General features: G+C 31.2%; 5 protein-coding genes, 1 long non-coding RNA gene and 2 other non-coding genes across 12 annotated transcripts; 6 read left to right on the top strand and 2 right to left on the bottom strand.

Moving 5' to 3' along the window:
- Window positions 1-8,576: 8,576 nt before the first annotated feature.
- Window positions 8,577-14,079, bottom strand: CDC48 (plamsma membrane-associated AAA-ATPase). Its single transcript, NM_001248170.1, has 9 exons — window positions 14,003-14,079; window positions 13,695-13,860; window positions 12,941-13,169; window positions 11,237-12,003; window positions 10,734-10,955; window positions 10,563-10,634; window positions 10,194-10,475; window positions 9,600-9,959; window positions 8,577-9,012 (listed from the first exon to the last, which is right to left on the bottom strand). The coding sequence occupies exons 1-9, from the start codon at window positions 14,029-14,031 to the stop codon at window positions 8,716-8,718; spliced, it is 2,424 nt and encodes an 807-aa protein (NP_001235099.1). The 5' UTR covers window positions 14,032-14,079; the 3' UTR covers window positions 8,577-8,715.
- Window positions 14,080-17,605: 3,526 nt separating this feature from the next.
- Window positions 17,606-24,094, top strand: LOC100799773 (ABC transporter G family member 3). Its single transcript, XM_003543406.5, has 12 exons — window positions 17,606-17,874; window positions 18,663-19,296; window positions 19,401-19,480; window positions 20,247-20,533; window positions 20,658-20,829; window positions 21,110-21,223; window positions 21,328-21,456; window positions 22,100-22,291; window positions 22,438-22,524; window positions 22,931-23,203; window positions 23,367-23,474; window positions 23,685-24,094. The coding sequence occupies exons 2-12, from the start codon at window positions 18,825-18,827 to the stop codon at window positions 23,943-23,945; spliced, it is 2,175 nt and encodes a 724-aa protein (XP_003543454.1). The 5' UTR covers window positions 17,606-17,874; window positions 18,663-18,824; the 3' UTR covers window positions 23,946-24,094.
- A 908-nt stretch (window positions 24,095-25,002) lies between these two features.
- LOC100799242 (dolichol kinase EVAN) lies at window positions 25,003-31,936 on the top strand. 3 transcript variants are annotated; one of them, XM_003543405.4, is made up of 14 exons: window positions 25,003-25,359; window positions 25,433-25,545; window positions 25,662-25,850; window positions 26,025-26,129; window positions 26,297-26,367; window positions 26,458-26,538; window positions 26,614-26,828; window positions 27,499-27,688; window positions 28,620-28,685; window positions 29,190-29,278; window positions 29,383-29,497; window positions 30,496-30,547; window positions 30,635-30,735; window positions 31,506-31,936. In XM_003543405.4, exons 1-14 carry the CDS (start codon window positions 25,115-25,117, stop codon window positions 31,617-31,619), a joined length of 1,746 nt encoding a protein of 581 aa, XP_003543453.1. In that variant the 5' UTR covers window positions 25,003-25,114; the 3' UTR covers window positions 31,620-31,936. The 3 variants fall into 3 exon arrangements, with proteins under 3 accessions (XP_003543453.1, XP_014621536.1, XP_040864429.1); XM_014766050.2 differs by lacking the exon at window positions 31,506-31,936 and adding an exon at window positions 31,077-31,499 and having other exon boundaries at window positions 25,013-25,359; XM_041008495.1 differs by lacking the exons at window positions 30,635-30,735; window positions 31,506-31,936 and having other exon boundaries at window positions 25,016-25,359; window positions 30,471-30,547.
- Window positions 31,937-40,587: 8,651 nt separating this feature from the next.
- On the top strand, window positions 40,588-41,240 carry LOC102668167 (auxin-responsive protein SAUR20). The gene has a single exon (XM_006594905.3). It carries the CDS (start codon window positions 40,674-40,676, stop codon window positions 41,106-41,108), a length of 435 nt encoding a protein of 144 aa, XP_006594968.1. The 5' UTR covers window positions 40,588-40,673; the 3' UTR covers window positions 41,109-41,240.
- A 3,679-nt stretch (window positions 41,241-44,919) lies between these two features.
- LOC100798721 (ABC transporter F family member 1) lies at window positions 44,920-49,138 on the bottom strand. The gene is made up of 6 exons (XM_003543404.5): window positions 48,909-49,138; window positions 48,601-48,820; window positions 47,786-47,859; window positions 47,470-47,680; window positions 47,147-47,381; window positions 44,920-46,276 (listed from the first exon to the last, which is right to left on the bottom strand). Exons 2-6 carry the CDS (start codon window positions 48,802-48,804, stop codon window positions 45,219-45,221), a joined length of 1,782 nt encoding a protein of 593 aa, XP_003543452.1. The 5' UTR covers window positions 48,805-48,820; window positions 48,909-49,138; the 3' UTR covers window positions 44,920-45,218.
- A 9,953-nt stretch (window positions 49,139-59,091) lies between these two features.
- On the top strand, window positions 59,092-65,426 carry LOC121173351 (uncharacterized). Of its 3 annotated transcripts, none has more exons than XR_005888019.1 (4): window positions 59,092-59,412; window positions 61,458-63,015; window positions 63,334-63,417; window positions 64,977-65,426. It is a non-coding gene; the product is annotated as an uncharacterized lncRNA (long non-coding RNA). The 3 variants fall into 3 exon arrangements; XR_005888018.1 differs by lacking the exon at window positions 61,458-63,015 and adding an exon at window positions 59,548-59,646; XR_005888020.1 differs by lacking the exon at window positions 61,458-63,015 and having other exon boundaries at window positions 59,094-59,412.
- Window positions 59,119-59,315, top strand: MIR530E (microRNA MIR530e). Its single transcript, NR_126662.1, has one exon. It is a non-coding gene; the product is annotated as a microRNA MIR530e (primary transcript).
- On the top strand, window positions 62,703-62,853 carry MIR530B (microRNA MIR530b). The gene has a single exon (NR_048917.1). It is a non-coding gene; the product is annotated as a microRNA MIR530b (primary transcript).
- Window positions 65,427-72,089: the final 6,663 nt, after the last annotated feature.

Here is a 72,089-nt window from a genome sequence, read left to right as displayed (position 1 = left end):
TTTTGTAGACACTGCATGTATTATTCATGGGATGTCCTTTTGTTGGAACCTAGTAGAATTATTATAAATAACAAAAATTCTTTATTTAAATATTTAACATAATTACATGTTCATGATTTAAACTCAAAATTACTAATTAAACTAAAATAATTTCATATATGTTAACTCATGTGTTTGAGGTAGTAATTATAAGCCATGTTTGGTTAATAAGAAATTGAGCAAAGAAAGAAAATAAAGAACAAATATACATAATAATATATATTTTTATTTTATTGAAGAACAACAAGAAAAAAGGGGAAATAATTTATGAAACAAAATTTCACATATCACTTTCAACTTCTTTAATTTCCATGCCTCAAATTCCCCCCTCACCAAAAATGCCTCAAATTTCCCTGTATTATTAACTGATTCTGGCTTTTGGAGGGTAGTCATATTTTTTTTCTTTCTATTTTTGCCTCCGTTTTTTTATTTTTTTTTACAATGTTTTTTTGCCTACGTTGGGGATGAATGCAATGGATTTCATTTTTGCTAAATGAAACAGATACGGCCCATTGTTATGAGAGGTAGGGATCATTAGGATTTGTATTATGCTATTGAAGAAAAAAAAGGAGGGATTTGTCTTATCGCTTTTTTGTTGAACAATTTTTTGTCTTATCCTACTATCTCGATTTAGTATAAAATCTATTTAGATAAGGATCTTAAGGATTTGTCTTATTCTCCTACTATCCAGATTTGGTATAAAATTAATTTTGACGAGATTTTAGAAAATTGATGTAGATAAGTTTGGGTTACACTTTACAATTTTACATTTTTAATAATTATATAAAATAATATTTTTTTTTTAATTTGATAGAATAATATTATGTATAATAGGATATTATATTATTATCAATATTATTTACATTATGTTCATATATATAAAAGAAAATTAAATTATATCAATGTAATTTATACCAATTATTATATATATTATTCAATAACTTTAAAAGTTATTAAAATGATATAATAGTTTATCTAAATTAATTTATAGAATTTGATCATTCATATATTGTAAGTTATGGAAAAAGATCAAATAAAATAATATTTGATGAAGTTATTTTCTTCCAAAATTCTTGTGTTAAATTTTATTAATTCAACTGTTTAATATTTTGATATTTACTCAACCATCATATACATCAAAGTTTAGATAAATCAAAAAATTTAATTATATAATCATATACTCAACATTTACTTATATTTTTTCTATTTGGTGAAGTGTAAACTAGTTTCAAATTTTTCTTAATCAATAAGAATTTTTATTTAATAATTAAATTAGTAAAAATTGATTTGTGTAAAAGTTATTAAAAAGAGAAATATCTCGCCTAAAATTTAGAATGCTGGTTATTTTATATGTAAATTCAAAATAGTACTTGATAACTTTATTTTTTCTCTATCTTTATGTTTTTGTGAAATCATATCATTTATTATATCTATATTTTTTCTCTCTTTCCTCTTTTTCTCTCTTAAGGTGTTAACTAGATTTTGTTTGTCTTTGTCAACAAATCTTTTTCCTAAAATGTAAGTAAAAATAGTCAAATTAAGGTATGACTCATACATTTATTAGATCTTTGTTTGGTCAAATTTAAATCTAAGCAATTAATCCTATCAACATTATAAGTAGAGAGTAAACTAAGCTCGTGCCAATTTATCTGGTGAATGTACAACATGGATGAAAGGCTTAGAGCTTGCCTCGTATTCTTTCTCTTAAATTTTACTATCACGCTTATAGGGTTGCTCTTCATGTACTTAGCCGGGTCTCCATCCGATGAACAGTGTTATTAGTCTTGAACGAAGATATATAACATGTGTTAACACTTAACAGTAGCAGTGGCATTAAGGATTGAAGAAGAAGAAGAGCTGAGGTATTATCTACCTACTTTTGAGTTTTGCCTGTGTTTTCCCAAGTATTTGTCATCCTTCCTCAACCTTAATATTAATCCTTTACATCTATATATCTTTTTTCATCCCAGAGAGATTCAATCAACAAAAACATAATTCTTCCCAATTGGTTCGCCGAAATATCCCCGTATAACCTCTTTTGTCATATGGGAAACATACGTATGCGAAGGAGGGAGATGATTGAGATGAATTATACATAAGGATGATTTTGTATTATTATTATTATTATTATTATTATTATTATTATTATTATTATTATTATTTAGCATTACTTATTCATCTTTTCTTTTAGAGAGCTAAAACAAAACACAAATAATTTTTTATTTAGAATTTTTTTTCCTACTTGTAGACTTGTTATTACGTGAGTATCTTTTAAGTTAGTTTAACAATAAAAAATAAATGGAAAAGATTAAATCATTAATTGGAAATTGGAAATTGGTACCGACAATTAAATCATTAACTCAGTTTTCTCACTCGGTATATCTTTTCCGTTTATATGCATTTGGAATTCATACGTACAAGATTTTAATAAAAAAACAAGCATGCACATAATATATTTATATCCACTTGGTCACTCGATCGTATATGATCATCAGATTTTTAATTGACTTACATTTTCATTATTGCAAAAGTGTTCGTACAAAGTAGTCATACTCAAATTTAAAAAGGAAAAGTAAAAGTAGCAAACAGTTAACCAATACATGAAAAATATTTTTTTTCCTATAACAACAATTTTCATTGCCATCTGACTGGTGGTGAGGTTTATTTGGGACAATAGTAAATACAAAATAAACTCACAATAAATGATTCACAGTTTTTTTTTATTTGAGCCTACATAATGAACTAAAATTTGTATATTCAACTCCATCTGTTGCTATAAATTAAAGTGTTTTAGTAGAGCTTATATAATTGCCTAGTAAAAATAGTTTCACTTTTTTTTTTTAAGTTTTACACACGGATGTAAGTAGGTTAAATATATGAAGTGATGGCGAGACATGAAATAGGAATAGAAAAGAAAGATACACGCATATAAACAGTGAATGTGAAAAAAATAAAGAGTAAAGAATCAACATTCAATAACCATGGCTAGAAAATTCCTAACCTATAAATACATTGATAAAATCTGTCGATGAATACGTCATGTGTCTGGTTGCGTGTGAAAATTATTCCCACAATCCCAGCAGACAATTGAATGAGTATTATAAATTTTTAAGAACTATGAATATTTTTGCGGTTGGAGCGTGCTGTTGAGCCGTTCGTGCAAAGCAAGTGCTCTATTGATATAGTTTTAAGTCAAAAAATAAGTTACATGTATATTGAAAATTTAAAATTTTTTTATCATTAAGGTTTAAGTGGTTTAAATGTAAAATATTAGATAAATCTTAGTTGAATGGATACATTGAAAGTTATTTTTATTTCAACTTTCAAGAGAACTTATTTATTATAGTTGGTGACAATTTTTATTATAAATAAAGAAAAAATTTAGTGGAGAAACAACACACATGTAGAGGGAGTGTGTGAGAAGAGAAATTATGAAATAAAATCACTTTATTAAGAGAAAAGTGTCGTTTTGTGAGAGTATTATCATTTCTTGTAACCATTGAGTGAGATATTCGATTTTGTAGAATGATATACTATTTGGGATATGTTACAATCTTGTAATCATTTTTGTGATAGCGAAATATTTTTTGAGACAATTTTGTTAATGTAGACAAGAGGTGTCGAATCACGTTAAATTTTTGTGTTTGTTATTATTTTTCTACAGTATAATCTTTGTATGTGTTCTCACGATCCTTTCCAGGTGTAAATAATTGTATTTGTGAAAACATTGATTACCCAAAACTATTCCATTCCAAGAAGAAAACTCAACAGTGTTTAAATAAATAGGCTTTAGCAATTGGCAGAAAGGGTGTAAATAGTAAAAGGCAAGGCGACAAAGATTTGTTGAAGGTATTATTAGATTTGGAGGCGGAGCGCAACTCTAACCAGTGACGTGTATCGCGTGAGGAGAGTAAATTTTGGGCCTGCTTCTTTCTGAACCTTTTGTCGCTTCTACGCCATAACCAACCCTTCGCCGTGACATTACTGTGGCACCCCGTTGCACAATAAATTACTAGTAAGCACTTCAAATTTCATCTCTCTCTCTCTCTCTCTCTCTTTTAGTTTTTATTATGAATTCATATATACTTCTTCACCTTAGATAATCTTTTTTTCCAAAAAATTTAACACATTTATATATTTAGAACTCAAATTAAAAATTATTTATTAAGCTGAAACAAGTTCGTATAAACTAATTCATATCCTCGGTGATTCGAATTTGATGTCACTGAAGTGCCCTGACAGGGAAACTGAATCTCTTTCGTCCGTTTAAGCGGTTTAAAAATTTGTTGAGTTGGGGAGTAATAAATATAGTGAAGTTTGCACATTTTATTACGGGCCGTTCGACCATGTATGAGGTTTGGTAAATGGTTCTGGTAGAATCTTAATTCCATTCTTTTTTAGTTTTGGATAATTATTCCTGTCAGTAATAAAAGTGCAGGACGCAACCATGTCTATTATAATTCATACCAAACTTAACCAATTGTTCCCACGGACTCTGTATATAGAAATTTGGATATATTTCATGGGATGGAGAAGAATCATAAGCGGAGTTGCACTTGATGTTCATTTCTATCCCCCTTAAACTTCACAAGATACATATGGGCTTGTAGTTCATCCTCTCATTAACACATCACCTCATCTATCATCACTTAAGTATGCCCCGATAAAAAAAGTGAAGTATTAAATCGCAAATTTGTGGCTATATATGGGGTATTTTTATGGCTAAAACTTTACATACAATTACTGATGGTTTTTGTGTGTTATTCTCCAACCATAATTAGAATTTTTAATTTGATAAATTATGTTTTTTTTTCAATGCAAATCTTTAGTTGGTACATAGATTACTATAGTAAAACTTTAATTTTGATCGGAAATCAACACTAAAAGTATCTAAAGAGAAAGCATCTTATTATAAGTTCTGTTCTATTTTTATTTTGAGTAATACTTTTGGGGGGTGGGGTGTTTGAGTCTACTAATTTTCCTATTACTTAAAATTAAATAGAAAAGTAAATATATTTAGTATTTTAAAATATTCGAATATTAATACTTTATTTATTTAATAAATCACATTTAATTAGATGTAAAATGATTGAGCTACTTTTCAACAATGCTAAATAGTACCAGAAAAACTATGGTAAAAAAACAAACAAATTCAAAGTCAATTAATCGAGTTTAACGTGACCATTAATTCACGGAAGAGAGATAATAAATTTTACTTATCAGTAAAAATTGTGTCGGTAGTTTTCGTACTTATTCATTTCATTAAGACAAACTTTTTCATAATTTGTAGATAGGGGGCAAAGCTGCGTGCCAGCCCAAAAGAAGATTATTGTGGCTGTCTTATAGGGTTACCCACCAATTTAATGAAAGCTAAAGACTATGGCGATATTCATGGTAGAAACTTTGTTAATTGTCTTGAATTCTTACAATGACTGATCAACTGCCATGAAGAAAAACGCAAGAAACTTTTAACTACATTATTATGTAACCTTTAATGTTCCTTGAATGCGTTCCCCAATTGCTTGACAAAACCTAGATTATTTTTCACAAAAGAGTGGCTGTTAGATTCTCCTTTTTTTGTTTATAAATTGGAAGAGTTTTTTGTGTCATGTGGTGACTGCCGATAAAACATATGGATCTGGTTCCTAAGTGAATTGTTCATTTTAGCGGAAAATAAATTACTATTGCCAAGAGAAAAACAACTGTTAATACAGTATCATATAAACATCCAAATTAAATGTAGATGTACTTTTTTAATCAATGACTAAAGTTACTTATTTTATCTATACTTATTCTAAGACAATTCCAAAAGATAATACTTAGATTTGAGAGATATTTTTTTTAATCACGGTAATTAAGATTTTGGGCTTCTCCGAAATTTCGAGATATTTTTATAAATTTTAGTCTTTTAGGTTAATTATGACATTAATATTCAATTTCAAACTTATTTACGTTTAAAGTTGATCATTTCTATCAAATAATATATTAGGTGGATAAGAGATATGAAAGGAAGAAAACAAAACAATATAAACAAATATGTTAGTTCATTAAATGGAAACCGATACAATTATTAGTTCAAAACTAACTATACCAAAACTCCTACATTAATGAGGGTATAGCATATAATTTGTCATATGGTAGATGATGTAGTAAAAAAAAAGGTTGAAACAGATAGAGCATGGCGCATGCAAAGTGATATAAATTAGCATGTACAAAAATGAATAATAATGAAGAGAAAGAAGAAAAAAATTGGCTAGGTGCAATAACATGAACTCACGAGCTTCCTCGCTTGCTGCCTGCACAGACCAAACGTGCACCCACCCTGCCAACTCATCAAAACCCCAAAGTAAATAGCGTACCAATAGCTATTCACGAGCCTATTTAAGGCACTTAGATTGGAACCCCTTTGCAAACAATTCAAGCAAAAAAAGCAACCTCTCTTTTCTTCACAAGCTCAAATCAAATAGTGAGTAGAACTTCAAAAAAAAATTAAACATGTCTACTACACATTTTTCCCTTCTAGCCATTTTTCTCCTTCTTTCACTAGATTCTCTTGGCACAACCATGGGTGGACGACTCATCCCCCCAAGTGCTCCAAGTACAGTTACAAGGCCACTAGTTTCATCAGAAGTTGAAAACTACGTGAAGCCACAGCTGAATCACAAGCTGAAAGCCTTACAAGGAAGAGAAGTTAAGGGGTGCTTGCCAAAAGGTTCAAGGCATAACTCGGCTCCTAGCAGATTCGTCAACTACAAGACACTAGGCTCTGGTGGCTGCTCTAGAATTCATTCAGGGAAACCTTGAAGATGTTTTTGTTGAATGGAATTGAAGAACTTTTTTGCATATGGGTTTTCATGGTCAAGTGTGGTAGAAACTTGAAGGATGAGAAAGTCACTTATGTTTTTACTTTGCTTATTATTAGCATATTTGGCTTCACGTTTCGGATGTGATTTTCCACGTTTAGTTGTGATTTTGAAAAGCTAATAGCTTTAGCTTCCACATCCCAAAGGTGATTCCTCTGTTCCGGACTGGTTTCCAAACATACTATATGATGGATATATTTTGCGGGTTACAATTTTGAACGATGTGCATGGGAAGGTGAAGATGTTAGTGACTTTTCCTGCTATTAGATATACATATGTAGAGCTAATGCTTGAGACATTAGCCAAACGTTGGAGAAAGAAATATGATATTTATTTATTTATTTTGAAATGCTTAGGATGTAATACTGAGTAAGTAATTTGCTAGAACTCCGAACTACCGAGTAATATGGCTATGGTAGTGTGTATATCATCGTTTAGTGTAATATGTAGTTCAATTTTGTATTATGGGTGGATATATAACCTTTTGATTTGCTGCTACTGGTTGAATTTTGAATTTGATTCCCTTCTGTAACATGTTTTTATGTCTACTATATTTGAAACAAGATCCGAACCACTAAAAATTCGACACCCAAGGGCCAAGGGAGTGAGTATTCTCTAGGAAGTTGAAACCTGGTATCCTCCAGCGAAGGTGTTCAATGAGTTATGATATTCGTACATTTAATATTTCTTACAATTCACTTCTATTCCAATTTTTTTTCTTATTTTTCTCTTCATTTCTATATTTATTACATTTGTGGTTTTCTATATTTTCTTTTACTTTTTTTTATTACTTCTTTCTACTTTTTTTTCTTCTCATTATATCTCTCTTTCTTCTATTTCTTCTACTCATAAGAGTGTAAATTCAATATTTTTTGTACTCAATAGATCAACTAGGATGATTTACGGAAGGTTTCGTGATGCATCTTTTATTTAAAGTATTTTTTTTTTCAAAAGATACTATTTCTAGCTCATAAAAAATAATAAAACAATTTTCTTTATGGTTTTTGAATTATTTTTAAAAAAATATACATAACTATTATCAAATCTGAAATCAACACCGCTACTTACTACGAATTACGCAAAACATCAAATCTACGGTGTAATTTTTTTATTTAATTAAAAATAATTAGAAAAATGTAAAAGGAAATTAAGCAGAAATCACCTTTCGTACATTCCTATGTTTGTTACGATAATTGATTCTTAACATTTAACATGTTCCTTCTGAAATATATCTTTTGATTTAGAAAGTACGAAAAAAAGTGGCCTACGCGCGGCGACGCTGCACGCTGAATTATTTACCAAATGGATAATGATCCTCACATACATTTTGGATATAAAACAAAAGTGGAAGAAAGAGAGAAAAAAAGAAGAAGAAATATGATACGTTGCCTAAAAAGAAAAAAGAATATAAGAGAATAGAGATACTTTTAAGTAAAGTAAATATATTAAGTATGATTTTTAAGCTAGTTACTGAAAAAAAATTAACAAATTTATATGCGTGTCTAGTTTTCTTTCTTCAATTTTCTTGCAAAAAGCCTTAAAAAATGCTATGCGTGTCTATAAACATTCAAATTTCGTATGCTTTTCTAACTTCTAAGTGCTTTGTTATCCATAACCTGCACTGCACTTCCCCTTTCTACAATATCTTTCCATAAAATGAAGATACGATCCATATATGGTATTTAAGGTTAACCCGGTAACAATTCAGGATAATTGAGTACAAGAAAAGCAAAATATAAGACAGGCTTCAAAGTTATCCCTCCTGAGAGGTGAGGTAGACATGTGATTTCATACATCACTGTGATAATAAAGCCTAACTATATAGATCATCTTCGTCAGCCCCACCAGCAGAAGCTGCAAAGGGGTCAGATCCAGTAGTAGTCCTATCTCCAGACTCTGGAAACCTAAATTCACTTCCAAACCCTCTTGATTGCTGTAAGGTCTGAGCAAATGCCTGATACTTGCGAATATCAGCATCACTAACACTCCTCCGTGCAAACTTCATTGACTCCTCAAAATGAGCAGCCTTGATCTCCGCAACTTCGTCGTCGACGGTATCTTCATCCATGGCCTCAGGGTTTTCCCTACTCTTCCTCTCTCGCTCAATGTCCTGAAATAAACCATGGAAATATATTAGGTCCAATCTTGTCACAATAAACTCATCGACTTTTATATCATGCACCAATCAAAATCTTGAAACTAAAAAGAATCTCAGTGCTGCCAAGAAGACTACTGGCACCATTGTAGTAGCCCACCCAATCCAACCAAAACCAATTCATCCACATAGTATACATCCCTAATCCAATCCAAGTTGTGCCTTTGCATCTTTGGGGCTCAGATATCATTACAGTGATTAGTTGAAGTAATTTCCAACTATATAGAGACAAAAGTCACCCCCAAAATACAAAACTATATAAATTAGCAGACACTTTCATTAAGTCAGAAGCAGTGTTATCAATAGTGGATGGCAGAAGGCTGAAATTCCACCATAAAAACACACCATTGCGCCTTATGGCAGGGCTGCCTTTACAAATTGCCTGGGGCGGTTGGTAAAAAATACACCACGCCATTCTGCCATGGCCGCTATTTAACAACACTGGTCAGAAAAGAATTTGAAGGTTTCTATATGTTGGCATCCAAGACACATGTTCTAAGGCTCTAAGAAAGGAAGTATATATCTATTAACCAAAAGCATACCTTCTCTATGTTTTCTCTTATGGCATATTTGCATGCTCGCTGGCATATTTCTGTAATATCAGCACCACTGAACCCTTGAGTGTGCCTAGCCAATGCTCTCAAATCAACATTTTTTGCGATAGGTGACTTCCTCAAGCAGGCTTTAAAGATTTGATGCCGGGAATCCTCATCAGGGAGAGGAATATAGATCAATTGATCCAGACGGCCTGGTCGAAGAAGTGCTGGGTCAATGATGTCAGGTCTGTTAGTTGCCCCAATTATGAACACAGTCTTTTTGGCAGACATGCCATCCATTTCAGTCAAAAGTTGATTTAGAACTCTATCAGCCGCACCACCAGCATCCCCAACACTGCTTCCTCTCTGCAAGAATTACACAGTAATGTGCATACACATACATTGAGAATAACAAATTAAAGAGATGTAAACATTTGTGACAATATTAAATAATAAAAAGAATTCAGTGGCTTGGATTCTCAGATTTTTTTCCAAACAAGTACAAGCAATAACAAGACAAGATTCAAATATAATTCATTTTAATATCGCTCAAGGCTAAAGCATGGTAACATGTCCGACTAAGAGTGTGGAGTGACTAACCTGAGTGGCAATAGAGTCAAGCTCATCAAAGAAGAGGACACATGGAGCCGATTGTCTGGCCTTGTCAAAAATTTCTCTAACATTAGCTTCACTTTCACCAAACCACATTGTAAGCAATTCTGGACCTTTCACACTGATGAAGTTAGCTTGACATTCATTAGCAATTGCTTTGGCTAACAAAGTTTTCCCACATCCTGGAGGACCATAGAAAAGTACTCCTTTAGATGGAGACATACCAAACTTCTCAAACTTTTCTGGGTGCTCAACTGGATATTGTACAGTCTGAGTTCACACAAACAAAAATCAGTAACAGATAATTTCATATAGAAATATGCAAGATGTAATTGAATATAAGGAAATATTTATTACCTCTTGCAGTTCACGCTTGACATTTTCAAGGCCTCCAATGTCTTCCCAGCTGACATTAGGCACTTCAACAACCTGTCAACAGAGACATTTAATAAGAAAATAGATCACAAAGAAGAAAAACTCATCAACAAATGATTTCAAAATATAGCAAAAAAAAAAAAAAACACTAACAGTTTCACGTAAAGCTGATGGGTTGCTTGTTCCAAGGGCAGTCTGGAAATGCTCATTTGTAACTGCCATGGAATTCAGTACTTCTGCATCAATAGTCTCATCCTCCAAGTCAATTACATCCATCTTCTCCCTAATGCATTGCAAAGCAGCTTCAGTGCAAAGGGCAGCAAGGTCAGCACCAACATACCCATGAGTATCTTTTGCAATTCTCTCTAAATCAACCTACAGAGGAAAACCACAACAATTGAGCAACGGAGCATTAAAGATCAAAATTAAAAAGATAGGTTATAAAACCTGATTGGATGTACAGACATTACAATAGAAGAGACATCCAGGTAACTGTACTAATACTGGAATTATCTTAGTTAAATAGTACAGCATTGATGATTATAATTCATGAATGGAACCCATAAGCACAAGATGTTAGCCATGCCCAATAAAGGCAAAAACAGAGGTAAAAATACCCACCAACAAATATCACAGTTTAAGTAATGATAACTTACATCATCAGATAGCTTCATGTTTTTAGTATGTATGCGAAGGACTTCAAGTCTCCCAACTTCATCGGGAACACCAATATCAATTTCCCTATCAAATCTACCAAACCTTCTCAATGCTGGGTCAATGCTATTTGGACGATTAGTAGCTCCAATAACAATAACATGAGCACGAGATTTTAATCCATCCATAAGAGTCAAAAGTTGTGAAACAATCCTCCTTTCAACTTCACCATGTGTCTTCTCCCGCTTGGGGGCAATGGAATCAATTTCATCAATGAAGATAATGGATGGTGCATTCTTTTCTGCTTCTTCAAACGCTTTCCTGAGATTGCTTTCACTCTCTCCAGCAAGTTTGGACATAATCTCTGGTCCGTTAATACAAAAGAAAAAAGCTCCAGTTTCATTAGCTACAGCTCTTGCTATTAATGTCTTCCCAGAACCTGGGGGTCCATAAAGTAAAATTCCTTTGGGTGGTTTCACACCAATTGATTTAAAAAGCTGTGGATGCCTCAATGGAAGCTCAACCAACTCACGAATCTGAGCCATTTGTTTCCTGACACCACCCACATCATCATACCCGACTTCATCCAGTCTCTCTTCATCTTCTCTTTTCAAAGGCTCCCCCTCACAGAAAATTTCAGTGTCTGGAGCAACAACACAATATTCTCCAGGATCGGTTTCAACCACCTTGAACTCTACACTTCTCATCCCTCCCCGGACAAGAAATAGATCTCCTTTTCTGACAGGACGGTAAGCTTCCAAGAAATAGGCTGCAAATTATTATACATACAAAAAAAAGTTAGAACATTATACAAACACAGAAATATTCATATACTCTATTTTGCCATGATATATAAAAAATTTAGGAAACTAAGGATTGAGGATGCTACAGATAGGTAAAGCGTCAGTCTGAGATGTATTGAATAAACTAAAAAGGAGATAAAATCAAATCCCTGAAAATTATGGTTGGTTTGGTTTGAGAAAACATTTAATTTAAAAAAATATCACCTTATTTTCACTTTGTTTCCTATTTCCCAATATTTGTAAAGGGAATGGTAAAAACAAGAAAATACTATTTCAGTTTTTGCTATGTCCTATACAAATATTTGTAAAACATTAAACAAAGCAAGAAAAAGGTAAACTTTTTATGATTATTAGTACAAACAAAAAACAATCTCAAAAACAAAACAAGCCCCTAATTTCTCCAAGGCTCCTCACTATGTGTCCAAGAAATATAGCTCATTAAGTAATCGGTGTGAGAAAAAAAGGACGATCCATAAGAGCTTAGTCAACCATAACCATGTAGGGATAAAATAGACAGTAAGAGCTCTGGTTAAAGGTAAATCAACAAGGGCTTCCAACAAACAGAAAGACATCAAAGCCAAAGCTACTGAATAGAATAAGGAAAAATCCCTACCAATACTATGTAAATTTTGCAAGATGCAAAGCTTATTATAAATATCAAACCCTAAAGCAAGGCTGAATCTTTACATCAAGTATTTAAAGACACAAATTGAGAAATCTGTTTAACAAAAAATATGGAGAGGCAACACACAGTTGCAGAACACATCAAATTTATTAATGAAACATTAATCTAAAACTGTACTCAAAACATAAACAAGTCAGAATTCAGTAATGAAGCATCATAATAACTGAAGCTGTTCTAAGAGATATTCTAGCTCAGATAAATGCAAGGTGTAAACTCACGTTTCAAGAAAGCATCAAACAGATTGCCAGTGACACCTTCAATGGTATCATCAATAGGCAGAATGTGCACACGTTTCCCATATTTAACATCCGGGCACTGGTGCACAGACACAACATCTCCAAGCCGAACCCGCAAATTTGACCTCACAACTTTATTCATCCTGATCTTCGGCTCCTCACAGTTCTCATCAGCAAGAGCTATGCAAATGGTATCCTTCCGTTTCTTACCCTGCAACACAAACCAATTACACATGACTTGGAAGTAGTCACAGCATAGAATAGCATAAACATCACACACACCACCATAACAAACTAACAAGATCACCATCAAACAATCCAAATCCATTACTCAGAAGTTTTCCACCAGAGCCCATTCAAAATTACCAAATTTTTTTAAAGAAAAATACAAACCAGCATGCTAGTAAAGGAATCCAAAGTAATTTTTTTTTACAAATTGTTAGATGTAGCATAACATAGTTTTCATTAAAAATCTTCAATTTATTCATCTCTTACCAAGTAGCTTACAATTTACATACTCCAAAGAAATGCCCTTTATTTATTCAATGACACACGTACAACAAATAATTGCAGCACTTTTAAGAAGTCTCTTTTTATTTTTATTTTTTTATTTTGTCTCTATCTCTGCCAATCTCATGTAGGAGCATATTCATCCTTATTTCTTCATTTAAGAATTGAGTGAATACCTACGAAGGAAAACGCAATGGGAAAGAGAGAAAAGGGTTAAAAATGTAACCTTGATGAGGATAGTGTCCCCTCGGAAAAGCTGAAGCTTTTCCATGGTTTGGGGATGCATGGTGACCACGGAGTTGTCGTCGTTGACAGCCTCATCCACGACAAGCCGGTTCGGCGACTTTTTGCGTTCCAGAATCGCGGTTGAGAAGTCCTTCTTCCCCGATTTCCTGCGTTTCAAAACAAAAACTTCAGCATCAAACAAACCTCACAGTCCAAAGAGCTCTTAGTATACTGAGCAAAATATAAAAAAAAAAAAAAAAATCTCGATTCTTGAAACGAAATCAACGAAGGTGCAGAGAGTTGACTCACGGGTCCGATGATTCGCCTTGCTGAGACATGCTTGCTTAAATTGAAGAAGAAGAAGATGATGATGATCAAAGAGCAGAATTCACAACGCAACAAAGAAAGTTCAGAACCAAGAAGGTTTGGTATTTTTTTTTTCAAGGTTTTTTTCTCTATTTAAATAAAAAAAAAAAAGTCTTGTTTTACAAGAAAGGTATTGTTTTTTGTGGGCCTTTGGTTTTAAAAGCCCAACCTGAATTGGGCTACTGGGTTGGGGTCGGCCTGTATTACCTTGAGGACCAACTAGTACATCTTAAGGCCCAATTCGTTTCTATTACAAAAACAAACAAGTGGACCAAAAATCCAACAAAAACAAGCAAAACAAACAAAAGGAAAACTATATCGGAATGTTAAAAGAATATGTAGGAAAAAAAAATAGAATGATGCTAATAAGTAGCACTTGCAACAGAACTGATGAAATTTTTTTGTTGAATAAAAAGATTAAAAAAAGTTATACTAAAATTGGTGGTCTTGATTATTTTAAATACTGCGAACATTATGATAAATTATTGCTACCATGTACTGCAATGATTGCTATGTTGTCATAATTCTCCCTTAAAATACAAGTCTGCTCCGATAAAAGCTTCGTGAATAAGCCTCTCAATATTTGACGAAAAAAGAAAGAAAGAATCTCATACAAGTTATAATTATAATTAACGTGTCTAATGTCATTGCATATATCAATGCCGATAAAAAAAATGGCATGAACTATACTAATTGTGCGATGCTGACAGTGATGAGATAAAAACGTTAAATCTGTAAGCAAAAAAAGAAGAAAAAAAAGTTGAATCCGTGACATAGTTATTCTTGTATCCCTAGCCGTTCTTAGATGGTCCCTTCAACATCTTTTCATTTTGTTATAACTAATAAGACATTTTTAATAGGCTATAACTAATAATACGAACCTATAAGATTCTCCATAAAATCATATTTGTCAATTAAGAGAGTAATAAATCCTATTGAATAAGATTCAGTCATTAAGAAATCGTACAATTTTTTTAAGCTTGGCTCGTGACAAATGTCAAGGGCAAGTACAAATTTGGCCAGACTAAGTTATACTCCTTACGAAATTGAATTATTTTTTCTAAAAAATTAATAATATTATAAATCAAGCCATTAATCATTTAAACATATGAAAAGTCGAGTTTCACTTTAACAAGTAAACATAATTTTTATCAATAAATTGTCAATAAATCGATGAGGTGCAGGTATGGAAACAAGAAATTACTGTAATTGAACTCATTCTTGGCTCTTATTGCAAACAAGGAATAACGTATCTTTTGTCCAAAAATAATAATAATAATAACGTATCATTATTGCTCTGGATGGCAGAAAACGTGCAGCATAAATGCGTGTTCGATTTTGATTGTAGAAAGCTTTAACTCGGATTGAAAAAAAAGTTTGTTCATACTAGATAAGTGTCACTTAACTCAAATTTGGGTTTGATTATTGCATAAGACACTATTGAGAAGAAGAAAAAAATTAAGTGTATGTATACTCTAAATTAAGAATTAATCTTATAGTTGTTGGCAAAAATAATTTGACACATGGATTCTTTAATCAGGATTTAGAATTTGAACATTAAATCACAATTAAAAATATTATTTTACTTTAAAATAGATTAATATGATAGAAAATAATTAATTTCATGATCAAATAAGAAATCTTAAATACTTTCAGGTTAGAAAAAAAAAAAAAACTTGATCTCATAGTTTACTAAAAAAAAATGAAATATGTTGACATATTTTAGAGTTTTATGAGATAAACAAATATCCTAATTACAGTACCTAAAAAAAGTTTATCTTTTGTGTACGTACACATATTTTTTTTCATCTTGAATTCGAGTCAGTCTTGATATCCAAATGTATTAAATATTTGGTACGAAAATTTGCCACCTATATAAAACTGAAACTCATGTGAAAATACATGAGGTATGAAAAAAATAAAAATAAATACTATAAAGATGAAAAACACATAACTCATTGTTCAACTTTGTCCGCAGGGTTGCCAGCAGAAAGAAAAAAGAGAAGAGAAGCCTAGCTGGTATGTGCTTGAACATTCTGTTACTTAATTGAATGGAAGCTGAATATTATAATATGGGTCCGACAAATCATGTCATGTATGATTAGCTAGCTCGCAATTTTTTCTTTTGCCTTTGTCAATATGTATCAACTGTTGTACACATTTTGCGCAGTTTGATGAGTAGCCCATATAAAGTATTTTATAAAAACAAAGGGTATGAGGGACTTTATGTTTTAGTATTCGTCTCCGATGGAGTCGAATTATATGATTAACCTTTGAAGTGTAGAAATTATTGAAATAAATTTTATCTTTTTTAACCAAATCTTTTCTATACAACAACCAGATAATTAAATTGTATATTTAAGATTTAAATTTAAAATTATAAATTAAATTCATTGAACCCAAACCCAATTAATCGACATTCAATAATGGGAACTAATCACCTTCTTTTTTTTATCAAAGAGAAAAGAATATATACTTATGATGATAAAGTGATTACTTGAATGATATGGTCTCAAACTCTCAGAAAAATTTATAGTCAAACAATACTATAAACATGTATTTATAGAATTCTATATACATATAAATTTGAAAAGAGTTAAATTATATTAATGTAACTTAATTAATTATTATATCATTTTATAATTTGATATAAAATATGATTTTTATCGATAATTATATCTATATTCACTCAAGACTGTGTAGGTCAAATTTTATTAAAATTGAAAAATAATAAAAAAGTAATCAATGTAATGATAAATTTTAAAAAAATATTATATAATTACAAATTATTGAATGATTTACTAATTGATCAAAGTTACATCGATTAAGAAAGGTACACCATTCGACTTATTTGTTGTCCTAAGATTCGAGTTGCACAAGGATGAGATGGATCAAGCTATCAATTATCATGACCCAAAAGCTAGGGGGAAGACAATCTCTTATGGTTGAGAAAGTCAAAGGACAATTGATATTGTATGAAACTCTACATTAGGATGTGATGACAAGATAAAAAAAAAAGATATCACAACTTGACATATGAAAGATACACAACCATGCATATCATACCATGTATAAGGGGTAAGAATGAGCCTATATATTGACGCGGTAACATATAAATAGGAGTAAGTTACATTAGTTAGAGTTAAGAGAAGATATTGAATTGACTTAAGATAGAATCTTTCATCCTCTCTCTTTATGTTTTCAACAGGAACAAGAAAATTTTCCAATTATTTAATTAACTATAATCAATTTACATAAATCCTTTAAAACAAAAAACAAACCAAAATTGTAATCAAGTTGTATAGCTCTCCAATGTATTAGAAATCAGAACTCTCTTGGGTGTCCGGAGGCAAAGTGGTAAGGTGGTATTATTACCGAATCAATGCAATGAGATCACTTGAAAAGGGTCGGAGTAATCTATTGGCTGTTACAACCATCCTTGTCGTGTTGGCACTCGGAAGCCAACATCATTGCACAAAACACTTGTCTTAACAAAAAGGAAAAAGAAACACTAAATAGGTGCTACAGCCACACCATAAAAGAAAAGACAAGAAGGGGAGAAAAATAGTAAAAAGAAAAAGAAATAAAAGAAGGAGGATAAAAAAAGTGTGAGAGAGAGAGAGAGTGCAAGCCACTGAGATGCGAAAATGCTAAGGAAAGAAAGCAAGCAATACAAAAAAACCCGGGTTCTGCGGGTCAAATCACTCTCTTTCTCTCATATAAACCACGACTAGTGTTTAGTGTCATTCCGCTTCTTCACTCTCTTTCTCCCTTTAACTCTACATTCTCTCGACACATGCTTTGCTAGATCACAGGTATGTACCATGTTGTTTCCTCTCAATTTCTTTCCTTGTTTCTTTTAACTAAGGTTTGATCTTTTTGGCCTTCATTAAAGATTGAAGCTTTTGTGGGGTTTTGTTTTGTTGGTTGCTCAGTTTAACTTGGCAATAACAGCGGAGTCTTCATTTTTTTTTCTTACCCTCTTTGTTTATTTGGGTTTTTATGTTTAGTGTGTTCTGTGAAGTTTGTTTTTTGTTGTGCTAAATGGTAAACGAGTAATGTCAAAGAGTTGTATATGGCAAAGTTGAGAGAAGGGGTTATCTTAATGGGAAATCTCGGGTGCAAGGTTTGATTTTGAGGTTACTTGTCTCACTTTTCGTAGGTAATAGATATGGGTTTTGTGTTTATGGAGATGAGGAGTGAGGAATAGGGCATGCCTGCATTCTTTGCATACCTCAATCTCCCTTTTACTTGTTAAGGTTCTGTCAATTTTTTTCTGGAATTTTATCCCATTTTGCCTTTTCTTTCTCCTATTGTTCATTTTGCCTTGCATGATTAATCATTAATTTTATCCCTTTTTGCTTCTTGGTTTTTGCCTATTGTTTCATTTTGCCTTGCATTATTAATCATTAATAGTGAGTTTCTATCTATTTCGTGAAAAGATAGTGACACTTTAGTTCATTGCATTGTCCAGGTTGTCATTGTGGTGTCTGCGTTTTGATTCATATACGAGACTTGATGAAATTTGTGATTTGGCCTTAATTTTGTACCTTTTATTTATTTTTCTTTCTTTTTTAATATTGATTTGGGATTTAAATGGCAGGTTGTTGGTTAATAGTGTTCTGTGTCAGAAAATGTTGTGAATGAGAGATGTGTATTGCTAGCAGTTTGACTGCACAGTTGAATTAGTATGCTACTAAGGGGATTCTGCTGGATGTCAAATGATGTTTAAGATTTGATATACAGTAAAAAGAAATTGGAGACTATGGAAGAAATACAGTCTCAATCAGATAATTATAGATCTTCGTCATCGTCGGCAAGCAGCCCGGCAAGTAGGGTGCCATCAAGTAACTTTTTCTACCTGCGTAAACCTGGTTCACTTAGGCAGCCCATCTCTTTTGAGGATTCACCTGAGTGGGAGGATACTGATATTGATGTTAGAGTTGAGGAAGGAGGTGACTCTATTAATGTCGCAACAACACCAGCTTCTCCCTCTCTTTCAAAGCTCAACAGTGGGTCCCTGCCGTCTCCACGTCTACCGGAGGGTGCAGTTATTCCGCGGAAAATTGCTGGGGCTTCAGTTGCCTGGAAAGATTTGACCATAACGATAAAGGGAAAAAGGAAGTACTCTGATAAGGTTATTAAGAGTTCAACTGGTTATGCGTTACCTGGGACCATGACCGTAATTATGGGGCCTGCTAAATCAGGGAAATCTACCTTATTACGAGCCATTGCAGGTTTTGAAGCATGCTTCCTTTTTCCTTTCTTACTAAGCATTTCGTGATCTTCTCATGTATATTTGAATAGTCACAGCTAAAATGGATTTTTCTCTTTACCTCAGGAAGATTGCATCCTTCTGCCAGGATGTATGGTGAAGTATTTGTGAACGGAGCAAAATCACAAATGCCCTATGGGTCATATGTGAGTTCAGCATCTCATTGGCTGTTTAATATTGAATCTCCATTGTGTTTATAGCAGTGTTGTTTAATAGCTGCTATAGCGCTACTACAGTGCTATTGCATTGTGGAATTCCTTGGAACTGCAATCGCAACTCCATCCGCTATTGTGGCTGATATGGGTGTTGTGGTTGCAGCATGCAGCATGCATCCTCTTGTCTCCAGCGAGTCTCTGCCCAATTGAACTTTTGAGTTAATATTATGCCAACTTTTTTATGCATGTAACTTAACTTTATTTTTTTTTGTACATAAGTAATTGATATATATCATATATTTTGACCACTATGCAAATGAAACTTTTGCTATTTGAACACAATGCCATCTGCTATATAATATTGCTGATTATTGGCTTTCTGTCATTTTATGCAATCTGTAAGTTGTAATACTGGTTTATAGTGATCAATCTGATTGAACTTATTTGCCTATCCATCATATCCATGCTTTCATGTTGTATATTGATTATAAGCTGATAATCTTTTTTTTTGAAAAATGGATGCTTAAGTTTAAAAGTATCCTTGGAAATTGCAATAGTTGTCTTTCAGATATTAGCATTTTCTATTATAGAAGTTCATTTGCATCATAAGTACTAAATTTTGGTTTTTGAAGTTGGGATCACAGGGTGATTACAGGATGACTTTGGCTTGTTCTTTACCTACCTGATTTATAATTATTGTTATTTTTAGTTTGCTCCACTTATATATCTATATTGAAAATTGTTTCTTAATTTTCAGGGTTATGTGGAGAGAGAAACTACTCTGATTGGATCCCTCACTGTGCGGGAGTTTCTGTATTATTCAGCTCTTCTTCAGCTTCCTGGTTTCTTTTGTCAGAAAAAGAGTGTGGTAGAGGATGCTATACATGCAATGTCTTTAGGTGATCATGCAAATAAACTTATAGGTGGACATTGTTATATGAAAGGACTTCCTAGTGGGGAGAGAAGGCTTGTTAGCATTGCCAGGGAGCTTGTGATGAGACCGCATATTTTATTTATAGATGAACCTCTTTATCATTTGGACAGGTGTGTATTTTACTTCTTTTAATTCCTTTTATTGTAATATTTATCTATCATTTGCTTGGTTGTGTTCTATATTTTAGAGCCTTTTTTGTTAATAACTGTTTGCTATTTATCTATTTTTCTTAAGTGTCTCGGCACTTTTAATGATGGTTACATTGAAGAGACTTGCAAGTACTGGTTACACTCTCATAGTGACCATCTATCAGAGTAGCACAGAAGTCTTTGGCCTTTTTGACCGCATATGTCTACTTTCAAATGGAAATACCCTCTTCTTTGGAGAAACATTAGCTTGCTTGCAGGTAACTTCTATACGTTTTGAATCTTGCACATGAAATTTGATTAATGAGGAGTTAGTAATCCTTTTTAATCTACAAATTAAAATAAATTAAGGGGCATTGATTTTTGATTTTTTTTATGATTTGTAGGGATACCATTTTGTATTTATTAGTGAAATTTGATCAAAGATGACTTTTGCAAGATTATCATGAACTTCCTTTTTTTTCTACCCTTCTCTGTTATGTGTATGGAAATTGGAATATGTATCTTATTACTGACTTCTATAATTTTATGTTGATGAAGCACTTCTCAAATGCTGGATTTCCTTGCCCAATCATGCAAAGTCCTTCTGATCACTTTCTACGTGCAATTAATACTGATTTTGACAGGATTATTGCAATGTGTAAAAACTGGCAGGTGAATGTTTCTAGTTAATTGATGATTGATGTGCTCAATGCATTTTGGATGTCTCTTATTATATTTTTATGGTAATTTATCGACATTATCACATCATATAATAGGATGACAATGGAGATTTTTCTTCTGTGAACATGGACACTGCTGTTGCTATACGCACTCTCGAAGCAACTTATAAGTCATCAGCGGATGCAGCTGCTGTTGAAACTATGATTCTGAAACTTACTGAGAAGGTATACTATAACTGCTGAAATAGAAACATTATACAAGTTAGATCTTCTGTTAATGTGGACTGGGAATTTCACGATAGGTCCCTTCACAAAATCATATTACAAATTGCCAATTTATAGATTTTAATACATTATTTCTACCTATCATTTGAACAATTGAGTTTAGTGGTAGATTGAAAGTTTTGGTTGCAATTAGTCATAGTAAGCCTAATGGATTTTTAATAGGAGAGTCAAAGATTTACAATTTAGTAGATCATTCAATCCTATCATCTTAAAGTGGACGAGCAAGTCATTGATAGGTTTGGCAAATATCATTTATTTGGAACTAATGGGTAAGAAAACTGTGCTTCATTTGAGGGACATTACAAATATTTAGGTTTTTAGAAATTTGTAATCTGGGAGACTGGGACATTCTGCATATGCTAATGGCCAATTGGAGATAGTAGATGGTGTTTCATTGAAGACCATTCAAAAGGGACTTGTACTGACAGATGATTTTGTTGAAATATGGGACTTGCACTTCTCATGATAGCCTGCTTAGAAATTTGTTTCAGGCTTTATTCTGATCTGCTCTACTGCATTTAGAAGGCAGTTAGTGTTGGATGTTGACTTTTGGAGACTTTTTAAAGCATGCTTGATTTTGCAGGAAGGTCCAGTTCTCAAAAGCAAAGGTAAAGCTAGCAATGCCACTCGGATAGCAGTTTTGACATGGAGATCTTTATTAGTTGTGTCAAGGGAATGGAATTATTACTGGCTGCATCTTACTCTTTACATGCTTCTCACGCTGTGTATTGGTACTGTATTTTCTGGTCTGGGGCATTCTCTGTCTTCTGTTGTGGTGAGTAGGGACATGCCAATTGCACTTTATCTTTCATTTTGTATCTCTTAGAGTTTATACCCACATTTATATATCCCAGAAGTTCTAGTCTTCTAGATACTGTTACAATACTTATCAACTAAGTTTTAACATCTCTCAAATTGCAGACAAGAGTTGCTGCAATTTTTGTATTTGTATCATTCTGTTCCCTTCTAAGCATTGCTAGGGTGCCTGCACTTTTGAAAGAAATCAAGGTAATTTTGTGCTTGTTTCACTTCACCACAATGTTAGTTTTCCTTGATGTGCTTAATATGCATATAATAAATGTAATTGTTCATTTGGCAAGCATTTTTAAGTTGTCTGCATTGTCAATCCTTTCTTTTGTTTGATGCATTGGTCTATACAGACGTCGAGTACACAACATATTGCCTTAATTTATTTAATGATTTTTACTAACTCATGAAAAATTTAGACCTAAACTTAGAAGCACTGAAATATGGATCACACAACGCGCTAGCACTACCAAAAGTTTTATAATTTTATGCTACAAACAATATGTTATAAATCTGTTTTAACTTTGAGAATTGGAATATGGATTCTCTACAGTTTCGCTGTAATCTCTGAAAGGTTGACAAAGTAAAGTGATTTGCTCTTCTGCAGATATATGCCTGTGAAGAATCAAACCAGCACTCCAGCACATTAGTTTTCTTACTTGCACAGCTCTTGTCCAGCATCCCATTTCTTTTTCTCATCTCCATTTCATCAAGTCTAGTCTTCTACTTCCTCGTTGGGTTGGAAGATCAATTCAGCCTGTTAATGTACTTTGTGCTGAATTTTTTCATGACTTTGTTGGTGAATGAAGGACTTATGCTAGTTGTGGCTACTTTGTGGCAAGATGTGTTTTGGAGTGTCTTGACACTGTTGTGCATACATGTGAGTTCCACTGTCCTTTATTATAGATTATAGATGCAAACCAAAAGTTACATGCTGCTCAACTACCAGTCTACTGGTCTATATTTTCACTCAAAGTCGTGATTACATAAGAACTTTAGCTGTTTCTTGAACTAGCCAGTGATGCATATGTATGCCATTTCAGGTGGCCATGATGCTTCCAGCAGGCTATTTTAGAGTTCGAAATGCTTTGCCTGGACCCATGTGGGTGTATCCAATGTCATATATAGCCTTTCATACTTACTCTATTCAGGTAAATTTATGTGTTTGCATCTTCTATTCACAGCTCCTAGAGAAAGTAATTCTGAGTAGACTAGACTTTTATGTTTGTTTCTGATTTTTTGTTGGGATTCAACTTCCAAAGCTAGGAGGATCAACCAGAATAATTGATTTAAATGATCCCATCTTATTTCCCTAGATGTGTATTTATTGAAGCATTTACTTACTTGTCTGTATCTGGTAGGGGCTATTGGAGAATGAGTACCTAGGAACCTCCTTTGCAGTGGGGCAGGTAAGGACCATATCTGGGTTTCAAGCTCTCCAAAATGTGTACAATATCTCCCCGGACACCAATTCGAAGTGGAAAAATTTGTTGGTTTTGTTTCTTATGGCAATTGGTTATCGTATTTTTGTGTTCATCTTGTTATTTTTCTCTGTGGGGAGAAAAATATCGCTGCGTAAATGTTTCAAGTGTAATAATAGGGACACAACAGATACAAGTTGATGGGAAGGAACGTTGTTCAGCCATTTACTTTGTACAATTCCTTTTGATCGAGTTTTGCTTGTTAACTCTTAGTTTTGTGAATTTATCTTTGACTAATGAAGAGAAGATGTAATATTATTAACCTTGGTCAATACCAGGTTTAAGAGTTCTATTATTCATTATTTTTTACAAAAAATTTTCCCTCTATCTTATCTTATACTTGTTCTCTTTCATGTGTTAGTACTGCCAAGTGTTTCCTGTAGGGTCCACTCGGTATAGGAGAAAGAAATGGAAAGAAAGTGAATTCACTTGAAAATTTTGAATTATTAAAATAAAGTGTAAAAATATAGGTTCTCTTTCGTGGTTTTGTTTCATTAATGTTGTGGCATATCTTGACACAATGTAGGATGAGACAAAAGGATTAACAATTGTCAAGGGTATAATTGTATACGTAGTGAGGGAGGAAAAATCATTATTTTTTCTTGATTATTAAGTAGGGAAGGTTAATTTATAAACTACCACCAAAGCTAAAACAAGGTGAATGAGTCATGTAGTGTAAGTGCACCAAGGAGCAATCATCTGGGTTTGGGACACAGCTTGTAATTCATAGGGAGGAGAGAAATATTTGAGTTTTTTATTTATTGGTATATGCACTTTTTCCAGTAAAATCACGACATGGCTTGATATTTTTTTTCATTTTTTTAAATAAGAAAAATTGTTGAGTTAAAAATAATAACTGTCTGAGGAGTATCTCAAAGGCATACGTATTAAATAATTTTGTGTTTTTAATCTTTTTTTTTCATCAAGTAGTTGGTTTTCTTTAATCAGTATATTAAGAATAATGTTAGAATTTCCCTTTTATAATTACTACACAATGGAAATGAAAAAAAAATGCTATCATGTATGTTTTCATAACTATTTCATACTATTTGCCATAGAAAAATTAGGATAAAACATTATAGCGGACTAAGCGATTTAGGGCCTAGAAAAGCCCACGGAGCCCACTAGCATTCATGAACCCAACAAAAAATTGCAACGAAAATTAGAAAGTTGGTTGATCTCAAGTGACGATTAGTGAATTACTAATAGCGTTGATAATATTTGAAAAGCGCGTAAATTGACCGTGACGAAAGCGTTTGGAGAGGAGTAGGAATTAGGAATTGAGAATCCGTGTGTGTTGCATTGTTGTCATGCATTGCATGCGTGATCTCATCCTCTTCCCGCGTAAAACCCGATTCTGGTGGCGTCCTTCCATGACGACGTCGTTTCTCAACGGCGAGAGAGCGGTGGTGCTGTTCTTCATCTGCAGAATCCTCTATTCTCTCCCTTTCTCTCTCCTCTTCCATGGCCTCGCTCTCTCTCTCCTCTCGCTCTCCTCCTTCTTCCTTGAGATCTCCTTCGATTCTTCCAATTCCCCTTCTCTTTTCCGCACCAGGTACCTACCGATTCCCTGATTCTCTCTCTCTCTCTCTCTCTCTTCGTTAATCGGTTAATTAATTCCTTTTCAGGCCAGGTGCTTCTTCCGGAATTCTGCTCGGCGCTGTCACTCTCCCTTCTCTTTTTCTCTCCAAATTGGTACAATTGTCGCGGGGATTCTCACTCGCTCAACTTCAACTTGAAGGTTTTCATTCTAATTCATTTTTTATTCTCGCTATGTTATGATCGAGACCTGTTTTATTTATTATTAGGAGTTGCAATTTGCAATTTTGTGATGTGTAAAATTTGAATTTATTATAGAGATTCAATATCTGACATTGCAATACTGGGCCACATCTGCCAGCGCCTGCAGCGTTATTTTCCTCCTCGCCTTTGCTCGACGTCGTGCTCCTTTATCCCCTTTTCATTGGGGTGTGAGGTTTAGTTTATGCTCCATTTTCTTTCAAGCTCTTGTTTCTGTTGCTGCCCTTTCTACCACGTCTCAAATTGGTATGTCTTTGTTGGGAGAATTTTTTAACTGTCAAATCTAATATTCCTGTTATACTATTACATATTGTTAATGACTGAGGATACCTACTTTATCCTTTCACTTTAGAGGAGCCAAATCAATATAGGTTTCAAATGCACCTTCTGCTTAAACTTACATTACCTCTTCCTTGGCAGGGTTGCACCCAGCACTGAAGCTAATGTGGGCCTTTTGTCATGGCTTGGCATCTGTGAAGCTAATTCAGCTTTTCCTCAGAACTTTTCCCTCTTGTGCTTCCATTGGTATTTCTATTTTACACTTTTGGTCTTAGTCATCTATTCTTCTTGGTGTTTGGGATTTTACTTTTGTCACAACTGATATGGGATTAAAAGTTCAGGGTTGATTGGGGAGGGGATGGGGGGTTAATTTATCTGCTCTATTAATAATCATATTTCCCCCTCTGATACAGGGGAAACATTTTTGGTGACTTCCGGTATTGTTCTCTATTTTGGTGACATGTTGTTGCTTACTATTAAAAAGGTTAGTGCTTCTTAACATAATATTGTTCCCAGATGACCTACGTATATGTATGTATGTGCATAATAATGGGTGATTACATTGATTGAACAGTTACATGAATTATTGATGTCATCAGAGTTAGTTACTGCAGAATATGAAATAAGTAGAAGTGAGATAAGCATTATAATTCAGGTATTTGTCCATAAGTTATGAATTTATTATTAATGGTGTAACTAGATCAATTGAAGTTGTCTACTTTTGTTGTAGGGGCTTGTGCTTGGTCTTCTGCTATATCCAATAGCTTTGAAATATATTCTCCAAATATGGGAGTGGTCTATAAATACAACTTCTGCTGAAGCAAGAAGATACTATGAGATTGGGAAATCTCTTATGTTTGTTGCTTCTCTTGGAATTGTCCTGATCATGATTGTACCATCATGGATGCAGTTTGTGCATGAGTTTCAAATGCATCCTTTTTTCTGGTATCTCATCAATATCTGATATAGGTGGATTATTTTGTTTGCTGCCTGTTACTGATGTTTTCAGATGTGATCTGATACAATATGGAAGTGATAATAATAGGACACTTGAAAAGTAGTTTTGTTAATGCTATAAATTGAGTAGGATATAGTTTGTTATGCTGGCAGCTGTGATGCATGCTTACCTGTTAGGTGACAAGGCAATATAAGCTGCTAATTCCACCAGAAACCGTGGAATGAAGAATGTTGTCATATTTGATTCCACTGTATCCATATTCCATACTCATTTGCAGAGTTAATCTTAAGGACATACATTTGAACCTTATATTGACTATGGTTTTTATTTTTATATGAATGTGAGCATCTTAAAAAATCTGAACACAATTCTCCAAAAAAGTGGTTTGATATAAAAGCAGCCTAAATTTTATGCTCTCCTGTATAATGAATCCACATCAGATTGTTCAGAGAGAAATTAGTGATAGTGTAAAATGAATCTAATTCAACTAGAATCCAGACAGTTCAGAAGTTGAGGCTTGTTAAAATACAATTATCACTATGATTGTAGTTTCAGGTTCAAATTATTTTGTGTCAAACAGGTGTTCTTCACTTTATTATGATACCAGCTATTTTGTTAGATTACCTATATTTTCACTTTTGAAACATTTCATTGCAGGGTGCTTTCCTTTGTTTTGTCGGAGCCATCCAAAAGACTGACTTTATGTATCTATTGGGTGTGTATAATTTGTGTTTCTGTTTTCCGATTCTATAACATCTCAAAGAATAGTAAGATCGAGAGAATTCTTTTGCGGAAATACTACCATCTGATGGCTGTCTCAATGTTTTTGCCTGCCCTTATCTTCCAGGTGAGTTGGGACTAAATGGTTCTATGGTCTCTATTTTATTATAGAAAAGGGATTTTTGCCACTTGGCATCCATTATCCATTTTCTGTTTACTAATCTGAAAAATGTACAAACATTCCATAGACTTTTACCTTGTATTGAAATAGCCGCCCTTTGCCTTCAAATCTGGGCTTTGCCTTTAACTCTCTGAAACTTGTAATAGATCCTCCCATATCTTAAGTTAAACAAAGCTGTTCATTATATTACTTGTACTTAAGTACTTATTGATCAATACAGATGATGGTCTCTAATTTTCCCACCTTATTAATTTTTTTTATTTTAAGTTATTTTTTAAAATATTATTCAATAGCTTATATTTTTTTGCAAATAAAAAATAAATAAAAAGGAATGAATTTTCTCTCATTTTTATTAAAATAATATGAACAAATTAGAGATATTGTAATAAGTATTAGTCAATACATACAACTCATTTGATCACTGATTTTAGCTTAATTAGTAGACAAAAGGATCTATTGCAATTTTTAGAAAGCTTAAGGGCCTCACCTGGATCTAAAGTTTAAGGTGACTTCTTCAAAAGGAGGTAAAGTTCAGGCAGTGTCTACTTATTCCCCCCTTGAAATTATACCCCTCAAAAAATATATTATTCTCATGTTTATTGTATAGGTTTTCCTCTTTAAATTTCTTTTTCCAAGGATTTTTATTTTATTTTTTAAATAATTCTTTTACATATAGTATTTTAGTGTTATCATTTTAAGGTTGAGAGTATGAAATAAAAAAGAATGATCGTTCCATAATGCAGTTAAAAACATTTATCCTTTTTTTTCTTTACACCTGTGCATTGTAGGGGCCACTGCTAGTTTGGATACAAATTTTATGTTGATCACCAATACTACTGTCTGTCTGATTTACTGCTGACTGTTCTATTTCTTTCAGCCAAAATTTCTTGATCTAGCTTTTGGTGCAGCTTTGGCAATTTTCCTGATGTTAGAAATTATTCGAGTAAGTATCTTGATATAAATTCAATTCAACTAAGCACTAGGAGGGGTGATGTCATATTTTGAAAAGCTTGCTGTGTGAGTGTGTGTTCATGGTTTATTGTTGATTGTGCCAATAGTGCAGAAGGAATCAAAATTTCAATTCAGATACTTAAAATTTGAAGAACTGCTATGAAAGAACAGCCCACCATTTAGAGAGTATCTTTATGTGGCAAGGAGGGTTTATTTGGCTGGGTCCGTTGAGATGTATGTGCAATAGTCCTTGTTTTGATAACAGAAAAAAATGGGAAAGGGGTAAGAATAATAGAATATGTAATTAGGATACATTCTGCAAGAACAATTTTTCTAAAAATGTCATGAACATTAGAGTTTTGGATTTCATGAAAATTTGTTGCATCATTTATAAATTATGACTAAATGGGACATAAGAATTGCAACAGTTGCAACAAAAGATAGATAGACATTTCTTGATTGCCTTTATATTAACATTTTTTGACAATTGACCTAGGTATGGAGAATCTGGCCTTTGGGACAACCAATAAATCAATTTATGAACGCATTCACTGACCACCGTGACTCTGATCTTCTCATTGTCAGGTATCAATCCCTTTTCCATTATAACTCAAATTGTAGGCCATGCTGTTTATGATGCATAAGAGCTATATTTAATCCCCTTTCACAACTATTTCTTCTTTGTGCAGCCATTTCTCACTCTTGCTTGGATGTGCGCTTCCTATTTGGATGTCTACTGGGTACAATGATCGACCTCTTGCTCCTTTTGCGGGAATATTGAGTCTAGGAATTGGAGACACAATGGTAAGTTTGTTTTTATTTTTTGTTGTGTACCTTCTGAACTTCCTGGCCATTGCAAGTAATTAGCATGAACTCCTAAATTAAAGAAATTCTCGAAGGTGAATTGTATCTTCTATTAAAAAGGGTAAAAAGTGAACTTGTGTCGTAGTGCATAAGATTAAATATGGTTCATACATGTAACTGTTTTGGTGTTTGGACCAGTCAACAATAAGAGCAAGGACCTGGATCAACCTGGAAATTTTATACTGCAAGTCTGATAAATTTTTAAACAAGGAAGTTTTTACTCCTCTTGTTTTAGGCAGTCATGATGATTTTTCATAAAAAGCTAATTATGATTTTTTTTAATGAGAAATTTGAATACTTCAATAATTTATACAGTTTTACATGTATATGTAGACTAATAAATTTCTAGCAAGGCTATCTGAAGGATGATGATTGGATGGATGACATTTTATGTTATAGACATGCCAGACTGAAGAAAACCATTAAAAACTGTTTTTCTTTCTAAATATTTATTTTTACAGAAATACAAAAGGGAATTATTCTGTTAATGGTGGGTTTTCTCAATAGTTTGAAGATTTTTCAATCCATTTCTATATTTGAGTTCTCGTTCTTGAATCTCACAAAGTTAAATTATATATTCTTTCTCACAATGTGACATGTTTTCCTTATATTTTAACGCATTTTCTCAGCTTTCATATTAAATCAAAATCAAATCGACATTAATTACCATTTAAATAATTATTCAAAAAATATGATTAATTTCTATAATCAAGACCTAAATTTCTTCAATCAATCAATAATTAAACAAAATGGAATAAATTGTAAATCATGATTAAATTAATTTCTATCAATTAGATTATTTTTAAAAAAAAATCAAAATTAAAAAGCTTCATACATTTTTTGTACTTTTATTGAATATTTTGTATTTTACAAGAGTACCCATGGAATGCACGGAATACTTACTAGTTTATAGTACTTGATTCTCTAATTTTTTTTAGGCATCAATGGTTGGACACAAGTATGGTGTTTTGAGGTGGAGTAAAACAGGCAGTAAGTATTTTCATTATTAATGGTTTTTATCGGAGTCTTCCATTGTGGGATGTGAATGTGACAATATGTAGCTTTCTTACTTGCCAGAGAAAACTGTTGAAGGTACTGCAGCTGGTATAACTTCTGTATTGGCTGCTTGTTCTTTACTCCTTCCACTCTTCGCATCGACTGGGTACATTCTTACTCAGGTGATTCTCTACTCTGTGGGTGTGTGTTATTAGGGGGGCAGGGTGGGTTTGGTTAATTGTGGATGTTAGTAAACTTAATAGTAATAAAGTTTATAACCTTTAAGTTTTGTAGAAACAGAACTTGATTTGCCTGCATAACTGATCTCCAGAAACCATCTGCCTCACGGGTTTTTCCCTGATGTCTCAATTCAGTAATTCCAGTATTGTGTCAGTCTTAGCATAGACGAGGTGTCCCACATCATTCTTGTTTCACATGACCCTGGTTCATATAAGCACCAAAGCTTTACATAGTACTATTTGTTACCACTGGCCTCTGACAATTTCTTGTGTGAATGAGTTAGGAGCCTTGTGGCCAAGCATTTCTCCTGGATTCATGCATATAATCCAAGTGCAGCATGTGGAGTTAGGTCAGAATTCAGATACCACGTATAGTAAGGCTTAAAGGAGTACTGGCTCTCCTTTCCCCCAACTCTATTCTTTTCTCACCCTCGTGCAAGTAGCCCCACTTTAAGGGACGACTATCCTCTTCGTTTCAATTTCTCGCAGATCCCCCCACCCTTAAAGGGAGGGAAAGGAATAGAAAGCTACAACTATGCTATAATTTCATATTATAGTGCCTCGCTTAATAGGAAAAAAGTACATGAAATTGCCATTTATAGTTCAGAAAATGAAATGAATAAAGCTAAGCGATGGAAATCTGCTATTCTACAGTATTAGTTCTTTAGGATTATTGAGTTTTTCTTGATGAATTTGTTACCAACTTTTTGCAGCATTGGTTCTCTCTTCTTCTAGCTGTGACTGTAAGTGGTTTGTTGGAGGCCCACACAGCACAACTTGACAATGCATTTATACCACTTTTTTTCTTTAGTCTTCTCTGTTTGTAGACACACAGCCTAGTTAATCTTGGACGAGCGACGACGGGGTTCTGCAAATATATATATGTTGTCTCTGGGTACCAATGCAATTGTGCTTTAACAAATTTAGGGTTGTGGTATACATAGTAGATAGTAGTTAGGATTGTATCTCTACAGAAATGATAGATATACGAGTGTTCATTTAAAGGGTTTATACCCAACACACATAACATAATGTATGCAGAGTGACAGTTTCCCCATTTTTGTTGAAACCTTCGTGAGGCCATGACGAGAGGAGAGTTATTGAACATCTAGTGGACAATGGTAAAGAAATTGTTAATATCTCATTTTCATACGTATTTACTGTTTTATTAGTTTTACATAGAGTCAGTTCTTTGTACAGTACGCATGTTTTAACATAAAACATGTTATTGGGATTAATCTAAACATATATTTTAACTATTTTTGACGCTTCAATATTGATTTTTTTCATGTTTCAACACAATCTGGCCGTACTTTTTTTGCGGTGATAGTTGCTCGTTGTGGTGGAGCCACGCACGTGGCTTTCGTTTGCGAGAGGCACAGTAGAAAACTGTTGAAGTTTGAAAATGTGGCATTACGCCCGTACGAAGTTTACTGATTTTACATTCTTATTTTTTTCTTCTTATAAATGCTTTTTGAAAAGTATATAATTTACTGTACAAAAATACCAAAACAAAGATATAAGATGAGTTGGTTGGTTAAAGAAGAAAATAAAAAAAAAGTCATGGGTTCTTAACAATGAACAACTAAAATTTATCGATAAAACAAAATTATCAAAAACAGTTTTCCAGCTTACTATATTCTTCAGTTTGCACAAAATTTTCTTATATTGAGATATCTTAAAGATATCCCTCTGTGAGAGTGGCTTGCAAACATGAAATCGCCCATTAATCTCAAAACATAAGCTTGGCTAAAACGCTGCAGCTAAACATTATTACTTAGTGATCTTCAATTTTGAAAAGAACACTCATCTATCTAAAACAATAACATCTTCCACTTTTTCCAAAGCTAAAAAAAAAAATCTTCCACTAGTTGTCTAGTAATGCACCTTAAGTAGGTGGATAGTAAGTTTTCAAGTTTCAACTATTTTGCCTATTAATCAGTGGTGTGACTAATTACTAGTTTCTCATCAACTGGGAGTCCCATCTAAATTGCAATATCTCCAAGAGGGATGATGCATTCTAGGTGGCATATGGTATGCACTGCCTTAGGTCTTCATCTATCTATCAAGACAATTATCAAAGTGTCACTCGACTTAGAAGAATCCTAAAAGACTTACCTGCGTCTAATGCGAAATGATATGATGAGGCTGCGTCGTACCCCCCTACCCGAGTATGTTGCGTTTTTTTCTTCTTTTGATTTATATACGATTTTTTTTATCACCATTACACATATGTTCTAATACTGAAACATGTACTTTTGCAAGTATAGCAACGATACATTTAGTGCAGGTGTAGTGATATATGATTGTGTTGATGATGATGCAAAAATATATATGTAATTCTTGCAAAATAATAAAATTCATGTGTCACAAATTATTTCGATTACATCTAGCATATTGCAATACATTACACAAAAAATTATTTGTAAATATTAAATTTTAATTTTCTAAATTTTAAAATTACACTATAAATATTTACGAAAGTAAAAATGATTAAAAAAACTAGATTATTACGAAAGATAGTCTAAAGTTTATTTAGAGGGGTATATCAATAGATTTTAATAGCACTACAGAAAGACTTTGGTCTGCTGTCTCAGTTTGTCTTGTTATGTTTTTATTTTCATCATTGGATTTTATTTACTCGAGCAAAAAATTGCACTCAATTGTATCAACTCAATATTTCGAAAGATTATTATTTAATTTTTGGCTTAAAAATAACTTAAATAATGAAAATTAACAAATTAATAATTAACATTTATGAATAAAAAAACAAAAAATTAGGCGACCAAAAATAGAAAGTATGTATGCTTGTCATCTCTTGGAGAATGCTTCTTTTGTTGGTTCTCTTCTCCCTCCTCTAGTTCGTGATTGGGTGCTGTTCATCGACCATGCGCTTTTGATCATGAGGGTCTTCGTGCTTCTCATGCTTAATTTCCATGGCTTATATTGCCGTGTTGCTACTTGCCGCGTATTTTGTAGGTAAGTCATGTCTTTTTCTTCTTTAATTTTGTGTTTTTTTTTGTCTTTTTCTTTTCTTGTATTCTAATACCCCTCCCCGGCTCTCATCCTACTTCATGTTTATAACCGCGAAATTTAAGTTTAGTTGATAGTCAATTTTAACTATAAATGTTTAAATTCATTTATTTTTACTATTATTTTTAATGAGATAATGAAGAATTTAATATTATGTTAATTTTTTACTAGCGGGATTCAAAAAAAGAAAATTACAATTACTTTGGAGGAAAATTTATACAAAAACTTGAAGAAAAAATTGAAAATTTGGATAACCCGCTTAGCAGACAAACTCAAAACTCAGAACTTTCTAATGAATACATTCTAAGCCTGAGTATTTCACATAAGGAAAATTTTCTTTCTATATCCATTATCCACTTCTCCCCCTCTATTCATCTCTCTTTTTCTATCTCCATCAACCCCTAAAGTATAAAGTCTCTTATGACTATGAAAGACTAAACTATGACAAGCCAAACTCTTGTAATATAACTCTTCCTTATTATCTATTTAATGCAATTTCAATTTTTATTGTTCTTTTATGTCTTATTGTTATTGATTATGGTTTGATCATTTATGTTCATGTACTGCTTAGGAAATGCATATAATGCATTGAAAAATGATTATTTTCTAAAGAATTGGGAAAGGAAATCTAACTAAAAATCATGGGAATAGAGTGATATTTGTTTAGCCTATTTCATCCATCTTTAAACTTAATGTGATTTGTTATTTTATCTTTGCAAAAGAATTTGGGAGAAAAAATAAATAAATTAGGCTCTTCATATGGAGAACCAAAGATAGAGTATGATAGTAAATGCGGGTAGAAACTAAGATAATATTAGATAGTTAACAATTAGTAACATTGCATCACAAGTAGTTTTGGCATGTTAGGTCTCAACACATTTACATTCTAAATTCATCTTTCACATTTAAATTATTGTTTAATTTCCTTATCTTTTTGTCTTTTACTTTTTCCCTTTAATTTCTCATTTACAATTTTTTATCTCTTCTACTCTATCAATTGCTTAAAAAGTAAGTTTATACAATCTAAGTACAAATAAAGTTTATCTGGACTCAACACTTGAACTTTCGTTTTACTTTATTACTTGTGACAAATTAATACACTTATAACAAGTTAACAAAATTTTCCTATAATTAACTTCACGGGTGACTTCTTATTTAAACCAAACAAAAAAAAGAGTAATAAAATAATTAACCCCTGTGAGAAGAATTAGTTATTCATAGAAATAAACAATCAATAAAATTATTATTAATTTTTTAAAATAATATTATTTATTAGTAGCCATTAATTAACTATTAAGGCTGCCCTAAGCCTTACTATTTTGGCTCTACTTCTAAAATATTTTGTGTATTATCAGTATTTTCTTCTTATAAAAAGGAATTTATTAACTTGTTAAAACGTTTTTTAAGGGAACTTGTTAAAATGTAACATTAAAGTAAATATTTTCTAAAATTAGTTATGTTTATCATGTTTTTACTTTTTTAATAGTAAGTAATTATTTTATTTTTCTATTTAGATGGCATTTAGAATCGGAAATATTTTAATATTGTTAGAAAAGTGACATGTAAATACAAGTTTCTCGTGTTTAATAAAGGAGAATAAAAGTATTTTTCAAACATAGGCCGATAACTAGGAATATTAATTTGTGAATAGATAATAATTAAACTTTTCCACCTTACTTTAATTTTTAATAATATTTTTAATTATGATATATATTTCCCATTACTAAGCATTTTAAATTATATAAATTAACTTTAAAACCCTATCACAATTTTCATTGGCATTTTAAACGTTTTCAGTTTTTTAATTTGGCATCATAGTTAAGTCGTTTTCGCCTAATTAATAAAAAGTCTTATTTTATATTTTAAAAATATAAAGAAATGGACTTGAAAGTGATATGACTTCTTCTAAACAAACTATATATATACCGTCGAAATATAGTTACATGTATAATTATAATCTAATTTTTGTGAAACAAAATGTAGTGTATATAGAAAGAAACCAATTGATAAGATTAACGAAATGTAAATTTTTCTTAAGAATTATTTAGAAATATTTCTTATACATATATAGCCGATCAAGTGGTTATTAGACTTACAAAGTAAATTTAAACAATTTAAAAATGAATGGGAATATTTTTAGTTTTTTTTTTAATTTAAAATATTGGGGGAAGTTAAAATCATTATATAGAGAGAAATTAAAAGGAAATTGTTTCAACCTTGATAATTCTTACCACCACTTTTCTAAATGTTCAAAAAATATAATAATTTTATTCAATTGTTTTTAAAAAAGAATTCTTCTCAAAATTCATTGGAGTTTAGATAAACGTTACCCCGGAAATGATTGCTATCTAGTTATTTACTTATTTTGATGGAGCAGTTAACAACGTGAATAAAATTATAGCCAGCTAGATTATTCGAATCTATAATTCTTGACAGGTGTAGCAAATAAGGAAAGGAAAATATCAGTCAGACACAGCTAGAGTTGTATAATAGTTCATCCAATGGTAGCTTCAGCATGGCTTCATTGAAAAACAAAAACTTTTTTGTGCTGTTTCTTGATTTATATATTGAGTGAGAGGGACTAATTAGCTCTCAATTTCCCAGCATGGGGTACACTTGTACGTCAATGTGGGCATGCAAAGGTATTAAAGACACACAAAAATATTAGTTTATGGGGCCATGTCCAAGTGATAGATCATACATATATAGCATGCATCACCATGGAAACGGGTTAACATTTACCGGGAATCCCGTAAACCCGACGCAATTTAATTTTTAAAAAAGGTTACATATACGTGGTTTAAGCCTAAATATATAAATGTTTGTTTTTAATCTTTTTTGGAATGTGTCAAGTATAGTTTTTGTTTTTCACAAAAAAAATTATCACCTTGATGGTTTCTTATAAATTCTTTGTAGTTAAGTTGGTGTGTGGTGTGTCTTCATGTATTAGTTTTCTTAGGTTTTACTCTGACCATTTGAAAATAAAATAATGCATGAGTCATCAAATCTAGTCTGCTAAAATTTAAATGATTTCTCCTCAATGTCTTAGTATAAGTATTCTTTGTTCAAGATAATATTAATATAAAGTATTATCATTTTTGTTGATAATAAATTTTTACAGAAAAAATAATTAAGTTAACAAACTTTAATGAATCTTTTCTTTTAATTATATTTTTTTTCATTTATAAAATTAGAATTTAAGACTTTACTTCACTCAATGACATGTTGTATATTTACTATAAGTATGTGTGATTTGTTGGCCACTCCTCCATAAATTAGTGTTACTTACATTTTTTGGAGCATTGGTAATAACAAATGTAAATGAGCCATGACATGATCTAAAAATTCGGTGTACCAATCTTCTACAGGTTTTGTGAATCAGTAAAAGGTCCTAGCCTTATTATGTTCTTATACTTTATAGCCACAACATTCAAAATTGTACCTTCAGCCATGCGATTCAATTCAAAGTTATGCCGCGTGCAGTTCTTCATTTTTGGTCCGCGTATCATCGGTACGAAAAATTTGCCCTCTGCTATATTTTAATGTACCACGAATAAGACGAAAAAAGTTATATATATTTTCTAATAATTTTTCCATTATTTATTGCTTTACTACCTTAATTAATTTACAAAATTATAACTTGTATATTCTTTATTTTTCTTATCCACCAAGACTCATTCTCCAATAGCCAACAGTACTGATTGCTGGCCACTGTTCCTTAAATTAGTAGTGTGTTACTTACATTCTTGGGAGCTAGCCATCATTAGTAATAACAAAATAACCAGTGTATAGCTAGCCGGTGGTATCATTGTCATTAGTAATAATTAAAGTAAACGACAATTTTAACCTATATAATTAATTAACGTGACATAGTAATGCAGTATGATTTGCTAAATCTACATCTTCTACTACGGTTTTTATGAAACTGTAATAAGTCTTGTTTTCTCGGTATTATGTTAAAATATATTTGCATGTTAAAAAATTTCTAGCCATAAGATTCAAAATTGTACCTTCTAGACTTTCAAAACTGTACCTCCTGCGGTTATTTTTTTTTTCATATATAAATTATGTTTGTTAAAATATTTTAGTTAATTTTTAATTTTTTTATTAATTGAAAAACTCATTTGTGCTTTTGGTAAACAATTTTTTTAGTAATTTATAATATTTTTTAATACGTTACTTGAATAAATATTTTTTAAAACACTAATTTTTAGTTTGTAGTTTTTTATATATAGTTTTTTTTATTTTTAATATATTTATTCATTTTTCTTGTTATATTTTTTAAATAAATCATAATTTTATTATATTTTTATTATTTTATACTTATCAGGTTTATCAGTTAATTTTATTGAACTTCTAATTTAATAAATTAATTTTTTAACTTTTAGTTATCAACTAATTTTACTCAAACATAACCATAATCAATTTGACCTCTCTACTATATATTTTAATGTACGATGAATAAGACAAATAAGTTTATATATATATATATATATATATATATATATATAAAGCTATAAGAAAATCTGTAGATAAAACGTGAAGATCATCCTTTCTGACAATGAAGGTTGGAGTTGGGACGATGAGTGACTTATCACAGCTGGATGCAAATTCTTCTGATTTGGCAAAAACATTTGCTTAAGAATGAATGGTTTGTGCAATTTCTTTGGAAGCTTCCTATCGCTTGACGCATGCCATGCATATTATCTCGATCAAACTCTCAGTACAAAACTACAGATAACATGTGCACATGGAAATCGTACGTCGATGATATGTGAAATTATGAACAGAACCATCTTAGGAAGAAGGTGAGTCAAAATCGGCTAGATTAAGAGAATCAAGCTACTGAGCGGAATGATACACGTGCCAACATTAACAGATAGATAGCAGCGCTATTAAAAGACAAATATTTATGTCATAAGTGTCCTTTAATTTGGACAAATTGGCAAGGTGAATAAATGATAAAAGATACTGTAAAAATTTTGTTATGAGAACAAAAATTAAATAAAGAAACCGTTTTGTTGATTTCATAAGTTAAATAATAAGTTATAAAAATCATAGCATGCAACAACGATATTATTATTATTATTATAATTATAATTATTATTATTATTATTTAAACATGGCATCTTATTAGACATAAAGAAACATTAAACATTTTGAATAACTTGAAGTTGGATCTTTTTAACTAAGAATTTAATTAAAATACACTGTGAGTCTTTTTTTTTTTATAAAATATCGTGTAATTAAAAATTATTAGTTTTTTATAGTAATTATTTTTAAGTCATATTAAAGATTATTTTTAATTATTTAATAATGTCAAAATATTTACACTATAGGTATATCATTTAACTAAATAAATATTTAAAAAATTATACATGATGACTTATTTAAAAAATTAGTTTGACCTAAGCTGAACTTGATATGGATTAGATTATTGACCCCAACTACAGCAGCAGTCAAGTCTATTTTCTTATCTAATTGTGTAATGAAAAGGTTTTGCTTTTAACGGTGATGGATAAGGTTATCATATAAAAAAAGCCCTAGTGCATGTCGTGGTTTTGCTAAAAGAAGTAGCATTTTGCACTTTTCCTATTTTGTCTCCATTTTTATTTTAACCTTTTATTTCAAATTTTTATAATTTTATTTAAAAAATATATAAATATACGTCAACTTAAACATCCAATCCGAAATAATCTAATTTTATTATTTCCCTAAAACTACCCGAATTCAACTTAGGGTTACACTTTGTGTGATTATATAAGTGACATTATATGTCATGGAGGCTTGATTTTATCTCTAAATAGTACAAGCAAAGTGTCTTTCAAGAATTTAGCAATTTTGTCAAAGAAATAATATTCACAATTTCTTATAAAAAAGTTTAACCATATATGATATTTTCATAAGAGAAATGTTAATCAGTGTCCGAGCATCAATTGCTGATTAACAAAGTAAAAATAAAAATTATATTATTTTGTCAAATTACATAAAAATGTATTTTTTTTAATCATGTAAATTTTAATAATTTTTTAATCAATATCTTAATAAGATCATTTTTATAATTGTTTAACCAATTACTTGGACATTGTTATTTAATTTTTTTTATCATTGAAGATGATCTACATGTTATATTGAATTACTTAAAATTAAGCTCTGATTGGGTAAAAAATATTTTCTTATCATTTAAAAGAATAATTCAAGAATTACTTAAAATTATATGATTGAAATAATATATATATATATATATATATATATATATATATATATATATATATATATATATAAATTATTTAATTATGATACAATACTGTGGAGATCAATTAATATAAGTTAAACAACTTAAAATAAGTTATTTAAATTGCATCCATTGGATATGCTATAACAAGGGGGGAAAAAATTAACACATGGAGTATGGAAATGGAAAGAAGAGTTACCATTAGCAAAGAGATGAATGGGATGGAATTATATGGTTAATAATTAACTAAGGAGTTGGAATCCGACACGACCAGCGAAAAGGGACGTTGCATGGTATGAAAAGTCGTAAGTCGTATAACACTGCACCCACATGCGCTGTCTCTCCTTCCCCAATTTAACACTCCAACAATAATCTCTATCTGCATTTCTACACTCTTATTTTCTTTTTCTTTTTTCAATCTTCATCTTAATTAGCTGCTACCGTCCAAATAATCTTATCTACACACTCACCCTTTGACTACACCTATAAATATAAGCATCATAACTGCCTCAAACACTCAAACAAAGCAAGCTCAAACAACCATCATCACCAAATACAACACACTCTTTCATTGCTATTATATTATCAAACAACAAACACTTGTCGTTATATTATGGCCAACTTCAGTGTCAGAAACAGCAGCAGCAGCAGCAGCAAAAAGAAGAGCGTAGTAGGAGGCATTGTGAAGTTCAAATTCGTCGTTGAGAAGCTCCAAAAGAGACTCCTAATGGGGAGAAACAAAGAAGGGTGTGATTCTTCTTTAAACTCAAGCTATGTGCCAGAGGACGTGAAGGAAGGACACTTCGCAGTGATTGCGGAGGGTGGAGAGGAACAAAAGAGGTTCGTGCTGCCACTAAGCTGTTTAACCAACCCAACGATTTTGAAGCTATTGGAGCAAGCTGAAGAAGAGTATGGCTTTGATCATGGAGGTGCAGTAACCATTCCTTGCAGGCCTTGTGAACTTGAGAGTATACTTGCTCACCAATGGCATACCCAAACTACTACTACTGGACCAAGGTGGACTTGTAGAAAATCCATGGTATTTTGAAAAAAAATTGTTTTTGAGAAATTAATAATGTAGTAGCTACTGGAATTTTTAGTTAACTTTCTCTTCTGAACCTCTGGTCAAATTATTTTTTGACTGTCTAATTAATTCTTCCACCAAGAACTAATAAAAAGTTCCAGCTTTGAGATTACTCTCATGATACATGTTTGCCATCGTTTTTTTGGGGGATTGACTTTAGTTTTAAGGAGTTTAATTACTTATTTCTGGCTTATTTCATTCACAATTCACTACAAGAATATTCCACTACTAATAATTACTAGTCATTTAGTTCGACTTCATTGATATTATCTTCATCAGATGAAAATAAAATTATTAAGATAAACATGGTAGGTACTAGGTACGTATATGTATACTAACTAATTATGGTGCGCGGATATTAATTGTATATGAATTTTCTATATATTAGTATAATGCATCGTTTTATTAACGCGCGCGGGCTTATAATATTTAAAGTAACTGTTTTATTTTTGTTAAACAAAATTTATACCAACAATAAGACAAGGATCTAAGAACTGTGTATATATGTTTGGAAAACGTTCAATCCTCTCTCCAACATAAGGGGACATTGTACTCAATGATACAGTGTGTGTGTTTATCCGTTGTCACACTTTCTTAAGCACCTAAACGTGATTTAGTGGAATTCATCGAGTTTTTAAACGAAAAAACAAACACACTGGCACTAGCTAGTCTAACTTTTATATTAATTAATTTCCTCCTTCAAAAAGTGTGAACACCCATTTTAGATGCTTCAAATATATGGTACTCCCGCAACCAGGAATTGGATGTATGTATTAATCACCTGTTCACGGCCAAATAAACGCCAACATTAGCATGTTATCGTATGTTTACTCAATTAAATTCACAAACATTTCATTTTGTTTTATCTCATGCAAATATTATTCATGTTACATGATTCCAACCATGCTTATACTCAAATTTTAGCTTGGGATGCACACTAAGTAAATTTCGTTTATAAATAATAATAATAACATGTTTAGTAAAACAATAATTAAATTTTTAAACAAGATTTTTTTATCTCAAGTTTGTAAATTATAAACAAAGCATGTTAAGACAATTTCAAACTGCTCCGTTTTTTCATAAAATATCTTCAACTTGTCTCCGTTATCCCACAAGCTAAGATGCACTTTTTGGCCCCTCTATTTCCACCCAGATTAAAGGTGTTGTGATAATTAGGGACATCCTTACTTACAATGAAATTATGGCTGCAACCAATGATTCTACTAGCCTGTCGACCGACTTTAATGCTATGGAACTTTTTTGGCATTTAAATTCATGTATAAAGTTAAGATTTGGGAATGCCCCTAGATATGATACCAGCTGTCGATGTACAATGAAATGAATAATGCAAATATACACTCACACACTCACTAAATTCTCAAGTTTGTGCAAGCAGAACACACCACACAGTAGTACTCGAGTTCGGGAGAAGACATATATGCCTATTTAAGATAGTTAATTTGTACTGAATTTCGTTGCGTTTAAAACATTAGCTTATGAATTTATTATAAATATTTTTTTTATTAACTAGTTATCAGCGAATAGTAGAATCATAGTCTCTAAAAAACATAGCCATTTCCACAACAATATTTTCACAATATATAAGAATTAATCATTGAGACATCAGAAGCAAACATCAAGTAACTGTATGATGTATGTACCCAAAAAAAAAGTAACTATGATGTGGACGTTGATAGTCAAGCACAAGAACTTATTTCTTACACAATCTAGGGGGGGTGCAGCTCCGAATGAATCAGATGCTTACACAATTAACTTTTTGCTTTGTGATTTCTATACCCTTGCTAGCAAAATCATGAAGAAATTATTATATAATATAGGATTATGACATTATAATTCTGATTAAATTAGTTTCTGTTGTACGTAATCAAATTTTGTATTTTTTTTAAATTAAAAATCTCAATTACGTGAAGATTGATCGAAATTATAGATATAGTGATCCTGTACCTAGTAATAGTTTCTCAAAATTATAGCTTTATAAGGATACAGATTCTGAGGATAAAGTGAAGTTGGCTTAGAAGATGCTCAAGAAGAATGGTTATGATAGACAACATGAAGAGGTCGACACGGCGCTCAGCTAGTTTTACGATCTAAGTTTAAAATAGGTTTTGCGGGAGCACGAGTCTACTCATACTTGACTCAGATTATGTCAAGTTAAAGTAAGGAGAAATAAGGATGATTGAATAGTTAGAAAATAACGAAAGATGAAAAAACGCCACAAGTTTGATATATTTTGCTAACAAAATTATCATTTTTCAAAAAAAAAAAAAAAGTTCATGTCATAAAGTTACAAACTATTTTTGGGCTTGTCATAAAAGGGAAATTAAGCAATATTTGATATATAGCTTCAGGGGATGGGATACTATAGTATAGAGTGAGGGATGTTTCGTGTTTGTAATTGTGGAGACAGTGGTGTATGGGACGTTTAGTGAACGCTTCAGTATTGAGTACATCTTGTACTCAAATATATTACTACGTTATAATTAAAAATCTCTTTATTTTCAGTATTTTACTGATCAGAGGACATAAGGATTATAATAAACCAAAACTGAAGTATTTTGATAAGATGAAATAATGGTAAATAGTAACTTTTATTTCTGAATATGTAATTCGTTGACAAATGTATCTCTCAAAGATGAAAATATAAAATTTAATTTCTGAAAATATAAAAAGTACGACAAATTTATTCGATCGTTAACTTTCGTCTGTCACTGTTAATAAAATAGCCTATGAAGTACAGAGGGACGAATTTGTCACTGAAAGAATTACCAACGTAATTATACTGACTAGATTGAATGAAAATATAAGTAAAATATCATTTTTGAACGTTAATATCAATAATTTTTTGTTGGACGAAAAAATGTCAATATTTTTTATTGGAAAAAAATGTTAATAAATTATTTTAGACCTAAATATCATGACATTTTATTGAATCAAAACATCAATAAGTTATTATTATTGGATGAAAATGTTAGTAATTTTTTATTGGACCTAAATATCATTATGTTTATATTGAACTAAATTGTTGGACCCGAAATTTCGTTTCATTTAATGGTAAAATATAATTTTAGGATAAATTTTCGTCATTTTTTATCGTTACAAACATAACATTACAATAATTACTTAAAAAATATATTGACAAATATAATTTAAAACAAACATAATAATAACAATAATATTGATTATCAACCATAATTTATCTATGACAATAAAAATTATCCAAAATAAACATTGTATCAGTTTACCAAAATAAATATTGTAACAATGTATATTATTATAAAATTTTTCAAATTATAATAATTAGTCATAATCTATTATAGATAAAAGATAAATATATCACATATTTCACTTATTTGAATCTTGATTATTTTATTAGAGGGTGACAAACAAAAATTAATATCTAAATATATTTGACGCACTTTTTATACTTTTGGAGACTAAAATTAATTTTGTATTTGACACAATTTTGTATTTATCAACGGAGTAAAAAGACGAAAAGTAAAAAAAAATATTATATAACAGATATGCTCTTATATTGTGTCACGTAAACTATTTTATTAATAGTAATAGATGTAAATTAATAATCAAATATATTTTTCTTACTTTTATACTGGGACTAAATTTTATACTAATAACGAGTATAATCAAACCCAATCTAATCTGATATGCGTATACCCCTAAAATAGCTGGGCATTAATAATTTTCTCGGGAAAAATGAAGGGAACTTGCGAAGGATGAAAAATTACTAGGAGGAAGAGAGGCAGAGGAAACTAGTGCAGTCAATATAAAACTCTCGGTAGGTACATATCATTCACATTACATAAGGTCCCCTGCTATCTATCATGCTGGTCAGCAACCAAGCAACTAAATGATGAAAATACAAATTACTACAATCTAACGGGGAAGGACATGATTTCTACACCGATTTCTCTGCAGAGCCATTTAAATAAAAACTACAATCGCCATGGAGAAATCCACCTAACTTACAGTACGTAACGTAGTCCTTAGATGGTGATGACATGCATATGCTGGAGTGTCCCTGTCCCACTATTTTCTTCAGTCAGATAAACCCGCCTTTGACCTTAGGTGCTCCTTGAAATCCATAATGTCACCTTCCCATCTGGTCACAGCTTGATCAGCACACACCCATATCTCATGGGCCACCTGATTTATGAGCCTAAAATCATGGCTAACAAGCACCATGCCACCATCCCATTCATTCAATGCCTCGGCCAATGAGTCAATTGTTTCAATATCCAAATGATTCGTTGGCTCATCCAAAAGTAGCAGGTGAGGCTGTCTATAAGCTAACCATGCGAATATCACGCGGCTCCTCTGCCCATCAGATAAATTCTTCATAGGCATCACCTGCGCTTTACCGGATAGTCCAAATTTCCCAATGGCTGCTCTCATCCTCTCCTCCTCGTTTCCAGGGTATTCTTTTATCATAAACTGGAGGGCAGAAATTTCCAAGTCTAGCTTTTCAGCCAAGTGCTGGTGAAATTGTGCGATCCGAAGGTGATTGTGGCGTCGAACCATGCCATCTAGAGGTTCCAAATCACCAGTCATTAGCTTCAGTAACGTACTCTTCCCAGCTCCGTTGGGTCCAACCAGAGCAATCCTAGAGTCTAAATCAACACCAAAGTCAAGCTTCTTGTAGATCAGATTATCTGGCGTGTACCCAAATGTCACCTCAACAAACTGGAGGACAGGCGGGGGAAGTTTTCCCACATCAACAAAGCGGAATACCAAAACTTTGTCTCTTACCACCTTCTCTGCAAGTCCACCCCGCTCCATTTTTGCAAGAGTTTTCTCTTTACTCTGAGCTTGGCGAGCTAGTTTTGCTGATCCATGACCAAATCGAGCAATGTATTCCTTCATCGAGGCAATTTGCTCCTGCTCCCATTTGTACTGCTTCATCTGGTTCTCTTCCAGTTCAGAACGTGTCTGAACATATTGATCATAATTACCAGTGTAGAGCTTCAGCTTCTTGTTTTGCATGTGAATGATATTTGTGCAGACACCATTAAGGAAATCCTGGGAGTGTGAAACCACAACCAGAATACGGTCAAACTTCTTCAGATTCTCTTCCAGCCACACACAAGCTTCCAAGTCTGCAAATTTTAAAAAACTATGAATCAACAATTATTCCAGGACCAAAGGTGAAACATACTGACAGATGTAACTACAAAAAAAGAGCAAGAACATCTCAAGGTGCAGATATCATATAAACACAGGAAAAAAAATTTAATTTAATTTGAAAGTATAAAGTAACATCAGTGACAGAAATGCAACCACCATAAAATGAAATATGATTGAGATTTACAAGAATGAAACGACTGGATCTGGCATTCACAAATCAACCATGTTGATATTGTTAGGTGACGTGGGTCATTTAATTAGTTTTAAGTTTCTGTTATTGCTGTTAGATGATGTGGGGTATTTGAATAAATTCTGTTATTGCTGGATATTGTTTTCCTAGTGATTGGGTTTGTTTCATTTGCACGTTGGGCACCTGGGAGTTAGTGGCTAGTGTAGTGGCTCAATTTGTTTTATAAATAGAGCAGATTGTCATTGAGTAATGTATTTCTGGAGGAAGAAATAAAAGCCTTCTTCTTTCCTTATATAATTTCTCCTCTGCATTTTATATTTAACAGATATACTAAAGAAAAATTGCTCTAAAAACTATATGCAGTCACCAAAGAAAAGTTGCTCTAATATATTCGCATGATATATTATCTTATCTTGAAGAAATCCTTTTTCTAAAGCAGACACCAAAGAAAAGTTGCTCTAAATCCTATACGCAGAGGCCTACCCACTTACTGGGTATTGGGTAAGCTAGAAGGATTCAACAAATTCATGGCTACTGTTTGATAGACATAATTTCTACAATAGATAAAGAATCTACAGGACCTTCCATTTGAAATCACAAGTGAGACAGCAGAAAAAATCATCACATCAGTCACGTGAAAATCAATGCATACCAAGGTGATTGGTTGGTTCATCAAGTAAAAGAATGGTAGGGTTCATAAATAGAGCACGTGCTAAAGCAATCCTCATTCTCCAGCCACCAGAAAAATCACGTGTCTTCTTTGCTTGCATCTGCTTGTTGAAACCAAGACCAAATAAATTTTCAGCGGCACGCTTTTCTGCAGTTGATGCATCAATGGCTTCCAATCGTTCATAAATACGTTCAAGAGCTTCCCCACCCCCATCATCCTGGACCAAAAACCAATCAACTGAGCCAATGATCCAAAAACACAAGACAATGAGAAAAAAGCAGATTCTATATTTTACTTAAATACACCTGCGCTGCCAAAGCTTCAGCTTCTTTCTCCAAACTCAACCTTTCCTCATCACAGCTTATGACAGCCTCCAATGCAGACATGTCAGAGGCTTCAATTTCTCTGGTAAGGTGATAAATATCCATGTGGTCTGGAATAGGTAGCTCTCGACAACCTATTGCCGTAAGCAGGGTAGACTTCCCACAACCATTTAATCCAAGCAAGCCATAACGTCTGAAAGGAATTTAAAGTAAGCATAATCACCAAAAAATATTCCAACTAAAAATTACAGCATCCTGAACAGAAGAAGAACAGAATTGCAATGTAAGGATGACAAACCTTCCGTAATTTAGCTCCAATTCGGAATCAACTATCAAATCATGTCCATGGAAAGTAACTGACATAGATTCTATCTGTGATGACGGCATAAACAAACACGTCAATACAATACTGATCACTGTAAATGCATGAGCAATTAGCTACACTTAATAAGGCAGAAACATCCTTTTATAGCATAATATTACAGCATTAACCTTCCTCCGACAAATTTGCAATTGGTTAGTATCTGGTTACATTCATGAAGGAGAAGCAGGTTTTTGAGCTTGGCAACATGGTAGAACGCCAATGCTACAGACCAAACTGCTTGGGTAGGCACATGCAAGCAACAATAAGCTAGAAGCAAGACTTGCTAAACTTGAAATGTACTTTTTTTTATAGAACTTATATATTATGGCTTCAGAAAATATGTAATAATAATCAATAAAAGTGTGGGATAGATTATTCTCCTATTTTCCTATTTCCAGAGGGACAATGCAGTATATGCATACAAAAGTAAGCCGAAATATTTTCAAATGAAAAATCAAGACAACTTTAATAGGCCAAACCAAAGGGAAAAATCTTTGAGATAAACTTTTAGGCAGACGGTAGACCCTAAAAAAAAAAAATAATAATAATGTTAGCATAATTTTAGGTAATATTATCACTACATTAGATGGAGCCAAATGCATGGGCATCAAGGTAACTAGACAAGTAAGCACTTTAGGCGCATGTACTTGTTTTGTATTCTTTAATATTTAAATATTTAAAAAAGCAGTTTCTTTGTTCCAGCTCAAGATTGTACATGAGCTGAGCTGTAATAGTAACATGGTTCTCACCCTAATATCCCTGGAAAGAGGATGCGAGCAGAGGACACCGGTGCAGGTTCGATCGGAAATCTGAATGTCCCTAATTCCGTCGGCAAGCTTCTCCGACGACGTCGTTTTGGACGAAGCAGCAGCAGCTGCTGCTTTGCCTCCTCTCTTGGCCGCTGCGGCCGCCTTCTTCTGCGCAGCCTTCTTCTTGCTGGCGTCAGACACCATCTTCAATCTCAAATATCTGCTTAGCAACAATCATCAACTATCAATTTAGAAATTGAGAAAGAAAAAAGGAAAAATCAGATGAATGAAGAATGGAAGACGCAAACCTTGAATCGAAAAACAATAGATCTAGAGTTGTGTGTCTGGTGCTACCGTGAGAGAGTAAAGTAAAATCCCGAGCAAGTGAGGGCTTAGGGTTCTTCAGGCTTCGAATATATACAAGTGTCGGCTTCCACGTGTCCCGGAGGGAGTTACTACCTAAAGTTTAGAATGCTCCACGACTATATTCTATATACTCCCAGAGCTCAGACTGTTAACTTGGTTTAGCATATGCATCACTAGTTCTAATCCTTCGGTCTCTATCTTTTATTCCTAATTTTATTTTATCTTATTTTATAATCTTATCTTATAATAATAAGTCAACCTTCAAGGTTGGGATACACATATCACTCTCGTTAAGAGCTTATTGCAAATAATATTCTGTATATATTTCAAAGTTGACATTGTTACAAAAATAGCAGCTTAAGGATTCATTAGAATAGAAGTCCGAGTCAATAAAAGCAACGGTAAGAATTTGTAACTTTAAGCCTCTAACTATCAATTAAGCAATCAAGATGTAAAAAATTCAATTGCATTCCTTTTGCGATGGGTTTATTGAAATGTAATAGATATCACGACCAACAAAATGCATTGAGTATTATTCAACTTTTGGGGAAATCGTATATTATAAAGATATTTGAAATTATTTTATTTATAATTTAAATTGTCACATGTAATATAATTTGGGAATATTTTAATTGCATCTTTAATTATTGAACATTATTTTTTAATGCATTTAAAATTACTAAGATAATCTCAATTTTTTGAAGAAAAATCTGGGCTTTGTATATTATTTTATATAGTAAAGATTATTGATTATTGTTTTAAGGCGTTTAAAATTATTAAGATAATCTCATACTTTTTAGAGAAATCTGATCTTATGTATATCTATTATATATAATAAAGATATCACAATATATTTTAAATTATTTTATTTATAATTACGTAGTGCATGAAATATAATTAAATAATATTTTAATTGCATTTTATTGTTAAACATTATTGTTTTAATACATTCAAAATTATTAGAATAACCTCAAATGAGATTACATGTTGTCTTAAGAGTCAAGGTTATACATCGTTTAAAAACGCTTCTTCCTTTTAATTTACTGAAGTGTCTTTTACAAGAATAAAATTATGATGATCCTTTAAATCGACAATACATCAAATATAAAAACCCTAGCAATGCTTACTAATTTGAGGTCAAAACAATACTAATATAAAGTTCCACTGTAAAGCACGTACAAAATAAGATTGTTGGATAATTTTTTGTAGCTAGAGATGGATTTTACTTGCTCCATTTTGAAAATCATGAAGCAAAGAAGAACTTCCAATGTAACTGGTTAATTATTTTGCATAAAACACCTATGATTTTTTGGTGCCACAGTCTGTTTATGTTGCCCTGCAGTGTCCGAGGCTTATTATATGTAGACAAACAATGCCGAGGAACAAGTGATTGGCGGTACTATAGCCCCATTTCTCGATTTAAAGTGGTTCTCATTGCCTCAATGCAATTGCAATATAATTCGAGTTAAAATTATCCAACCCCAGTTACCAATTGTATTAATTCGGCAGAGCGAGCAATAGAGCACAATCGTAAATAGTAAACTAGGAAGCAGCCAAATTGGTAGCATAGGTGGAAAAAGAGCAATAGAGTGACACCACTGACTGTCCAACATCCTCAATTACTCATGGCAGGTTCAAACTCCACTAACAAACCTGGCACCAAGGAAATAAGACAAATTATACAGGTAAGCTAGAAAGGACAGACACAACCTCTTCTTCCTTACAATATTAATACCATTCTTATTTACATTCCGTCCCAACCCCATTCATAAAATTATCAAGAGTACTAAAGAGATAGCTAAGCAAATTCGTCCTTCAACACAAAGTAGCCAATGGATGGCTGAATCAGGTTATTCCCATGTTATTTTCTAAATGAACTGCAGGATTGTAGGTTATAAGGTCAATGGACCAGGTTTAGATGTTTCTGAATTGGGTGCCTTAATTCTTCAATGTAAATATATTCTCTCCCAATATTCAAACTATAATGTGAAGTTTGTAAAGAGTTGTTGCTCACTCTTTAGTCAGGGTGGCATTTATTTACTTTTTGATCATGAATGAAATGAGTTGATACTGTTTGTGTAAAAAAAAAAACACAAAGTAGCCAAGTGGGACAAAATATTCTTCCATTTGCATCGTATACTAACAATAACAAAGTCTATAACATGAACATAATTGTTTAATCATGTAAATTAAAGACCCTCCTATTAAGTGCAAAATTTTCTATAGCCTTTTCCACACCTAGAAATTTTTTTTATCTTTTTCACTATAAACTGGAAGAAAAATTGACGACTCTATTGTACCGAAAGGCATAACCAAATCAAATCCTTTATTGCCGAGTATCATCAAATGATCACAAGCCCAAAGCCTCACATAATGTGACAAGCATAGGGATTTTCGTCACTGAACATCTGCGACACAGGATGATATTGCCCCATGTAGTTATTAGAGTATTCACCATAATAGTTGACAATGTTCGATCTGCTCCGTTTTCCTCTGGCCATTACCACCACCACCCTCATTACCCTTATCATTGTGTCCTTCGCGGCCACCACCATTGCCACCCATTTTCTTCTTTTTGGCTGAGTCATTCTCTCCTTTGCCACCACCCTCTTTCTCACTTTCCTTTTCCTTCCCCTTCTCTTTCTCCTTCTTGGGAAGGACAACCTCAATCTTCCTCTTAAACTTCTCCGACAACTTCTTTGCCAAAGCTGCCACGTCCATCGTGCCCTTCGCCATCACCATCCCCCTCTCTCTATCTATACCCGCATGTCCTCCTTCAACACCAACATTGTTGGGTTTGACGATGGTGTTTCCTTTTTCTTCTTTCCCTTGTCTTTGTCCTTGTCCTTCTAGTGCCCACAATCACTCTTCTTCTTACGCTTCTGCAATTAAAAATGAGTGATTAGCACTAATTAACAATGCGGGAAAAAGATGAGAAACAAATTAAGGAACTAAAGTTTGATTATTGACTTAAGCACAGAATGGTAATTAGAGGTATCACTTTTATTCCAAAAATCAATTAACCCGCCTGGGAGGCCGATTCCAGTTATAGTGAGAGTTTGGAAGAAGATATTTACAACTCTTCACATTTACAAATTCGATTTGGTTTATTCCACATTCTTTTGTTTAATGGTTTCTAGTTCATGTTTTATTTGATATTGGGGATATGAAATACTTCTAGTTTTGTCTTACAATCTATGGAATGAAAAATATCTAAAGCAAATAGAATAGCCATTTCTTTATAATAGTTTTTATATATCATTAATTTTTTCTTGACATATAAAAAGTATTAAACCAATAAACCCTCCGTGAATTTGATTTTGCCAAAAGCACACGCGGGGAAGAACGTGGAGCCCAGGAAGGGAATTGTTTTGCTTCTCATGCACTGTTCATTCATTCCCTTTGGTTTCATTTGATTTCCATGCAACACTTTGTACGGCATGTTTGGTTATGTCGTCTTTCAACTCTCTTTTTTTTTTCTTAAAATTTTTCCAAAAACAATTAATCTTATAACAAATTATTTCATACACATAATTATACAAACATTAAATTAAGTTTAAGTAAATAAATTAAGTGTTTATTTAATAAAGTTTTATCTCACAAAAATTTATATATATAATTATTTATGAAATTTAATCAAATAAATTATATAGAATTTATTTTAACAAATAAGAATCGGAACACCATTTTTAACAACTAGGACAACTCAAAAGAATAACAAATCATGACTTTAATCAGTTTGACTAGGTGTAGTTTGAAATATTTATTTATAAGAAATTACACACAATGTTGCATAGTTGTATATAATCCACGAAAATAGAAAAATCACTTAGCGGTTAGTTAATTAGTTAATATAACAATTTTAATATATGTAATTATTTATTTTATTATCTTACTGATTCGTGTGATTTAACTATTAACTCACAGTGACCCAATGCCGTTGTCAAGTCAGTTACCGGTTCAAGTTTTAAACATTCATTTTAGCTAAGAATTTTCAAGTGAATTTATATATTGTAGCAATACGTCCAATTTGGATGGAAAAGTGAAGAAAAAAGGTTTGTTTGATATAATTAATGATGCAAATATATATCCTTATTTATCTCACGTGTAATTTTTATTTTGGATATTTATGTCTTTTATATATATATATATATATATATATATATATATATATATATATATATATAAATCGTTTTCCTTTCTTACCGGTTAACATAATGCTTAATTACTAATTTGTCCCCATATTATTTTAAACAGTTTAATTTGATTTTCAAATTTTTAAAAGATTGAATTTAATCCTCAAATTCTTAAAAATGAATCAATTTGATCACCAAATTTTTAAAAGGTTCATTTTAGTATTCAAATCCTTAAAAATAAATCAATTTGGTCTCCAAACTTTTAAGAACTAAAGGACTAAATTGAACCATTTAAAATAATTTGAGAACCAAATTGATTTATTTTAAAAAAATTTAGAATCAAATTGAACATTTTAAAAATTTGAAGACGAAACTCAACATTTTATAAATTTAAGGATGAAATTGATAATTAAGCATTAATATAACTTTCTACTCCTTTTTAACTTTATTTCTTTATTTTCTTTGATAAATGAAACACTCTTAAAAAATGTTTTTTCGTTGATTATGATATTAATAGGAATTTGCTCTTGAAAAAAACAGAAACAAATAAGCATACACAACATAAATATTTTTTTTAAAATATAATTTATTTTATATTAAGAGTCAATCATGATTTTGATTCTAATTTTTAAAGAATTCTGACACAAAAAATCACAAATATGACAAAATATGAGGGATAGGATAAAAATAAATAAATTAAAATTTGTGAATGACTGTATCATCATCAAATTTAATTTATCCGTAGAGATGATTATTTTTTTTAGCTTATATTACTTTTTATCTCTTTCACTTGCTTTTAAATTTAAAAAATAACAATATTATATAATCTACGTCTATATTTTAATTTTTAATTTTTCTATCTTACCCGTGCAAAAAGCACCCGTATATATGATAAATGCCACGGGCATTGGCTCTAGCTAGTATCCCTAATAACAATTGGGTGTCAAGGCATGTGCACAACGTGTCGATCGTGGAGAAACATCGTCCAGATATGGGCTGGGCTCGAACAACTTTAAATACGTGTAAAATTATATATTTCCCTTCCGCCAGTAGCGTTTCTTCAGCGGGAATTTCTTTGTGCACCGATGTTTTTTCTTCTACACCCACACTTATTCATTTTTTCCAAAATTACTCCAGCTAATAAATGAATTCATAATCCATAAGAGACTTCCGAATTCATAATCCATAAGAGTAAGTTTATGAATTCGTAATCCGTAAACTTATGGATTGGCAATTCATATGTACGGATTATAGATTTTTTTTTATTTTATTTTTTTAAAAATGTTTTACAAATTAATGGTTCATGCATGATTCGAACATGTGACTTTCACATTATTAGTACCGTACTCTAATCAACTGAGTTAATAGATTAATTATATTATAAAATAATTAATGTTTCTATATATAATACTAAAATTTCTAATGTATATTTAATTCACGTGTAAATTTATATAATAAATTTTATAATAATTAATTTTGGTATAATAATTATTTTGTTTACATATATAAGTTTTCATGAAACCTATCTTTATGTAAACAAATTAATTATTATACTAAAATTAATTGTTACAAAATTTATTATGTAAATTTACATGTACATTAAAAAGATTTGAAATCTGTACATACGAATGGGTAATTTAAAAAAAATAAAAAAATATTAGATATACAATAAAAATGTTGGGTGCAGAAAGAATTCCTTCCTAGTTGCACGTTCCTTTGATAAGAAAGGATGGAATATGGATGCCTGTAGTTGTACACTTGTAAAAATTGATAAAGGAACCAATCCAAATAAAATTAGCTAAAGTACAGCAAAACAATTAGATACTTCTAAAAAAATCATGCACACGCCCCCGAAAGAGAGTTAGATTTATTTAATTGTAAAGAAAAAAATATTGATCGTTTAATTTTATTCAAAAAATTAAAATAAAAATTTGTGACATCTTTCTAAAATAATCGTGCGCCTTTGGCTCAATAATATTTATAATTCTTAAAACAATTGTGAATTTTTAATTGATTTTTAACTCTCTTTTTTCTGATTAATCCATAAAAAAATATTTTATCTTGTTAAATAATTCTCCTTCCTACCAGACTTTTGTTACTTTTTTTTCATCGTGTTATTTTTGTTTCTCATTCAAAACGAGTTTCTTGTTTCTTCTTTTTATATATATAATGACTTTTCCATTTTATCTCTTATTGTAAACGAATAAAATAATTAATTCATGAAATATAAAGTAATTAAATAAGAAATGAATTTAAAAACAAATATATTCTTGAGGTGCATCTCGACACACCACTTTTTTTTATCTCTCTCTGAACACTCCTGGTCTACAAATTGACCAAAACCAATACTTTTTAAGTGGTGTAAAGACACCTTCACTCTTCAAAGCAAGCGAATCACTTTTGCACTCTACCTCCAAATTAAACCACTATATATCATCAATAGATTTTTTTTCTTTCTAAGGTAGACTCTCTTCTTTAAGCATTTACATTGTCATTTTTAAGCACATACCATGAGTGTTGGAATACTTTGTAGTTGGCTATTCACCGCGTTCCCGATCGCGAACAACTATAGCGCTCCACCATCATTAAAAAACTTAAGCACTCCTCCTATCAATGCTGGTAAGTCTTTGTGAATAAAGGTTTGTTGAACAAATTCATATTTCATAAATCAAGTGATATAAGTAATTAATGTATTCAAATTAAGATTGAATCATTCAAATATTATTCGAATTTGATCTTTGATAAAAATAATTTTTTACAACACTTTATTTATTTTTTAGTTGAATTTTGAATTATTCAGAATTCATATCTTTTATGAATTTGAGAATTAAGATTAAAAAAAATTATATCTCATAAAGATCTAAATTTAATTCTGATTATCAATATGAAAAACCTTCTTTTTATAAATAATATGTCTAATACATTTTAAATGCACATTGAACTCTATGAGACTTGCATTGATCTTAATAAGCTTTCAAGATTTACTCGTCTAAATTTTTTCTTAATAAAAAAATGCTTGCAAGTATTTTTTAACTCAAAATATTTAACATGAACAAGATCAAAGGTTAATTTAGACGCCATTCAATACTAAAAAAAATGTTTTTATAAAAGATCAAAGTTAAACAAGGAGGCCACTAAAAAAAAGACAATTTTTCTATAGATAAAAAACTTATTATCATATAAATAACTTTTAATCTAAATAAATTACTTATGATTGCATAATCAACATTTATTCTTCTAGTTCTTAAAAAAAAAAAAAAAAAAAACTCCTCTGCTATACATAAACTAGATTCTAAATCTAGATATTTTTACGAGAGAAACGTCATGTCATATTATACAATTTTCTAAAACAAACAAGCTGTGGTCCAAGTATACCTACCGTTTCAGAAAAAAATGTTCATGCCATAAAATTATTATAAATACAATTTAAAAATATAACCAATTACATATAAGATTAAAAATAATGTTTTTAAAGGCTAAGTGTATTTTTTTTAATTGAAAACAATTTACTCAAGTCAGATATAACAATTATAAATCATACAATTCTTCTTCTAAATATTAATTTAATGATTAGACTCATGTTATATAATGCAGCATAGGTATGTGGAGAATAAGAAAAGGAAAAAAATAAAAATAGAGTAAGATGATGATATGCGGCTGATTTTGAAAATGCATGGATCACTATCGGTGGTCCGGTACCACGGTGTGTGTTCAGACAAGCCGCCCTTTAAGGCCGGCTCGATGGTCGCATTCAATAACATAACCTGCTCCACTTTCCTCCTTATGCCGCACCACATATCTCGTTTAAGGATGTCATGTGATTTTATTCTTTTAGTCTTCTCTTTGCTCTAATATTTTTGTTTTTGCAATTAATATAAATTTTACATTAAAAAACATATATACTACATGACGTGAATGATAATTAAAATATATATATACACTTATCAAAAACAAATTAATATTAAAAGATATAAATATTTCTAATGATAACGTAATTATCAAATACAAAAAAGCATGAATAATAAACACTTATCTGTAAAACAATTTATTAAAATATTGTTTTTGTTGTTTATTTATCTTTATAAAGATTATAAAAAATATGTTAGAATTATCTTTATTTGCATAATTTTTTTAATAAAATTAACATGTTAATATAACCATTAGCAATTTGTATTAGTAGTACAATGGATTATGATAAATCAATAGTACCAAAACAACGACAACAATAATGTTAATATTAATGATTAATGATAGAAAACAAAAGCCTGAAAGCAACAATTCTCTGAAATCTGAAAGAGGTACAAGTAGGCGTAGCGTTTCTGAAGCTGGTGGTGCCTTACTGCCAACAGTGGAGTACCAGTGTCTCAACATGAACCTCATTTTTTTATTTTTGGCCAACCCCAACAATTTAAGAAAGAATTGAAGTACCGCATGAGCTGGTGGCAACTGAGTTGCCAATTGATTTTCACGAGTGAGTGACTAGTCACTAATGAGAGCGAAGGGAAGGGAAGGAAAAAGATTAGGTTTGGCCCATTTACAGGCTAGAATTAGAAAACATATATGCAATTCACTTTTTGAGTGTGCAAATTTGTCCACAATCTACACTTTTGTTTTTTAATATGTGTTTCATAATTGTTTAATGTGTTTTAATTTGGATATTTATTGGGAAATTCTAAATCGTTATTTGAATAAAAGTTTTCTCAGCTTTTGCTAAACTTATTATTTGGAAATTCTTAACTATAATCCAAGCATGCTATATTAATTTTGAAAATAAATATTCTTATAATAATTAACTAATCTAAAAACACATACACTCATTTTATTGATGATATAACCATCAAATGAGGGATTTTTATAAGCTTTTTAGTGTAGAATGTTCATATAGAATCATTAATTTGAATATCTGCACACACATTGACTTATAACTAAACAATCATATTATCTAATTACTATAGTAAGTTTTGTTTTATTTTTTACACACTTATAAGTATTTTGAACTTATCAAAATTTTATATTTTATACCGTCTTAAGTTTTATTAATTTAAAAAAAAGAAGAAAAAAAGACGAGACCCATAGATTAATTAACACTAATGATTGAATTCTATATTAATTAAAAAATAATACAGAAAGAGAAGGGGCATACTGTATCTATATTTTGTCAGTTTGTGTTTCACTTTTCTCGTTACAGAAAACAGAATACCCACAAGGAGGCAAGTGAAGAGTCTGCCCAATATCCTACGTGGCAGTCTCCCATTTGTGGGGAGATGAAATCCCACGTGCTAGTGATGGTTTGCGTCACGTGGGCTTAGACCAGCTTGTTGTGTGGCAGACATGCCCACACCTCTTTCTAGCTAGCTACCTTTAGATATCAGCAAGAACATAACCATAAATAATAATGGAGTTCGATCAAGTTCTGCGCGTCCTTATCCACCCATAAACCTATCCCTATCAAGCTTATATTTTTTTTAACCAACATATTTTTATGTTGAAAATTAAGAATTAATTTTTTGACATACTAAAATTCATTTAAAAAGTTTATATTTTTTAGTAGATATTTTTTTATACATATAAATCAATAATTGAATACATTATCATGTACTTAAAAGATAAAATTATCTATCCATTAATAATAAAAAATTATCTATCCAACATGTTATATGTTGACAAGCTTATAGAATTTCTATTCTTTGTGCCTCACATTTGGTTTTACCAAAATGACTAAAATACACTCAAAACGAAAAAAAAGAAGATAAAATAAGCACAAGCGTCTGGTGTGAATATTATCATTATTTTATAGGAGGAAGGACATATGCCATTTATCTAGATAGATTATGTCTCTACAAGAATTGGTCCAAAATCTTTGAGTGAATCACTCTCAGCCCTCTCTTGCTCTCTCTCTCATAATCCCTTTCAACAGGAATTTCCTATTATAAAAGTGTTGGCTTGCGAGCAAACTTCTTACTAGCTATATACTTAGCTTGCTATATTATATAGCAGCTGGTCATTATTATATACGTTGATGCCGATATGTTGCCTTTATCTGCATTTGCACCTGCACTTTAAGTACTCAGTTTCTCTGTGACATATAAATAATATAACTATGTCAGTTGAGGACTGAAGAGATCAATATATTATTATATAATATGGGAATAGAGGGACCGAGAACGAGGTGCAGGTGCATCTGCAGGTGAATGCCATATTGGATTATTGGCCATGGTTTAACTTTATATACTCAAGCTATTTGTTTGCGTTCAGTGGCTAGCTTCTGTTGTTGCAGCTGCTTGTGCTTCCAAGTTTTTTATTATAAAGGGTAAGACATATCATTGCCTCTTCTTTGAATTTGAATATACATGTACGGTCCATTTTGCTCCTTGAGCTCTTCTATATATGATCCATATCTCCTTCTTAATGTACTACAACATGTGCTATTTTTTGTGGTATATAGATACACACGCACACAGACACAGTTCCTATGCAGATCTAGATCCATGTACGCACGGAGGGTGGAATCCAATCCGTAATTAACGTTCAAATTTTGACAAAGGTAGAATGAGTTTCTAACTCAGCTAGCTAGCTGGCACAGCACCCTTAGTCAGAATTAATGTTTGAATGATATTAATTATGTTCTGTAAACCTACTTGCTTCCTTTTCCCTATCAACTGTTTCCAGATTTATACCCAGAATTAATTAACTAGAAAAAATTAGTCAAATTAAAGGTGTTATTTTATCCAAAATTTGACCACAAAAGTTTTAACAATTATAACGTGTACTGGAGGCAGGCTAAGAACCGTTACTGATTTTGTCTGATTGTCTGAATGATTCTGCAAAATTTATCTGCAGAAAGTCATGGAGAGGACTTGAGAGTTCATCCCCTTTTTCCTTCCCATTCTTAGCGTATTATAGTTATGAAAATGACACGAGTCAATTAATTCTTATACCCACTTGTTTGCTATGCTTTATTTGGATATTTTCATGAAATGGAAATGATGGAACCCTCAGTTGCTTTTCAGCCGATGATTTTCATCAAATTTCTTGAATGCACATGTGATCAATTAACTTGATCAAGTTCTATCTCATCTTCGAGATTATTCCAGCTTCGGAATCTATACTTTTCACTTCTTCTAAAGCCCATTTACTCCCTGTCCCATATGGTAAAATATATAAAAGATTGATAAAAAGAGAGAAAACTTGTGAGAGAGCGTATTATGCCCTAGTGGCAGTTAGTGATAAAACAAACTGATATCATATGAGAATACAATTTACATGTAGTAATTAATTTGAACAGGCTTACGCATGAAACAAGGTGATATTGGCTTCTTCTTTTAGCTTGACGATCTAAGAACTGTACGTACACAGCTTCAGTTGAATACCTTCTTTTGGGGTATGGTTGAATTAAAATTAATTTACATGTAACATTTTTTTTAAAAAAAATATCGAATGATGGTATTTTTTGAATTGATTTTCATTTAGGGATAAATCTTAAAAATGGATAGGACTCTGTAAACAAAAGTTGTAAGTTTTTATACCACTTCAGTTTTAGAAAATGTGATCATGTAGTTATAAGTTTTACAAAGATTTTGCTAGGCTTTTTGAATTGAGGGTAATTTTCAAAATTATTAAATGAAAAATACTTTTTAAATTAATTTTCATTTAGAAATAAGTTTTAAAAATGGTTATGATTTTATAAATAAAAGTTGTAAAATTTTACATGACTTCAATTTTAAGAAAGGTGATCTTGCAACTAGAAGTAGTATATCGATTTATGACTTTTGTTTGCAAAATCATAATTACATTTACAACTTATTTTTAAATGAGAATTAATTTGAAAAGAAATCCCATTTGATAATTTCTCAAAAAAAAAAACTCGGAAATGATAAAAAAAAGCCCAGCAAAATCTAGAAAAAGGAGAGTAGAAAGGTTTAGAATCAAATCTCTATGCAGAAAGAATTGAAGGCGCGCGGTGTAACTCAACTTTAGGATAAAGCGGATACGATGGTTCAAATCTTAACCAATCAAAGGGGTCAGTTCAGCACTAAAGTATGCACATTGCCAAATAATTGTATACCCCTTTTAATAATATAAAACTACAAAATCCAGATTTCCATACTTTTGCTATTAAGATGTATATTTAGCTTTACAGATAATTTACATGCCTTTGCTTATTGATGTACTGGGGTTATGCAGTATTATGGTCTCTGTGGCCTTAATACACAGTAACATCTTTGTATTGCTTGTTTTTTATATCACTGGTACCATTTTATTAATATAATCTTTGTTTGCTGATAAAAAGAAAAGATTTTGCTACACTGGCCGACTAATCACCACTAAATAATTATTTCTTTTTACTCTAAACAGGGTTTGCTGACATTTGCCATTTACATATATTGAATCTGCCTTCCTTCTTTAAATTGAGATGTTGGTATTCTACAAGGAAAGAACTGAAGACACATGAAAAATTATAGTACGATTTTGGTGTAGTGGTGATTTTTACTTTTAAAAGCAACAGCAATTGGGTTCGATTGTGCTTGTGTGCATATTGGGCTGTGTTTTACTGAGGTCCTTATACCCTTTATCTAGCTGGCCCTTTTTTCTTCTTCTCATTTTCTTTCCTTTGGGAATGGTCTAGTAGCTAGCTTTAGACATCAGAACAAAGATAAAAAAACTTCTCACCAAAAAAGAATCAGAACTAAAACATAAATGGGAGAAACTAAAGTAGAGCTGTACAACTATTATTTGGGGTGTATCGTAAATGGAAGGAAATGAAATAAGAAAAAAAATAACAAATATGATAAATAACGTGATAAAAAAATAGAGAAAAATAAAAAATAATGAAGTGAAAGTGAGATAAAAAGAAAAAATAACTGTACTATTTATATTTATAACAAATGATGAAGATATGTCTATCCTTATCGGCTCATAAACCTATATCTCTATTTATATTTTTTTATATTAAAATTTGGATGGATTTTCCCTCCTCATTTGCTTTTAGGAGAGTGAAGATGTACAGTCATATTTGTATAATAAAAGAAATGTTTGATAGAGAAAAAATATAAATATAATAAGATTTATGATATAGTATGAAGAGAGAGATAGAGAGATAAGATATGATGGTGAAGTGTTTAAAATAAATAGATATTTATATATCATTACTTAATATAAAAAAATGAAAGAGGAGAATAAATTATGATAAAATAAAATGATGTAAGATGATGATTAATTAAAATAAAGAGAAAAAACAAGTAAAAGTACAAGTTTAGTAATGATGCACTAATAATGTAATCATCTAATCATAAATTACAATATGATTTTTAAAATAATTTTATAAAAGTTAATAGATTTATTATAAATCATTTTAATTTTTCTTTAAAAATATTATGCATATATAAATATATCATAATTCTTTCCTTTAAATAGGATGAACATACGCCACTTATACAGATATATCATTACTAAAATCGGTCCCAAATCTTTAATGATTTGAGTGTATCACTACTTCACTGGCACCCTTCTCTCTCAATCCCTTTCACTAGGGATTTCATATATAGTGGGCCATGAGAGCAGGCCATTGTACATGTTGATGCACCAATATGTTACCTGTATCTTGTATATCTGCATTTGCACCTGCACTTTAATTTGCTTGGTTTCTCTGTAACATAAACAAGAGAAAGTGAGGATGAGAAGAAATATTTTATGTAGGAGTAAAGTGACCAAGAACAAAGGTAAGGTGCAGGTGCCTCTGCAGATGAATGCCATATTGGATTTGATTTAACTTTACTGATGAAGATGAAGCTGTTTGTATGTGGTTAGTACTTAGAAGCTACTGTGGTTGCGGCTGCATTTTTATCTTTTTTTCAAGTATAAAGGTTGGATTATATTAAGGGTAATAAGGTCATCGGAGCTTTAGATATACAAGGTCCCTTTTTTTCCTTTACCTTCTATGTCTCTCTTAATGTACTGCAAGATCGATATACTATTTATGCACACACACGCAAACACAGTTCTTATGCAGATCTTGATCGACATACGGAGGTGGAGTCGAATCCCTAACTTTTTAAAATTTAGAATAGGGAGTAGAATGGGTTTCTAACTCAGCTGGCATGGCCCTTAGTTGTTATTGAGTTGTGAATGAAGTATATGTTTTGTTAACCAATCTATGAAGTGTTTGCGCCCCAAAATTTCCAAGAATAAATTAGAAAAAGGAGTCTGATTAAATTAATCATTGGTTCTGAAGGGGTTCCAGCCATCCAAAATGAGCATGAGGAATGAGGACACTACGCGTCCAGGAGGCTAAGAACTGTTACTGATTTAATTAGAGGTAATCCTTTTTCCTTCTCATTCTAAGCTTTTTATACTTATGAAAATGACACATTTCATTAATTCTTAAAACCACTTGTTTGCTATGCTTTTGAAAAAGTTGCACCAGTACTCCCTTTATATATATATATATATATTCAGGAATGAGAAATGATGGAACCCTCACTTGTTTTTCAACCTATGATTTTTTGCGTGAATGAACATCTGATCAATTAACATGATCATTTAATTAAACAGCTTTGGAATCTGTACTGATCTTTTCTTCACAACCCCGTTAACTCCCACCCAATTCCCACTCCCAAATGAAAGAATATATATAAAAGATTGATAAAAAGATCGAAGAGGAAACTTGTGAATTGTGAGAGAGCATATTATGCCCTAGGGTCAGTTGGGATGTGAAAAAAAAACTGACTTGCATATGCAAAGAGGTTGTTTCCGGATTCGAACCCATGACTAACAAGTCACCAAGGCATAACTTTACCACTGCACCAGAGCTCGCCCTCATTAAAATAATTTAAAACTAATTTAATTTAATTTTTTTATTGAATTACTTTTTCACACCCCTATAGTCGATGGTAAACAAACTGATACCATATGAATAAGAATCCAATTTAGTAATTTTGATCTAATATGCAAGAAACAAGGTGATATAACCCAATTCTCTTTGCTTATTGACGATCTAATTAGAACAGTCATATATATATAGCTTCTCTTGGGGTATGGTTGAAATTGAACCCGCATACACTGATACACTGACCCCAGTTAAATGATTCCATATATATAATATTAATATATGTATTTTGCTTAGAATTGTGCACAATATCTAGAAGACTCTGAATGTCAGGAACATATAAGATATCAGAAATATATTTTAAACACGTCAAACTTTCAATAGCAACGACACTGCTCCAAACAGGGTTGTTCTTACCTTTGACTTTTCCTGTTGACCCTCTCTGTGATTTTTGATTTGGGCAACCGTTGAATTAAACAATAAGGGTGGAACTTCATACACTTAATGACTTCCCATAAATCACAAGTATCAAGATAGACTTCCATTTTAACAGTCTAGAGGTGATAATATTTGTCATCCAACACTGGAAGTGAAATTGGAAGGAATGAACCTTCTAGATTCAGAACTCTGAAGTGTGTTTGTGTTTAAGAATTATGAGTAGGTTCACTCAATCTCACAAATCCCTCCTATGAGAGCTCTAGATATCAATTTATTGTTTTCAAGGTTTATGAGAGGAAAATAAATAAATAAAGAGAGATATCTATTATTTTATTGAAGCAACTATATACAAAGAGCACAAAGCATAAATGATATATACATCCTTTATTTGTAGGTATAATAGCATAATTTTAAATTTAAAAACAGAATCATAGCTCCTAATATCTCCTAATATTTTAAATTTAAAATTAAAATTAAACTCCTAAAAATTAAGAAATAGGTTGCAGCTGTTATGACACATTTGCAACAGATTTTCATATCTTTGCCACTAAAAATTTTGTTACATTAGCCGAAATCACCACTAAATAATTATTTCTTCCTAATCCAAGCAGGGTTTGCAGACAATTATACGTGCTGAAGCTGCCTTTGTTGACTTGAATACCTTCTTTGCAATGTTGGTATTCTAGTTCTAGACAAATGAAACTGATGAAAACACATGGATGGCATGAATTTCAATAAATATGTCCCAGTTTCGAAGTCTTCATCGGGGATGATGAATTGAGATAATCGAGGATTGATTTGTTATTCTCACTGAATATCAAATTCCTGGTTTTGATGGTAGAGTCTTGATTTTTCCAGCAAACGATCATTATATATTGAACACGACAGTACCTACATAATCGTTTTTTATTTTTTTATTTTACAATGGCCAGGCAGTTCTTAATTAACTACTCTATATAGAAAATTGCACATGTTCTGTTTCTGAACTTTACTTAGTTTTGTTTTTTTTGTAGTCGTCAATTTATTTTTACTTAATTTGGTTGCGACAATCTTCTACGCAATGTGTGTGCCTGTTTATGTATTTGTTTACAACTTTTCGTAGTTCGAACTTGGAATTCCGATGAAATTTTAACACTTCAAATTCACAAGTGCATGGTATTGGGCAGAAGGGATGAAAAATCTGAAAAAATAAATGATGCGTGTAATTTTTTTTAGCTTACCGAAAGATATGGAGATGTATGACAGGGTTATATGTGAAATAAGTGTGAGCTGAAATATGCCCGAAATCAGATTGCGGCAGACTTAAATTTTATGCATCAAAAACTAATATACGAAAATTTTCTCTGTTGATTTTAGTCAAAGCTATTAGAAATAGCCAAGAAAAATACAACAAATCAATAATACAACACTTTTAGAGAAATATTTATATATATTAGGAGGAAGGAATTATTCTTCGTAAACACACATGCACGGTATGAATATAGTTGGTTAGTTTTTAGTGAAATTTTCATAATCCAAAATTTAATTAAACCAAATAACTTGAAGCCGGGCACATGATAGTTTTAAGAATTTTTTTGTGTTTGGAAGTGAAATTAATCCAAATTTTAAATGAATTTAAAACACCATACGACTTAATTAGATTTTTTTAAAATGGTAGAAATTTTAATTGGGAATTAAAGCGCCCTGAGCATATATAAAACTTCTTAACCTGTTAATAAGCTGGCTATTATACATGTTAATGCCGATATGTGCCTGTACCTGCTTTTGCACCTGCGCTTGGTTTCTGCAGGTGAGGAAGAGCAGAATCATGTTTAATAAAATAATTTCCAATTTTATTTTGGGAGTAGAAAGACCAATCTTTATTTTTTTTTATTTTTTATAAATGAGTAGAGGGACCAATTAGCACCTGGTGTAGGTGCATCTGCATCTGTGTGCTGGTGAATCATAAATGCCATATCGGTTACTCAAGCTAGTTGCAGCTGCTTGTGCTTTCAAGTTTGGAAGGGTATGATCATTGTCTCTTTGGATATACACGATCGCTTTTGCTTCTTTACCTTCTATCACCATTTTAATGTACTGCAACTGATATCATTTGGATTTCACCTTACTAAAGTGAGGAAAGTATACTTTACAAAAGTAAAGTACAATAACAATTACTATTTACAAAATAAAAAATCAATGATTAAAATATAATTAATTTTAAATTTTGTCACATATATTTCATTTTATCGCAAATAACCATTGTTAATTTTCTAATAAACATTGGGAGTGTACTTTATCTTCTTTTAATTAAAGTACGTCTTCTAGCCAAATTCATTGTAGTGTATACACACATGCACATAAACAAACACAGTACTTACGCAGATCTTGGAAGTGGATGCATGGAGTCGAATCTTGGAGGCTAAGAAGCGTTACTAATTTAGAGTCCTTTTTCTAAGTGATTCTCTGAAATTCATCTGAAGAAAGTCATATAGAGAGGACTTGAGAGTTCAACCCCACGTTCCCATTCTAATTAAGCGGTATGAAAATGACACGAGTTGTTTAATTCTTACAACCACTTGTTTGCTATACTCAATGAAAAGTGGTACTTTTACGCCCTTGGATGTATCCAGGAAAGAGAAATTAAATGATGGAACCCTCAATTGATTTTCAGCCGATGATTTTGAATTGCTTGAATGGGTATCTGGTCAATTAACTTGATCAAGTTTTATCTCATCTTTGAAATTATTCCAGATTTGGAATCTACACTTTTGTCTTCTTGTCAATCCCAATTACTCCCACCCAATTCCCAGCTTTGGAATCTATACGCAAAAGATTGATAAGAAGAGATAAAAACTTGTGAGGAAGCATATTAATTATGCCCTAGCTAGTGACAGTCAGTGATAAATCAGACTGATATGATGTAAGAATCAAATTCACATGAAGTAATTAATTTGAGGAATCTTACGCATGAAACAAGGTGATATTGCCTAATTCTTTTGGCTTGATGACGATCTAAGAACTGTCAAATCCATTTATAACAATAAAGTAACTGCAGTAAAGCTTCAGTTGGATATGAACAAGTCGTATACACAGAAAATTGAGCTTTCAACCAATGGTCGATACCTCAAGGAGATTGTATCTGCGCATCAAAGTTGGGAGAATGATATATGCTGGGTCAAATTTTGCAGCTCGATCGGGTAGTGTGGTGAATATTGGAATCTATGGTTTTAGCTTCTTATATAAATTATGGGGTATATATGTATAGAATGATCGACAAATTATTCTCAATTTCACGTTGGCTTGTTATTCTTTGGTTAGTGCTTATTTATTCCCTGTGTTCGGTCATAAATACTCTCTAATCTTGGGCTCCAACCTTTAACTCCGTTTCCTTTTATATATATATATATATATATATATATATATATATATATATATATATTTTGCAGATAAAAAAAATCGTATACACATACCTTTCAGTTGGATAAAGCTTCTTTTGGGGTATGGTTGAAATTGAACCTACTGCATACGCTGATCCGAGTAACAAGCTTCAATATATATCTCTTGTCTAGAATTCTGCACAATTTCTGGAAAAGTTACTCCTAGAAGCTTAATTACAACTAATATAGAAAATCAGAATGGTAGAAAAGTCAAGATCTACCAAACCGCCATACAGAAGGCAGTGTAACTAAACTTAATTTATATATAAGATAAAGCCGGATATGATGCTTCAAATCTGAACCAATGTCAGCACAGCATTAAAGTATGCATTGTTAAATTAATAATTGTATATCCTTACTTAATTTTTCTATCTTCGCTATTAAGATTTCGTTACACTAGCCGACTAATTAAATTAATCATAACTTCATAATTATTTCTTTTGAAGCTCTTGAACTTCATGTAATTTTGTCAATGTCCATTTTCGTTTACTTTAGTTGTGACAAGCTTCTACACAATTGTGTGTACGGGGAGGGATCTATTTTATAGAGATTGGGGCCAACTATCCCCACTAGAATTTTTTTTTACACAATATATATTTGTAGTTATAAATTATTTCTAAAAGTTAAAATATAGTTAAAAATTAAAAAATTAAGTTTTAATATGAGTTTTGTCCCAAGTAATTTACATATGTGAGTATTAAACTCACAATTAAAAAATTCTAAATCCGTGTTACTGTGTTGCCAGTTTATATGTTGGTTTACAACTTTAATTTCTTAGTTCAAAATTGGAATTCCGTTGAAATTTTAACACAAGGAATTCAAAAGTGGGAAGGAGAAGAAGGAAGAAGGGATGAGAAGTCTTTAAAATTGATGCATGTCTTTTCTTTAATTTTTTGATAGTTTTTCGAAAAGATTTGATATGGATATCAGGATATGTATGACAGATAATTAATTATATGAGAAATAAGTGAGAGTTGATTGGCAATTTTCTCCTGCTTTGCTCATTTAATGGGTAAAAATTTGTCTAAATTTTTAAAAATAATTTTAAATAAGTAGTTTTTTAAAAACATATTTTTTATAACCAGATAAAATTTATTTTTTGAAATAAGTCAAAAATTGCTTATTTTAAATAAAAACAATTTAAAAAAACACATTATAAAAATATAAAATTACTTTTTTTTTATTAAAACAAATACTTTTTTTTAAAAAAAAAATAAACACAAACAGACTCACTCAATATCTAAGCTTAAACTTAAAAAAAAAAATCCCGAAATCAGATTCTTGCCTACTTAAATTTTATGCATGACTCTATTCCTAATTTGCTCGCACTTGCCTACTAATGAGTTTTCTTCTAATTGAATTAAGTTGTAAGAAATAGGCAAGAATAACACAACAACTAATATAATAATTTTAGACATTTTTTTTATATGTGTAGAGGAAGGAGTTATTCATCATTCACACACATATTTTCTTTATTCATAAAAATCAAAGATAATTTTTTTTTTTTTTACAATAACTCTTACATTTCTGTTTGACCACTAAGCTAGACCCTGTGGTTATCATTCACACATATATGAATGAATTTAGAGAGAGAAATTTAACTTTTAAGTAAATTTAAAATGTTATATATTAAACTAAATTTTTTTGAATATTAAATCTAAAAAAAAAGTTTTAAATGGTGAAAATTTTATTGGGTTTTTTTCTACAAGTAAAACAAAATAGATTTCAAATAATACATAGAGAATTGGGCTTCATACCTTGTCCAGAACATATAAGAATTAATACAAATTACTCTTGATCTCAAAACAAATAATTTTATCTATATAGTACGTTAACTTTATGTAACAATACCAGTGGAAATTAGACACATCATTCTCATGATACCATAATTAAGCACATACACTATTATAATTTTTTCCTATATTTTTTTTGGGTTATCCCAAATGGAAGTTAAAAACTTACCCTTATCCATTTAAAATATTAACTTCTCTTAACAAATATCTACACACATCAACTAAATATTGAATCTTTAATTATATATTTAAGAAATAAAATTATTTATCAATCATATTATATTATATTAGTAAAGTTTCCCTTTTTGTTAACACATGTAAAGTTTGATAAAAAAAAATCTATTTTTAGATTATGTTTCATTTTAGTCTTACGATATAATTTTATTTTTTTTACATAAAATGTGTTTAATTTTTTCAAGAGCTAAAAGCCTTAAACGCCTTATTTCTTCATAAAATATTTGAGTAAATCAAGCACATATATACTTTGCCTACTGAACTAATAATTTGAACTTCTAAATGTTGGTATGGTAAAATCTGTTTATGCCTCAATCAAATCTATAACATCAAATCAATTAATTATCATATAAAAATGGTGGTTGGTTGTAGCAATATAGTATTTTTTTTTTAATCTGTTAGGAACAATATTGATTATGGTTGATAACATATTTTAATTAATTTTTAGTTTTTTTATTAATTAAAAAATTTATTTCACTGTTTGGTAAATAATTTTTTTAATTTTTTTTGAAATATTAATTGAAATAATATTTTTTTAAGTATTAATTTTTAGTTTCTAATATTTTTATATTTTCTTTCACTTTTATTTTTAATATATTTATTTATTTTTCTTATTATCTTTTTTAAATAAAATATAATTATTATTTATGTTATTCTATATTTTATAAGTTTTTAATTAGTTTTTTAATTTGTTTTGTCAATCATAACCAAAGTATGATTTAAATAATTAAGGGTGTATTTGGTTTGCATTTTCATTTCCTGTGTTTATCTGAAAACTATTTTCATTTTTAAAAGATTAGAATTATGAAAATATGTTTGGTTTGATTTCTTGTTTTTTATTTTCATGAAATAAAAATACTAAAAATGTATGATATATTGACTTCTTGTCTTTTAGTATTTTTAGATTTGCTTAAAATTACATTTATTGTCACTGTAATTTATTTTACCCGAAATGAGGTTTCTGTTTTTGACTGAAAACACAATGAGATTTTATTGTTTTCATTTTTAATTGTTTCCTGTTTTTATTTTCACTAAAAATATTTTCAGAAATCTAACCAAACACATTTTCATCATCATTTATTATTTTCAGTGAAAATAAAAACATAAAATAACCAAACCAAACACCTCATGATGTTGATGTTATGGTTAGAATTTTTTAAACATCACTTTGAGTTAGAGAAAAACTTAACCTCTTAATTAATTACAATTTATGAAATGAAAGTGTTCCCATATTAATTTAAAAATAGAAAAATCAATTTATTACTTTTTATTAAGTATGTATTTGACATATCCAAAAAAATGCTCCGTATATATTACACGAGCAATTCTGTTTAGCAAGGAAAAGTTTACACTTCTTTAAAAAAAAGAAACCTTCCGTACAAAAGGATACACTAAAAAAGTACGGAAGCATACGAATTTACGGTTCTGTTTTTTATTGGTTGAAACAACAATTAAATAATTTAAAAACAAAAACAACTCAGTAGTTGTCTTAGCATGTTTGTGCAATATTATTTCATACCACTTGGCTTTTTTTCTTCCAATATTACACTACTTTCCTTACCTTTGCATATGCTCTGCTCTATGTTTTCACCTTTTTTCTGATTAAAAGAACCAAAAAAATTGATAGACATCAAATATGTTATTCTATACTTAAAAAGAGAGGAAAAAAAGAAAAAAAATATAAGTATTATAGAATTTATAATATGATAAAAATAAAAAATAATAAAAAATATTGATGAAATATTTAAAATAAAAAATAATTTATGTATCATCAGTTAGCAAGAAAAAATTTCCTCAAGTAGTACTCATGTCTAATTATTGTAAAATATATTGGCAAAAGAATCTCGAATAGTGAAATTAATATTATTTTTACTCATTTTTTTATCTTTTTTATATATTTTTCTTCAATCAAACACCTTTAATTTATATTTTCTTTCTCATCTAATTTCATTTATCCTTTTTATTTTTTCCCATCTTATTTTTCTTTTCACTATCTAACAGGACATAAATGTTTCTGGTTGGATATCAGTCAGTGCTTTATATATATATTGTAGCATAATTAGTTTTTGCAACAAAAGCAATAGGTTAGCTTTTGGTGTAGTGGTAATAATTGTTGAAAAATGATAGTGATATTTTCTGTTATTCTCTTTTATATTAGGAGTAAAATTTATCAAAATTTACAATTTTCATTAATTTTAAATAATAATAATAATAATAATAAGAGAGTGTTCATACTTGGACAGCGTTAGATATCATAATGATAGGTATTAGGGACAAT

The sequence above is a fragment of the Glycine max genome, chromosome 13, assembly GCF_000004515.6.
Source record: "Glycine max cultivar Williams 82 chromosome 13, Glycine_max_v4.0, whole genome shotgun sequence".
Lineage (NCBI taxonomy): Eukaryota > Viridiplantae > Streptophyta > Magnoliopsida > Fabales > Fabaceae > Glycine > Glycine max.
The sequence above is the reverse complement of the archived record's forward strand: the minus strand, read 5'-3'. Positions and strand labels throughout refer to the sequence as shown.

Excerpts from the sequence above, each read along its gene's own strand:
- CDC48 (NM_001248170.1), bottom strand. The coding sequence starts at position 14,031 with ATGTCTCAGCAAGGCGAATCATCGGACCC. Across the intron at positions 10,476-10,562 it reads TCAAGCGTGAACTGCAAGAG|ACTGTACAATATCCAGTTGA; the intron begins GTAATAAATATT and ends GTGTGAACTCAG. Across the intron at positions 9,013-9,599 it reads TAAGAGAAAACATAGAGAAG|GACATTGAGCGAGAGAGGAA; the intron begins GTATGCTTTTGG and ends GGTTTATTTCAG.
- LOC100799773 (XM_003543406.5), top strand. The coding sequence starts at position 18,825 with ATGGAAGAAATACAGTCTCAATCAGATAATTATAGATCTTCGTCATCG. Across the intron at positions 21,224-21,327 it reads CAATGTGTAAAAACTGGCAG|GATGACAATGGAGATTTTTC; the intron begins GTGAATGTTTCT and ends ATCATATAATAG. Across the intron at positions 22,292-22,437 it reads ATTCTCTGTCTTCTGTTGTG|ACAAGAGTTGCTGCAATTTT; the intron begins GTGAGTAGGGAC and ends CTCAAATTGCAG.
- LOC100799242 (XM_003543405.4), top strand. The coding sequence starts at position 25,115 with ATGCATTGCATGCGTGATCTCATCCTCTTCCCGCGTAAAACCCGATTC. Across the intron at positions 25,546-25,661 it reads CGCTCAACTTCAACTTGAAG|AGATTCAATATCTGACATTG; the intron begins GTTTTCATTCTA and ends AATTTATTATAG. Across the intron at positions 29,279-29,382 it reads TCTGATCTTCTCATTGTCAG|CCATTTCTCACTCTTGCTTG; the intron begins GTATCAATCCCT and ends TTCTTTGTGCAG.
- LOC102668167 (XM_006594905.3), top strand. The coding sequence starts at position 40,674 with ATGGCCAACTTCAGTGTCAGAAACAGCAGCAGCAGCAGCAGCAAAAAG.
- LOC100798721 (XM_003543404.5), bottom strand. The coding sequence starts at position 48,804 with ATGGTGTCTGACGCCAGCAAGAAGAAGGCTGCGCAGAAGAAGGCGGCC. Across the intron at positions 47,382-47,469 it reads CTGAAGCTTTGGCAGCGCAG|GATGATGGGGGTGGGGAAGC; the intron begins GTGTATTTAAGT and ends TTTTTGGTCCAG. Across the intron at positions 46,277-47,146 it reads TGAACCAACCAATCACCTTG|ACTTGGAAGCTTGTGTGTGG; the intron begins GTATGCATTGAT and ends TAAAATTTGCAG.